General features: G+C 43.1%; 2 protein-coding genes across 3 annotated transcripts; one reads left to right on the top strand and one right to left on the bottom strand.

Moving 5' to 3' along the window:
• Positions 1–5,475: 5,475 nt before the first annotated feature.
• Ly9 (lymphocyte antigen 9) lies at positions 5,476–27,042 on the top strand. Its single transcript, XM_052737633.1, has 10 exons — positions 5,476–5,623; positions 7,251–7,577; positions 11,135–11,410; positions 11,883–12,218; positions 14,168–14,437; positions 16,248–16,349; positions 17,487–17,540; positions 19,795–20,132; positions 21,073–21,144; positions 26,329–27,042. The coding sequence occupies exons 1-10, from the start codon at positions 5,500–5,502 to the stop codon at positions 26,392–26,394; spliced, it is 1,965 nt and encodes a 654-aa protein (XP_052593593.1). The 5' UTR covers positions 5,476–5,499; the 3' UTR covers positions 26,395–27,042.
• Positions 27,043–31,212: 4,170 nt separating this feature from the next.
• On the bottom strand, positions 31,213–56,950 carry Cd244 (CD244 molecule). 2 transcript variants are annotated; one of them, XM_052737632.1, is made up of 9 exons: positions 56,837–56,950; positions 42,828–43,160; positions 42,470–42,739; positions 39,590–39,694; positions 38,974–39,128; positions 36,943–37,008; positions 35,252–35,314; positions 33,692–33,748; positions 31,213–32,625 (listed from the first exon to the last, which is right to left on the bottom strand). In XM_052737632.1, exons 1-9 carry the CDS (start codon positions 56,856–56,858, stop codon positions 32,545–32,547), a joined length of 1,152 nt encoding a protein of 383 aa, XP_052593592.1. In that variant the 5' UTR covers positions 56,859–56,950; the 3' UTR covers positions 31,213–32,544. The 2 variants fall into 2 exon arrangements, with proteins under 2 accessions (XP_052593592.1, XP_052593591.1); XM_052737631.1 differs by lacking the exon at positions 56,837–56,950 and adding an exon at positions 56,123–56,533.
• Positions 56,951–60,948: the final 3,998 nt, after the last annotated feature.

The raw sequence follows: 60,948 nt of genomic DNA, 5'->3' as shown, positions 1-60,948 counted from the left end.
TTATAGCTTCCTCACAGTCCCCCAACCTAATAATAATATATATATGTATGTATGTATATATATCTTACAATAATTTTATTACACAGATGATATTATATTTATGTCAAACTATGAAACTTATGAGTCTATAGAACGACAAATAACTCTACAGGATGTACTGGCACCTTTTCTTATGTCTGTCCAACAATAACAAATTCTCTCCCTGTGGAAGCTCACTCATGAGGCTTAATACTTCATTTTTTCCACTCCTTTTCAATTTTAGGAATGCCTAGAGCTCATATATGGACCAAGGCTTTACATATACTCCAAGAGCTCTTAAGAATTGGCGCTTAGATTTTTCACATCTCCCACTACAGGCATTCCTTATTACCCCCAGGCCAAGCCACAAAGTTACACCTAAGCCTCTATGATCTCCTCACTGGTATTTGAAAAGGTCCTGATGTTTTCATAATGTCAGGAAGAGGATATGCCTACATGTCTTCACAGGACATTGACCTGCCTTTATGAATCCTGGATTGCCTGGTCACACCATATACTAGGCAGCTGCAGGACAAAGACACCCTAAAGCTGCCAGACTGAATACAGGCTGTTATTTACCTCTAGATTCTTAAATATTGAGCGTTGAATATAAATAAATTGATACAATTCTAGATCCTTTTGATAAACTGTTCATCAATGATATAAAACTTACAGAAATATGATTAGAAATAATAATTCTCTTCTAAATGTATTTTATTAACTTTTGTCAAAAGATAATGAGACTTGAGAGATATATAAATGACACATTTCAGATTTCATTCTCTGGCTATCCTGATTCTGTTGAGACTCCAAGGATTCATATTTTTGTCTGACAAAATTTACTACTGTTACATTGCTAACATATCTAAGCTTTTGTCCATTAAGAAGGTTCTTACAAGCTTCAGGAGATCAAAATTTGCCAACGCTCACAAACCAAGAAGGACTTGGAGGAATGCAACCTAACTACAGTTCTTATCAAAATTACAAAATTTCTTTTTCTCCTCTGGGTGGGGGAGGAGCCTTCCCTCTCCCTGGCCTGGTATCCCCTTCTCTCATCTACTAACTATGCATTTAATATCCCATAGGTACACCTAAGAGAAAAAGTTTCCTCTTTAAAAATCCTCAGCTGCATGTTCTACCATTAATACATATATTTGTTTCCAGCAGAAATTCTAACCATTTAAAGAGTTACAGGTTTTCATCCTCTGGAACATAGACATGCTGTCTAGCTGCAGGTCTACATCTTACCCTCCAGCCCACATGGATGTGCTGTCCGGCTCAGCCTTACATCCCACCCTCCAGCCCACAAGACAAGAAAGTCTGCTGCACATGTCTCACAGAGCCTGAAACAGCCTGTGCTTCCTGGGTTTCCACTGCATTCCAGGCCTCAAGACCCCCAGCTTCACCCCTATATCCGCAGGAAGTAACCATGAGAGAATTCTACAGCCCCTTTGTCACATACCCCTCTTTCTGAACTGAACTCTCCAGCCCAGGGGCTGGACTGCCCTTAAAAAAAAATGCTCTATTATCAATTGTGTAAGTCCTGCCCATGATCCTGAAATGTGTGTACTATCAGATGTTCTCCTCATGTACTTATGACATGTATGTAAGTCTTGCTATGTATACCCTGACACAGGTTATTACTGTTTTCTCATAGCTAGTGGTTTAATATTACATTGATTACAAATTTAAACTAGGTAAGCTTCAGCTGCAGCCTTGGTCCCACAGGTGCTCATGACTTACTCAGGTAACTCTTTAACTATGGCTCCTTAAAAGACAGGTTAACCAAATTAATACCACTAACCAAAGATTAATAGTTAGAGTTAATGTTCCAAACTAACCATTTCTTTTTGATAAGTCACAATCATAGTATTCAGACACTTTGGACCATATTATGCCATACTAGCTAAAAATAGATTTTTATGATTACTCATCTGCTCCCTTTTGGAGACAGAGATATTCTAACTATATACAGCTATACCTATTAGATGGTTAAACTAATCCTCAGCCTGCCATCTCTATATAGTATTGATTATAAATATATATTATAGGTACAATATTGATTAAAAATCAATGTTAATCATTACTTATCATTTTTCAGAAATCTCCAAACTTAAGTTTATCTACATATTCATTGTCCTAAAAAAAATTTTTTTTTAACTAAATGAAAAAAGGGGAACTGCTGCAGGCCGCAGGAATATATCATAAGAACTCAGCTGGTTATGGCAAAGTCACTACCTGGAGGAATCAGGGAATTCCTCCAGAGGAAACCAAATCCCAAGGAGTTTTTGGTGTTACTTGGCTTGTTATATATCAGCTGTCTTCTGTTATGAAAATCATGTGTGCCTTCATAGTTTTCCCAATTGACTTTTCCCTAAGAAGGGCTAACAGTGTGGACTGATCACTCTCTGGACATACACATTCCAGGACTTTGGAGAACAGCCTCAGGAAAGGCTTTCTCTCAAGGACTAGCAGTAATAACAGTCCACATGCAAGTCTCCTGGTAAATTCCACAAGGAGACACCACCTAGGTCAGGTGGACATTAAGTGATAGCTTTACACAATTCAGCTCGGACCCCTCTTTCTTACAGCCTTACTAACTTTATAGACCGCTATCTCCTTACCTAACCACTTCTAGGAATATTTAGATAACCTTCTGCGCTGACAGCTATGCTCAGCCAGAACCCCAGTTCAAGCCTCCCTGTAATTATCATCATTAGCAGCATCTGGCCAGGTCCATCCCCAGATGGAGGAGAGTACTTTATCAGAGATACCTCTGTATTCTCTAAGAACAGACTTAACCATCCAGGCTACCTGTTTGAGAAGGCCTGGCGGATGTGCCAATTAAGCATTACTTCCTCCCTTCCCAAACCTTACCTCCACTTCCAGATCTCCCTTTAACTATCACCAGAGGCATCCAGCTGTACACAGGTTGCCCAGCGACTGAGCACACTTTCCCCCACCCTGCAGAAAAAAACGGCAGATAGCTTGGACAGATAGGAGCCACAGGAAAAAAGAAGACAGTTTTACTTTCTCCCACTGACCTAGCAACTTAAAGATTCTTAACATTTTCTACCAATCACGTTTAAGATTATAGTTGAGCACATAAGAGCCCTCTTCTTAGATATTACCTGAATTCAGCCTTTAGTTAATTCATTTCCCCATTGGTCACTTCCCTTTGGGGTTGCAAATGATAATTAATGGTTATTGCCTCCCTATGTGATTCTTATACACCCTTCCATTTGACCCTGGAAGCCTGGCTTTATATACCAGGACTTCCAGGGCACGGAGAGTCGGAGAAGAGAAAAGAGAATGGAAGAACTAGACGGGTAAGAACTTGAGAGGAACAAACTGAGATGGGGAAGAACTAGATTGAAGGGCTAGAAGAGAGTACTAGAGGAATGAGATGGAAGATGAGGATGAGCCAGATGGGGAACAACAAGATGAGGAAGAACGAGATGAGGAGAGAGAAAGAGATGGGAGAAAAGATGATATGGGAAGGAACAAGATGGATGAGAACCTAGAAGGGGCAGAACAAGATGAAGGAATTAAGATAGAACCCAGAGGGGACCGCGGACAAGTGTAGAGAGAAATCAGGCAAGAAAAGACCTAAATATGAGAGCAGAATATAAGCTTGTAACTGACACAGAATAATAAAGTTTATGGACTAAGGAGTTTCGTGTACATAGATTCATTTCTTCTCATCAAAGATTAATTATCAGCTGGTTGTAGATTCTTCCCGGACCCTGAGAGGGGACTATCGAGGGACTGGACCTCCTTAATCCCTGATAAGGCACTTTGGCCCCCAGCCTGATATCCAGCTTACTACACTGCTTCCGTAGCAGGGATTTCCATTCTAAGTTTCTCCTCGTGGTGGCTAAACCTTGTTGTCAATGTGACACACAGGGAAAGGGAATTTCAACTGAAGAATTGCCTCCGTCAGATTGGCCCGTGGCCGTGTCTGTGGGGCATTTTCTTGATTGCTATTTAATGCAGGAGGGTCCCGCCCACTGTGGATGGTACACCATCCCTACGTAGTGAATTTGGGCTGTATAAGAAAGGTGACTGAATGTGAGCCCGGGACCAAGCCAGTGAGCAACCTTCCTGCATGCTTTCTGCTTCATGCTCCTGCCTTGGGTTCCTTAGATCCTGGACTGTAACCTGTAGAATGAAAAAGTCCTTTCTTCCTCAAGTGTTTTGGGTCATGGTGTTTATCACAGCAACAGAAACCTAACTAGAACACCCCTGCTGTCACAGCGATGCCCCTTTCTCCCAGTCACACCCATGTGACTGAGCTGGACACATACAAAGACTGGGAATATTTTTATATTTCCAGAGTTGAACTGAGAATCAGTGACCATCTTGGATTGTAGCTATTTTAAATCAGAACTCATCTACCCACTCTTCTCCATAGGCCCCAGAGATGCTATTATGGGCAATGACCCTCAAGTGTCCTTGCTAGAGACCTTAAAGTATGGAAGCTCCCAGGTTGTAGGGCAGGTGCAGGGAGGAGAAAAGCAGGACAGGAGGCCTGTTAAAGGAACCCAGCGTCTTGGTTTCCATTATGCTGCTCCGACATCCCTTTTCAACTCACCCAATTCTCTTAAGACTTGGACCAATGAGATGGCTTACTGTGTAAAGACTGATGACCTGAGTCTGATCACCAGAACCCACATAGTGGAAAGAGAGAACTAATTCCCTCAATTCCACAACACTTGTGACGTGGTATCACACAGAGGTGTGGTTACTTCAAAACAGGAAAGATCCACTTTGTTCTCATTCACTTGACTTTTGGCAGGCCTTAAGTCCCCAGAGATTGTTAGCCAGAAATCAGTTCCCTGATGCACACCGCCTGAAGGTTTCCCCTCAGTGCCTTGTCTTGGCAATTTCTCCAAAATCTGGCTTACAACTTAAGACCTGGCTTCCTTCAGAGTAAACTAAGGGTGTGAGGTGGGGGTAGGGATAGAGAGACTGTGAAAATAAAAGAAATAGAGGGAGGAGAGAAGAGAGAGAAGGAAATAGAAATGGGAAAGGATGAGAGGGAGGCCATTGCCCTTCTCTAACTCTGTATTCAGAAGTGTCATCCCACCATCTCTGTCACATTATGTTCACTATAAGCAGTCACTAAGTCCAGCCAGAATCTAAGAAGAGGGGACTACATAAGGACATGAATGTCCAGAGTGAAGCTCTTTAGCAGACGTTTTTAGCATTGGTGCTTAGAGCCCACCTTGGATGCTAAAACAAGTGAAGCCCAGCACGGTTTGCAAATTCCTTTAAGGATCTGGATGAGCTTGGGACCCTACCTTAGTCTGAGCAGATGCACAAGTTTGTAGTGCTCGATATAAATAGCTCTTCTTGGGAAATGTGCGTACACACACACCACGCATGTGCATGCACCTGGGCATGGGCGTTCACTCACATGCTTGAGGAAGCTGTGGGAAGGACGTCTTCCTTTAATCTGAGATCTGAAAAGATACCATAATGGCGAATCTAAAGAGGTATTGGTGTGGCTGGCCTCTAGAGTCTTTCTCTGATAAGCCACTGAAGAGACAGCAGGAGGTATTTTCTTCCGTTCTATGCGTCCCTCTCCTCTTTCTGCTCATGGGTAAGTCCGTATTGTAGGCACTTCCACTTGCTGTTGTGTTCTCTGAGGCTGGTCTTCTGCCCGGAAGAGAGATTCTTATTGGCGAAATCAGGAAATTACCCTCCTTGTGGTAATTACTCTGCAATTTTACTTTGTTCTGAGATCTGTACATGCGAGAGAGTGAGTGTGTATGGTGTGTGTGTGTGTGTGTGTGTGTGTGTGTGTGTGTGTGTTGTACGTGTGTGTGCATGCACACTGACGCACTGTGAGGAGGTGACATTCTAGCCCCAATCTCAAATAATTCTGGAATCAAACCATGCTCCCCTTACCCTCACATTTTCCTGCTAAGAAATGCTGACTCTAGTTTGTGTCCTATGTAATGTATATAAATTCACAGAGGGACCTGAGCAAACCCTTCTGATGATAAACCGGAGACGTCCTAAGGGAACAAAAACTGTTAGATTTTCTTCCACTTCCTGTTTTAACTCTCACATCCCCTGAACTGTAGGGACTTCTTATGATCAGGTGGCCCTAGGCAATGTGATTTCTCCTCCATCTCCCCTTCCTCCTCTTCCTCCTCCTCCCTTCCCTTTAGGCTACACTTCTATGTCTTCTTTTTCTCTAATATATTTATATTATTTTTTCACCCAGAATTCCTGGAGTAGCCATGCTGCAGAACTTGTCTGATTTGACCTAAATTCCCAAAGCCTTGGGAGTCCTGGGATCTGGGAGTCTAGGCTGGGATCACCTCAGAGCTGTCATAGGAAAATGAGCTGTGTTGACCAAAGCTCTTAGGAGCTTGAATAACAATGTTTATCAGAAATATAGATGTTGCTTGAGCCAAAAAATCAGTAGTGGGCCAATGTTATCATCTCTTCCCAACCCCAAACCTGACCTGACTAAGCTAAAGACAGCTGAAGGTTCCCTGGATGAGGCAGAAAGTAGGCTAATAAAGAAATTCTCAAACTTGAAAACAGTGAGAGAATTTTGAATGCTCATATGCTTAGTATAGCAGCAGGGAACAGCCCTTATTAGGGAATTTTCATTTTTCTAGTCTCCTAATGATAACCTTCTCCCCACTCTGGGCACACAGGTTCTACCAAGGTGCTAGCTTATTTGTTCTATCACTCACCTAGCCATCTCTCTGCCTCTCTAGGCATCTACCTACCCATTTTAATCTTAAAGAGATGCTGTCTTTTGCTTTTCTAGATCTTTACAGTTTGCAGCAACCTGCTTTTATTTATGTTTTGTCATACCCCTTGTAGATGACGTAGCTGTGATGAGTTTATCAGTCTTACAGATCAATAATCTGACTCTCAGAAAAATTCAGAAATTCACCCAGTCATAAGGCTAATTTCCCAATTAGGACAGAAATTTAGAAGGAATGTTTTAATGATTACTACAGCTGCTTCTATGGGAGAGAGTTTGGTGAGTGAGTGGATGAATGCATGCATGCATGAATGAATGAATGAATGACTTTGCTAGCCAATGGGCTTAGAAGGAGAAGGTCTAGTCATTCATTTATCAGCATATGGAATTTGTGACAAATCCATGTTTACTGAGTAAATAAATGAATGAATGAATGAACAAATGAAAGCTGGGTTGAGGAGTTCAGCTGCTCCTCCAAGTCCCTCTTCTGTTTCCACAGGACAAGGAGCCTCTGAGAAGGAAACATCCTCAATAGTGATATCAGGGGTGCTAGGGGGTTCTGTGACTTTCCCCCTAAACATCTCAGGGGATGCAGAGATTGAGAATGTTGCCTGGAATTATCCCCCAAAGTCTCTGGCTATAGCATTCTCCCCAAAACATGTACATATTGTGGACAAAGACTACAGTGGCCGACTCAACATCAGCAACACCTACTCCATGCGCATCAGTAACCTAACCAAGAATGATTCAGGATCCTACCAGGCTCAGATAAACCAAAAGAATTCTGGCCTCACCAGAGTGGAAAAGTTCATCCTCCGCATTTATGGTGAGTTCTAGAGAGCTTAGGGGATTTTCCACCCCCACACCACCACCAGTCTCCTACTGATCCCTAACAACACTACCTCTGACCTACCCAAACCCATGCTTTCCACACATGCAAAATGTGTGTAAAAACCTCATTCCATTGGCCCCCAAAGTCTTTTTTTCCAAATTCTTAATACTTTTTTTCTGTGTCTTTTATATGATGTATCTTGATTCCAGTCATTTCCCTGTCCCTTTGCATCCACCCTCCACCCCTGCCCACCCACCCCCAAATAAAACAAAATTTAAGGGAAAAAAGAAAAAAAAATAAGATAAAATAAAAGGTAAAATAGGGAAGGGAAAACCTTAAAAATCTCCTCATGGAAGATGTAGTGTGCCATCATGAGTCACACAATGAACCCCTTTGTCAATATATCTTTACTTGCCAGTTTTCATGGCAAAGAGCCATTTGATCTGGCTCTCGGTCTCTGGCTTCTACTCTTGGGATCCTCCGGGATATTATGTTGCTGACCTGTGTTGCAACCCCCGAAGTCTTAACCCACTGTAGCATCAACTTTAATACCAAAGTATCATCTAAATCAACCATGAATAAGACTTGATGTATAATTCATTTTGAGACCATTCTCCAGTTGTAAACCTATGGAACAAGACATTCTGCTTCTAGAATACAGTGGTAGGCTGGGCGTATGGTAAACACCCCCATTCTGAAAGAGATAAATTAGAAAGGAAGGAGTCACATATGGCAAGCAAGCCTAAAACCCAGAGTGGCTATTTTCATTATATTTTAAGGCTCAGTGCTGTATCTTCTGGGTCCACTATAGTGGTAGCAATGTCTTTCATGTCTCCTTGGGTGACCATCTACCTCTTGACCTTAGACATCATTCTGTCTCTAAAACAAACAAACAAACAAAACCATCCATTCCTACCCTACACCTGTCTTTTCTGGGCTCGTGGTGACAGGCAGAGCCCTGAAAGTCTTTGAACTACCACTGGTGTCTTTTCCTTCTTGATGGACAACATGCACTTACCGGCCTGCAGCTCATTACATTGTCTTATAGAATTCCAAAAGTCTGTCAGCTTTCTTTCTACCCTGTGTTTGTTCCTTCAGTCCAAGATTGTGGTGGTTAATCAATGTAGTCCATAAGCCACACGCACTCTCTCTTCAGCTAACATTGTGCACACCCATGTTCTCCCCAGAAGGACTTTCATATGTTTTGCAATATAAATTGGGGAAAAAAATCCCTACTTTTCAAGTTCTGGTTCTGTCTTGCCTAACAATCCCTTCCACTTATCTCTTTCCTCTGTTTTGTGTTAAGTGGTTAAAAGAAACAAGGTAGTGCTCTCAACACTTTTTAAAGATTTTTTATTGTTTATTTATGTGTAGATGTGTGTGATTGTATGTGCACGTGCACATGGGTGCCCATGAAGGACGGGGGAGAAGGTGTCAAATCCCCCGGAGCTAGAGTCACCAGCAAAAGTGAGCCACCCAATGTGAGTACTGGGAACAGAACTGTAGTCTTCTGCGAGGGCAGAAAGTGCTCTTAACCACCGATCCATCTCTCCAGCTCCTTACCTTCAATGTTATGCTTAGACATATGTTTCATTACTTAAACATTCTACTTCCCACAAAAACAGTAGAACGCATTTCAGCCAAGTTCTATCCCACTTTTTGTAAACATTCACTTTTCTCTGGTTTCTAATGCCATATGTCCAATTTCTGAAACATCACCAGAAAGACCTTAACTGTTCTCATTTCTATCACTATTTTGTTGATGATTACATATATATAAGGAAACCTATTATCATACATATGTGTGTACACATGCATGTGTGCTTGTGTCCTTACAATGCCCCTATTTTCTTTCTGAGTCTTCAGAAACTGGCTGTAACATCATATTTCTACCAAAAACTTCTTGAAGGCAACATGGGCTTTTACTAACATACATCTCAAAATTCTTCCAATTTCTACCCACTAGCCAGTTCCAAAGACACTTTTCCATATTTTTAGATATTTGTTACAACACCTAATTTTTGGTATCAAAATCTCTATTGGTTTGCTAATGTCGCTATAACAAAATATTGTTGGCTGATGGGGCTGGAGAAATTGTTCAATGGTTAAGAGCACTAGCTGCTCATCCAGAGGACCCATGTTCAACTCCCAGCAGCTACATGGTCATTAACAAGTGTCTATTACTCAGTTCCAAGGGAGCCTAATGTCCTCTTCTGGCCTCCATGTATACTGCATCATGTAATACACAGAAATACATGCAAGCAAAACACTTAAACACATAAATTTAAAAAAATATATTATTGGACGAGTAGATTAAATGATAGAAGTGCATTTTCTTACAACTTTGCATCTGACCGAAATATCTGTGTGTTTAGTTTCTTCTGGAGTCGGTCTTTGGATTGAAAATGGCCATCTTCTCTCTGTGTCTTCAGATGTTTGTCAATGTAGTTGGCGTCCTATTTATCTTCTTCAATGCGGATAATAAATAAGATTAGGGCCTACTTTGAGTTATTTACCCCTACCTCCAAACATAAACCTGTCTCCAAATGAGTCACATTCTGAGATGTTGGGGGTTAGGATTTGAATATAAGAAGTTTTGAGAAAAAAATTATTCGTTTCTTAGTACCATATTTCTACCAACCAGGTAGTTTGACACCTTTATTGATTTGTAGGATATTCTGTATATATTTAAAAAAGAAAGTTTTGTGCAGCTAATAAATTTAGAATAGATCACTAACTTGTAGCAATTTTTCATATGTATCACTAATGCTTAATAAGTTCCAGACAGTATGAATAGCATGCTGCCATACATATAGCTATCTCTAGAATATCTCTAGAGAGATCAGTATGAAACTCTTACTGTAAGTATTGTGCACTGGTCGATTGTGCCACTGAGGGGAATATGACCAAAATATATACATATTTATTATATACATTATTATACACATATAATTTTCACATAATTAATAAAAATATTACTTTGAAAAGAAACCCTTAGCAGTAACTGCCTTCAAAAATTAATGCAGAAGAAGAAATAGGTGTTGGGGACAGTAATGATTACTTTTCTTAAAATCATATACCCTTCTGCATTTTTTTCAATTTTGTGTGTATACCTATCACCTATTCAAAAAGAAATTAGACACAAGATTGAACAATGGAGATGGAATAAAAAGGGGGCTGAGGAAGGAAGGACTGAGAGTAGTGGATCCTAAGCTCAGACCAAGACGCAGGGATGATTTGAATTCTAGAAAGTGAGCCCCTACCCCCTAGGTTATTCAGCGTTTACTCAGTGCACCTAGGGTCCCAAGCACAGGGCAGAGAGAGAGAACCACACTACTAGGAATTTTGAGTTGTTGTGATAATAAGACCTGCAGAGAATGTCTCAGAAACATAGAGGAGAGGCGCTTGCCCTAGCCTGCAGACACCTCTTCCCTAGAACACGCTGATCTTCCTCCATCCCTACCTTCTCTACCATCACTTCCTTCTTTGGTCAGCCTTTCCCTGACAAGGAAGAAATCTGAGAGTCTTCTCAATACTCTTATCCCTCTCAGAACAGCTACAAGAGCCTCAAGTCACCATGACATCCGTGACCACCTCTGAGAATGGTTCCTGCACCGTCACCCTGATCTGCACTGTGAATGGGGAAAAGGACGGTATCCAATACAGCTGGACCCAAAAGGACACCGATTTTAATAAATCCCATAGGGACCCTATCCTCACCGTTTCCCAGAGTATCTGTGACCCAGACCTACCATATACCTGCACAGCCTGGAACCCAGTCAGCCAGAACAGCTCCCAACCTGTCCATGTCTGGCAGTTTTGTACAGGCAAGTGGCTCCATTCAGATCTTTCAGGGGACTCTAGAAACAGCCTAAGTACCCGTGGGGTTTAAAGATCAGTTTTCGGTGACACACATATGGAGTAGAAAAAGAAAGAGGATAAGTCCAAAGGCCTTCTGCTCAGGGGCCTGGGAAATACTGGCTGGGCTTGGAAACCCCAGGGCACTGTGGCACCCCAAGGGTACAGCAAGGGAGGAAAAGAGGGTTCCAAAGTAAAGAACCAAACTGAGCTTTATTTGGGTGGTAGTGTCTCCCAGGATCGCTTCAAAAGTGGGGAGGGCTGGACAGGCCAAGAGTGAGGTGAAAAGAACTAAGTAAAACAGATGTCTCATGGGGAGTGGAGCTAAGGGGAGGGGAGAAGGGGGTCCTGTCCCCTTCAGCTTGACTGGGGGGGGGGGGGTCAAGGGAGTTAGGAACAGAGGCTGAAGCAGTAATATCTCATCTCTGATTTCAAATTCAGGAGCCTCTAGAGGAAAAACAGTGGGGGAGACAGTGGTAGGGACCCTGGGAGAGCCCATGACCCTGTCCTTGGCGTTTCTGGACAGTCGAGACATGAAGAACTCTGTCTGGGTGTTTAACAAGTCAATTATCAGCCAAGAATGGGAAGGAGCAGAAACACCAGATCCTCACCGTAAGCCCAATGGTCCTAAAGAAAGGAGGTTGTGGGTCTCTGGCCAGGACCACTCCCTGAAGATCAGCCAGCTGGAGATGGAGGATGCCGGCACCTACCATGCCTATGTGTGCTCAGAGGCCTCCAGAGAGGCCATTGTGAGACACTTCACCCTGCTCATCTACCGTGAGTATCCCCTAGACCGCTCCTTTCCCTGAAAGGTTTCTCCTCTCTCACTTTCCCTTCCTGCCAAAACGCCTCAGGGCATTATTAACAACTAGTCAGTTCACAGTGGTGTGCTCACATAAGGAAACATTGCAACAACCATCATGAGCAGAGCCCACCTGCCAAGTGTTCCTTTATCTGGGCCTTTGACACCTAATTTTGTCAGCGTGTACTTTTATGTTCCGTTATCATTTAGAATAAGGGTGGAAGCAGAGTAGACTGAAGGGAAGCTCTCTTCATCTCTCAAAACACTGTGACTCAAGAGGATAGGCCACTCAGGTCCCCAGAGTGTGAAACACAGATCTCACATTCTTCCTTCTCATCCCTGGACTTGGCAGGAGTTTGGCTTGGTGTTTTGTATAGTTTAGGCCAGCCAGCTTTTTTTTTTCCTGTCTATTCACACAGAATAAGCATGGTCCCTGCCCGACTTTGCTCATATCTAGGGAAATGTGTTAACCATCCATCCACAGTCCTGTTAAAGAGTTCGGCAAGCTGCCTAGGTTCATGTTAGTTGCATATGGTGACCCAAATACTAAAAGTTAAAAATATAATTAAATCTAAAAGAAGGTGGGGCAGTGATGGTTCAGGCCTTCAATTCCAGCACTTGGGAGGCAGAGGCTGGTGGATCTCTGTGAGTTTGAGGCTAGCCCGGTCTACAGAGTAAGTTTCAGGCTACATAGACAAACCCTGTCTCAAACAAACAAACAATCAAACAAACAAAAACTGAAAGAACAGAGAGGATTAAGTAAAAACACTAGCAGACAGACAGCAAATAAAACCAGCCTTACTATTTATTTTCAAATAATTTTGAATGATAATAAATGCAGTGCCAGCTAGTGAAGTGAGATGGAATGAATCTTGTTCATAGATTTCTGATAACAATGATAAGAAATGTGCTTTATAGATTAATAGCTATTGATGTATAACTATGTGGTAATGCTATACTGTACTTTTAAGTTATACAAGAAAATGTAGGGACTTTTGTTTGGGTCTTTTCTCTGTGGTAGAGAGGAAACAAGTTAATGTTAATAAAGCTGTAAGCTCCTCTGCTCTAAGACACACACACAAATAAAATAAAATAAAATAAAATAAAGTAAAATAAAATAATTTTGAGAGATGAGGATGTAGCTCAGTTAGTAGAGTACCTACCAACTACACAGGAAGCCGAGGGTTGGATCTTTAGCACTACAGAAACCAGGTATGATGGCACCTGCCTATAATCCCAACACTTAAGATGGAGAGGCAGGATGATCAGAAGTTCAAGGCCATCCTAAGCTACACAGCAAGGTGGAAGTCAGCCTGCAATAATGAGACCTAGTCTCTAAATAAATAAACAAATGCAAAATAATTTTTGTTTATATAACAAAGACAATGATTTACTTAAATACTAATTTTTCTTTAAAAAACTTTTGGTAATGTTTAAAACATTGTGTTTATAAAAGCTGAACTTGTTTGTATTGATGAACTGGTCAACTTTTCACTGTCAGTACAATATTTGGACCAAGTAGTTCTTTTTATGTTTCCCTTTTCACTGACAGCTGAGTATCAAGGTCCACAGAGGTAAAGTGATATGCATGACATTTTGTAGATAAGGAAATGACTTCCATGGGGCTTGTGACTCCTGGGGGTACAACACATTCTTCATGAATGCATTTTATTCTTTCTTCTTTTTTTGCTCTTTTTAAAATTACATTTTGTGTGTGTGTGTGTGTGTGTTTTGTATGTGTGTATGTTGTGTGTGTGTGTTTTGTGTGTGCATGTGGTGTGCGCACGAGCGAGCAAATAGAGGATAGTGTCCAGGATTTGGTTCTTTTCTTCTACTATGTGGATCTTGGGACTCAAACTCGGGATATCAGCCTTGGTGGCAGGCCAATTTGCTGACAAGTCTAGTTTGTCTTTCTCAAACACAGAGAGACTGAAGAAGCCCAGTGTCAACCAGAGCCATGTGCACAGGAAGGACGGTATCTGCAAGGTACAGTTAACCTGCTCAGTGGAAGATGGTGGAAACAATGTGACATACACATGGACGCCCCTGCCAAAGGAAGCTGTTATGTCCCAAGTGGAGTCACGCCTCAATGTCTCCTGGAAATGTGGTGAAAGGCCGCCCAGCTTCACATGCACCGCCCATAACCCTGTCAGCAACAGCTCCAGCCAGTTTTCTTTGGGGGCCATCTCTTCAGGTTGCTCTCTCTCTCTCTCTCTCTCTCTCTCTCTCTCTCTCTCTCTCTCTCTCTCTCTCTCTCTCTCACCTAGGCTGCAGAAGCTGGGACTTTGAAATCCAGAGATTGTATCCTAAACTGTTTATGAAAGTCAGCGAGGGAGAGTGGGGGAGGGTCCATTAGAGCATCATCTCAGTGTGATGCGGTCCAGACATATAATCCTAAGGTTCTGATGGTTACGTTAGGAAAAGCAAGAGGAGGCAGACATGTTAGTAACCACTTGTATCCAAGCACTTGGGAGGCTAAATCAGAAGGGTTACAAATCTGAAGTCAGCCTGAGCTACAGAGTTGGAATCTGTCTCAAAACAACAAAACAACAACAACAAAAAAAAGAACTGTGGATTTAATTCAGTTGTTAGAGGGCTTTCCTAGTACATCTGAGATCCTGGGTGTAATTCATAGCATTACAAAAACTGAGTGTAGAGGTACAGGTCCATAATGCCTGTAATCCCACAACCCTAGAGGTAGAGGCAGGAAGATCAAGGAGTTTGAGGACATCCTTGGCTACATAGAGTTGATGCCAGCCTGGGCTAACAAGAGATTTGAAGAAGTGACAAGGGGAGGAAGCAAAACAGTTACTTCTTATAATGTATTTTATTTAACCTGATAGAGCCAAAATACCAACATTTCATGTGAATTTGGTATAAAACATATTAATGCTTTAAAAGTCAGCACGTGCTTTACACTTATGTTGTATCTCAACTCGGATATTAAATTTTTATCAAAAGTATTTCTTATTCAGATGCCATAAAATACACAGCTCAAGAATAAATGTACACATTCAAGTTTTTCCAAATGAACTCCAGTTTTTCAAGGAACTGAATCACCATTTATTACTTAATTTTAACAAAAGTAAGCACTTAGTTTCTAAGCCACACCAGCTACAAGTCAAAAGCCATGGCTTACTGGGCAGTACGGAATTCAAGGTTTGGAGAGTAATGGGGAGTGTATGGAAAGGAATGCTGGCCCTTTGGCCTGTGTGAGTGAATCTAAAAGAGGAAGCTTTCCTGCTCTGTTTTGCTTTTTGTTTTTTGAAACCGAGGATGGCCTTGGCTGGCCTGGAGCTCTCTCTGTAGACAGACTGGCCTAAAAGTCACAGATATTTATCTGTCTGTGCCAAGTACTGAGAGTAAAGGTGTATGCCAACATGCCTGGCTCTGGTGGTTCTTAATAAATGCTGGCCGCCACTCTAGAGCTCTGTGCATTCTTGCACAGTTCATTTTCCCGGCAGCCCTACAAAAGGAATGCTTTTATCATTTTCCCTGTTCTATGAAGACACTAACAGAAGGATGGGGGACTTACCCAGGCCACACAGCAAAAGCAGCATTGGAACTGTAGGCCTGGTCTCTGTTCTTCCCCAGACGGAAGCAGAAGGGTGAAGTCCACCTAAGACGCAATGGTGTTGGGTCAGGCTGAGTCAGGAAGACATATGTGGAGCCTGGCTTCATAGGAATCTGAACTCTTTTTTTCCTTTTCTTCTGCCTCATTTCATAGAGAAAGGCTGCTTTGGGTCTGACAGATCAGATACTTAAAGCTCTGGCCTTGGGTAAGCTGTAAATAGCTCTCCAGAAAGTCTGTGTCTACCTATGTACTGCAGTCACCTTTTGCCTACAAGGCTTGCTCAAAAACAGGTATCAGATGAATAAATGAAAGTATTTTAGGCTGTCGTGAGATTCTAAGAGTCAGTTAGGATTGTCATTGTGTCATATCAGTCATTTGCTCTGATTTCTCTGTCAATATTTGCATTAATATTCTTGTTTTTCTCTTCAAGGCTTTGAGAGAAACCTGAAGTTTTGGATCTGGCTTATGGTGCTCATCCTTTGGTTCCTGGGGATGCTGGTTGGGTGGTCCATTTTGAAGCAAAAGAAACAGTGTAAATTTTCTAGCTTAACTTTGCCCACCCTTAGAAATCTATTTGCTTGAAATCCATGCAGGCTTCTAAATCCTCCCATTAAACCCTTGCTTCTTGCTCCAGACCTAGTTTCTTCTCAGAGTGATAGGGAGGCTGAGAATTAGTTGAGGGTCTTCAGCTAAAAATAATTGTAGACCAACTGAAATCAGCTTGGGTTTTCATAGTTTTTATTATTTTATGTGTTGTGAGTGTTTTGCCTGCATGTGTGTCTGTACACCATGTGTGTGCCTGGTGCCTGTGAAGGACAGAAGAGGGCATCAGGTTCCTTGGAACTGCAGTTACAAATGGTTGAGAGACAACATATCAGTGCTGGGAACCAAACCCAGGTCCTCTGGAAGAGTAGCCAGTGCTCTTAACCACTGAACAATCTTTTCAACCCTAGCTTAGATTTTTATAGAATGTGGAGGAAGGACAGGGACATGATTTATTATCTCATGACTCAGTGGCCTCAATGGGTAGATGTCAGCAGAGGCTAAGAAACCACCAGATCTCTCTGTATGTTATCTGTGTTGTTCTTTTTGAGCCAACTTGACTCTCCTATTGCAATATAGCTGGGGGTCAAGGAGAGGGGCTTACCACAGCACAGCAACCTGTAGCTTCAGATATACACATACTAATAACTCTCACACTAGGCTGGGGCAGGATGCTTCCCTCCAACTTCAAATCTGAAAAATGTCAGAAATATCTCTGATTTCCCAGGTTGAAATCATGTGGTTGCTGCACACAAGGAAATAAGTGTTCATGATTAGCAGCTCCCTCTAGAATCTTAATATTAGAGTGATAATGGAGAATTTCTCCCAAAAAGGCAGGCTAAAACACATGGATCCTGCAAGAATTACTTCTAGAAGAGTTACAGCTCTCTCTTCCCAAGAAATGCCAGAAAGTCCCACAGCATTCTTCCTAGATGACGACAACCCTAGACTCTGATTACTACTTCCCTTGGTCCTGTGCTTATCTTGGGGTCCCCTCCTTCTCCATAGTCTCTTCCCTGACTGTGTCTTCAGAAGCCTCTCCCCATCTCCTTTGAGTCTCACAGAACCAAAGATATCTCTCTACTCATAGTCCTCATTGGTAACCTTCTTCTACTTGGTTTCTCAGGTTTGTCTTCGGCCATCAGGTGCAGCCAAGTCGAGACCCCAGCTGAAACATCAGGTAATATCATTGGTGACTCTGGATATGGGGGTCCTGTTCCAGATAGAAGTTCCAAAGCCTAGCTACTCAACGTACAGTCAGGCAACCAGCAATGTGGCTTACTTAGGAGCTTGTTAGAAATGCAGAATCTTGATTGCTACCACCAGAATACTGAATACAATCTACATTTAGATGACTTATATGCCTGATAAAGTTTGAAAAAGCAGTATGCTGAAAGGAGGTGGTTTGGGAACAAAAGCTCCTGGAAGATGGATCCAGTAGAGGTAATTGCTGGAACTAAGAGGGGTCTTGTGTCTACAGGAGCCTCTTGGGTTCCTCAGATGTTGACTGTTAGCGCTTGAACATGACCTACCATAAAGATGGGTTATTTTCTCCATTCTAAGAACACAGAAACAAAGACCAGGTGGAATAATAAAACTGTGGCAGGAGCAAAACCAGATGCTAATTAAAATCAGGTACACAGATGCCTATTACTCAAAAGCAATGGTTTTCAACCTGTTGGCCAGGGCCCCACAGGGGTCGTATATCAGATATTTACATTACAATTCATAATAGTAGCAAAATTACAGTTATGAAGTAGTAACAAAATAATTTTATGGTTGGGGAGTCACCACAACATGAGGAACTGTATTAAAGGGTCGCAACATTCGGGATCATAATCAATGGCTTTCCAATTTGACCTAAGCTAGGGAAGGCTTTCTTGAAACGAACTCTTATTCAACATGTAAAAAGAGAACTGTTCCAGTGGATGCTGGTGTGGAGGAAGAGCTTAGATGTTAGCTTTTATGTCCTCCTGCCAATCCCATGTTGCCCCAAATTACCACCTTAAACTCCAGAGTTCTGGAATGCTAGGAAGTCCCTCAAACCAAACCATGTTTCTAAAAACTCTCTCACATATCATGGAAGAGATCTACCAAGAGGTAGGATCAGAAGAGGGACTGGGGCTGAAGTCATCATACAATGCAGACTTTCTGAGAGATAAATGTAAAGTGCCCCCTCAAATGGGAATGGAAAAAAGACTATCAATGACTCCTCATGGCTCTGCTGTGGTCTAAAGTCAACATAAACTAGTTGTCAGACACATGGACTCAGGTCAGACATGCCAATTTTGGACCCTGCTTCTCTTCCTTTCCAATGATAGCATCATGGATAACTCAAGCTCTAACTTTCATTTATCTGGAAAAATGGGGTTGCTTCATCTGCTGTGAGGACCAAAGTGGAGTGATGTCCGCAGTGGCTACTCAGTGATAGTTACTATTGTTGTTAACCATTAGAACAACTCATACTTTATTTTTCCCCACACAAAGCCAGAGAAAGCAGTGGGTAGTGACAAGAACACCAGAGACCAAGCCACTTACATTCAAATCTTGGCTCTACTATGTAGGTGGGAACGTGCTTAACTTTTATGTGATTCAGCTTTCTCATTTCTGCTTCATGGTGTTTTAGGCAAATTAAAGACATTTGGAGCATTGCCTGACACATCGTAAATACTTAGCAAATGATAGACATGGTTTTTTTTTCTACATTTGCATCAAATGAGCTATTTGATGTGCCCCAAGGCAAGGTTTCTACCCTCTCAGTGTGCCGTGTTAGTTACTTGTGACATGCGCATGTTCTGATTGTGCTATGCCTGGGCCATTGCACTTTTTAAGTATTATAAATGCATCCTTTCCTCAAGGGAGGGTGATCCGTGTTTTACACTGCCTTAATCCTGCTGCTCTCCATACAAAGTACATCTTGTCACTCATCAAAACCTTGCCTTTACTTTATAACCCACCTCAATTCTGCCACTTTCAGGGTCTTCCTTGTTCTACACAGGAGCCATGACCTCCAACCCCAGTACTTTTCTTACACCTCCCATGTGATACCGTTCAGAGACCACCTTACATTAATGGTTTACTCATGTATATGATTCCTCTCCCACAGCTAGACAGTGAACTCTAGGATCAGACATACTTTATCTTTGTATTTTCCCAGAGTACTTGCCTGTATCCTTGGCATGGTTTTATCCAGTGGCCCAGTTCCGTTCGCTAAGGATGCTGAGAAGACCATCATACATTATATCTAGTGAATATTTAGCTATCAGATGAATAAATTATTTGGTTATTGAAAAGGAGAAAGGGAGAACAGAATGGAGCTCCCTAATGGGAAATCTCCTGCAGCCTTGACGTCATACCTAGGATAGATATCAGAACAAATTGGGTCTTTGGAGCAATTCAAGAAAGATGTGTTAACCCTGCACAATGTGTTCTAGAAACCCCAGCTGGCCACATGAGATTTTCTGTGCTCTCTCAACGGTATGAGAAACTAGACATGCCTGCTGAGACTACGAGGCCTAAGGCCGCCTCGGACACCAGCTCTGACAGCAATGCAACAATAGAAGAGGGTGAAGAGGGCGAGGGAAAGACCAGAATGCACAGCAGTGTTGATGGAAGAAGTGAGGTGTCTGACATGGACACTCAGGGGCACACTGCACGTGACTTGGCCTCTGAGAGGCAAACAGAGCATGAAGTGGTCGTGCCAGATGACACAGTGGTCAAGTCTGAGGTTGAAGAGGACATTACATACCTACAAGTGTACCTTAATGTGCAGGTGAGCACTTTGAATAACACACCTTCATCCTCCTGCTGCTTCTAGGACTATGTGATGTCACAGACGAGTCCCTAAAACAGGAAGTCTGTCTGGGGATAGGACAAGGACCATACAGACACTCTGTTCAGCTGTGATTACCAAACCTTGAGATCCTTTGAAATGGAGGAACCCATTCTTGGGTCATTAGCATGGGGACGAGAGAAACAGAGGCACTATCCCTTGCCCCAAGGCAGTTCCCAATTTCTGAGACCAGAACACAGTGGGATGTACTCTGACCTCAAGAGCTGTGGGTTGTAGGATTTTGTTTTGTTTTGGATTTTTTGTTTTTGTTTTATTTATTTTTTTTGTTTGTTTTTTATTCTTTGGGGGCCTGCCACCCAGCTCCCAAATAAATACATGAAGACTTATTCTTACTTATGAATGCCTGGCCTTAATTTGGCTTGTTTCTAGCCAGCTTTTCTAACTTAAATTATCCCATCTCTCTTTAACTGCATAACTGCATTTTGCCTCTGGGCTTTTTACCTTTATTCTATATATCTTCTTTCTTCTTACTCCATGGCTAGTTGTGTAGCTAGGTGGCTGGTCCTTGGTGTCCTCCTCTCCTTGTTTTTCTCATGCTCTTTCCTCTCTCTTCTCTTGAGTCTAGATTTCTCCTATTCATTCTTTCTGCCTGGCAGCCCCACCTATCCTTTCTCCCACCTAGCTATTGGCTGTTCAGCTCTTTATTAGAGCAATCAGGTGTTTGAGGCAGGCAAAATAACACAGCTTTATAGAGTTAAACAAATGCAACATAATAGAATGCAATACATCTTTGCATCATTAAACAAATATTCCACAGTATAAATGAATGTAACACATCTTAAACTAATACTCCACAACAGTGGTTTAAACCGGAATGTTCTCATTTGATGGCTAATGCTAGTCTGCTCACCTGTTACAGGGAAAGATCCCAGTTCCTCAAAAGAAAGAAAACCCGAACACAATCTACTGCTCGGTACAGAAACCTAACAAGGTGAGAACCATTTTCTTTTTCTTAAACTTATAAAGTAAGAAACTGTTCCCAACCATTTTGTCTGGAAGTCCTAGATTCTTGTGGCTGAGAAACTCAAATGAGCTCAGGATGTGCGGTTCTGATACATTCTGTGATCATTAGAGATGTCTGACTCACACCTGTGTGACCAAAGCCTTTGAACATTTAATAGCTAATTCAACATCTGATGTTGATTATTCTTAACATCAACCATAGGTTGATAAGACATATATATATAATATATTATATATTTGATTTATTATAGTGTTGAGTGAGTCTCTTAATGGTAGAATTTACCACTAAATAATAATGACTACAATAACTAATGTTTATAGAAAGTCCCACAGTTCATAAGGCATTCACAAACGAGTTCCCCTCCATCCTTGTAACAATCTCTGGAAATGTCTTGTCATTCACATTTGAAAGCTGAAGAAGCCGACTCACAGAAGCTAATTGAGCTCTTGTCATGTTGATGACAATTGAAAGTTCCAGTACCACAAACCACAAGCACTTACATTTTTAAATGTTTCCGTGCAAGTACATATCATGACCTAAGAGTATTCCTTCCAGTATCCACCACCTTCCCTTTTCTCACCCCTCCCAATAGTTCCCTTGGTTCCCCTAGACAGTTTTACTTTTACTTTCATGTCATATATGCATACATGATTTTGTGTGTCTATAAAATCTAGTAAGCAAAAATGAGAGAAAACATATGATTTTTTTTTTGAGACTGACTTAATGTAGTGGTTTGAAAGAAAATAGTACCAAAGGGAGTAGCACTGTTAGGAGGTGGGACCTTATTGGAGTAGGTGTGGTCTTGTTGGAGGAAGTGTGTCACTGTGGAGGTGGGCTTTGATGTCTCATATATCCTCAAACCATACTCAGTGAGACAGACCACTTCCTGTTGCTTGCAACTAAAGATGTAGGAATCTCAGCTCCATCCCTAGCACCATGTCTACCTGCACACCACCATGTCACACCATGATGATAATGGACTAAACCTCTGAAAATGTAAGCCACCCCAATTAAATGTTTTTCCTTTATAAGAGTTGCCATGGTCATGGTGTCTCTTCACAGCAATAGAAACCTTAACCAAGACACGTAATTCACTTATTTTATCTCAAGTTGCATCCATTTTCCCTCAGATAATACGACTTCATTCTTCTATATGGATAAAAAAAACATGAATATACCACATTTTCTTTTTTTTCTTTTTTTCTTATTTTTTTTTAATTAAATTTTCTAATCCTTTTACATACCAACCACAGGTTCCTCTCGAATATACCACATTTTCTTTAACCATTCCTCTCTTGTTGGACACAGAGGTTGGTTCCATAATTTAGCTACTGTGACTAGTACAGCAATGAACAGAATATCTATTTGTGATGTGTTGACTTGTTGTCCTTTGGGTGAATATCCAGTAATGGGATGCCTGGGTTACACATGGTAGATCTACTGTAGTTCTGTGTTGTTGTTGGTAAATTAATATATATATATATGTATATATATACATATATATGTATATATATATATATATGCATGTTTTGTCTCCATGTATTTCTTTACATCTCATGCATGCTGTACCCACATGGATAGAAGAGGGCATCGCATCCCTGGGACTGGAGTGACAGACAGTTGTGAGCTACCATGCAGGTGCTGGGAATCAAACCCAGGTCCTCTGCAAGAGCAGCCAGTGCTCTCAACAATGAGCATTCACTCCATCCCCTTTGTGGTTTTTAAAGACATCTCAATACTCTCTCCCATAGTGACTACATTACTTTACACTCCCACCAACAGTGTATAAGGTTCCCTTTGTGCACATCCCTGCCAGCATTTATCATTTATTTCCTTAATGACTGCCATTCTGACTAGGAAAGATGGAATCTCAATCTATTTTTTAGTTTTATTTCTCTGATGGTGAGTGAAGTTGAATATTGTGATATGTTTGTAGACTCTTTGTATGGGGGGGGGGCAAGTTCTCTGTTCATTTCATCAGCCCATTCATCAAATGGGTTATATGGGGTTTTTGTTTTATTTTGTGTTGATGGGGATTTTTTCAGTTCTTTGTATATTCCAGAATATCTATCCTCTGTCATATGTTGAGATTGCAATGAAATGCTCCCATTCTATAGGCTTTCTTCACTCATTTAAGTGTCTGCTATACCAAAGCTTTTTAATCTCCTGAGTCCCATTTGTTGATTGTTGGCTTTAGTTCCTAGACTACTGTTCAGTCCTTACCTATGTCTATATCTTGAATGTTTCTCCAATTTTTTTTCTCCAGAATTTTCAGACTTACACTAAGGCCTTTGATCCATTTGGGGTTAACTTTTGTGCAGAATGAGAATCTAGTATCATCCTTCAACATGTGGACATCCAGTTCACCATCACTCTTTGCTGAAGAGATTCTCTTTTCTCCAGTGTGTGTTTTTGGTATCTGTGTCAAAAATCAAGTGGCTGTAGCTATATGACTTTACATCTGGGTCCCCTATTCTATTCCATTGAGCTGTGTGGCTGTTTTGTGCCAGTACTGTGCTGTTTCTGTCACTATGTGGCTATATTATAACTTGAAATACAGCATTGTTCCTTTTGTTTGGGATGACTTTGGCTGTCTTTGTGCTTCCATGTGAACTTTAAGATATATTTTTCTGTGAAGGATGGTATTGGGGTTTGATGGAGATTGCATCGAATCTGCATATTGCTCTTGACAAGATGGTCATTTTCTCAATATTAATTCTTCCAATTCATGAACATAGAAGGTCTTTCCATCATCTGGTGTCCTCAATTTCCTTAGTCAATGTTAAATTTTCATTGTAGAAACCTTTCACTTCCTTGGTTACCTTTATTCCAAGGTGTTTTGTTGTTGTTGGTGTATCTATTGGTTTTTGTTGTTTTTCCCATTTTATTTAGTAGCAGTTGTGAATGGCATTTTTCTCTTCATTTCTTTCTCAGCATGTTTGTCGTTGGTCTGTAGGAAAGCTGCTGACTTTGTGTATCAAATTTGTATCTTGCCCCTTCGCTTAAAGTATTTATCAGTTTTAAGAAGTTTTCTTTTCCCTTTTAAATACACCTCAACAAGTATTCTTCCTCTGAGTCTGGCTGAGTATTTCATTCTCATTTTCCTAAAAACATTGATTACTCTACCACTTATGCTTTTGAGTCTACCCCCAATTTCACCTTCCCTCTGTAAAACATTCAATAAGAATTATTTAAGGTCTAAATCTTTTCAAACATGCTACTTATCTGTAATTAATGATTCAATCGTTAATGTTTATTAAATGGCTCTTTTAGCCAGGTGGTGGTGTCGCACACCTTTAAACTCAGCACTCGGGAAGCAGAGGCAGGCAGATCTCTGGAGTTTGAGGCCAGCCTGGTCTACAGAGTGAGTTCCAGGAAAGCCAGAGATACACAGAGAAACCCTGTCTCAAAAAAATACCCTTTATGGCCCATCATTGGGTTGGTCACTATGAGGATTCATATGTGTTTGTGGCAGCACCCTGAACTTGAGGATTTGTTCTTTTAGCTGTCATTTGATAGGGGATGTTGGAGTTGAATCTATCAGCGGGAGGAAGAAAAGAAAACACTACATGCTTACTGAATAAATTGTTTGTCAAATTCCAAGTGTTTTTCAGATGCTAGGAGTAGCAGATGTTAGTGCACTGAGAGACAGAGCAGCTGTCACTGCACTGAGGGATAGAGCAGGTGTCACTGCACTGAGAGACAGAGCAGCTGTCACTGCACTGAGAGACAGAGCAGCTGTCACTGCACTGAGGGATAGAGAAGGTATCACTGCACTGAGAGACAGAGCAGCTGTCACTGGACTGAAGCATAGAGCAGGTGTCACTGCACTGAGAGACAGAGCAGCTGTCACTGCACTGAGGGATAGAGCAGCTGTCACTGCACTGAAGGACAGAGCAGGTGTCACTGCACTGAAGGACAGAGCAGGTGTCACTGCACTGAAGGACAGAGCAGGTGTCACTGCACTGAAGGACAGAGCAGGTGTCACTGCACTGAGGGACAGAACAGATAAGACTTCAGGAGAAGAAAGTTGAACTGGGCTTTAAAAGGTAGATACTCTGCCAGGTATGGTGGCATACCTTTAGGTGGTTGAAACAGGAGAGTTGCCAGTTTTAGGATAACTGAGCTATATAGCAAGACCCTGTCAAGGTGGAGGAGGAAGAAGCAGAAGATAGAGTGGACTCAGTAAATACTTGTTCAGATATGCATGCCTCCTCCTGACTTAAAGCCCAGTGTTTAATGCCTACATATTCCGCCGCTGGCCTCGAGAACAAATCTGTGTAATTACTGCATTTCAGGCTGCTTTCCTCTCCAGCTTAGTTCTTGGGGTAAAAACTGTTCAAACTTAAAGCCGTGAATATTGATGGGTCTTTGTTCTGATGTTTAAAGTGGCTATAAGCCACCACAGGCAGGTCTATATAGTATCCCCACCCTAACCTACAGTAAATAGAAACCAGTGTATTTCCTCAGCTATGTTCTTGACAGAAGTTATCACCTGTCCAGAAAATTTTGGACTAGGAGTCCTCGTTCTGGGTCCAAGGCCATCACTTTTGGGTCAGGAACCTCTCAGACCTCTTTCAATCATTTTCTAACACACATCTCTGGGCAGTATAATGAGTCCTAACCCCTCCCCTCCCCCACCATCATCAGTTCAGGTTTCATCCTCTCTCTAGAGCATATGCTGTATCTTCTCCAGAAGACAAAGAGGTTGTTAGAACCCTTGGACCCAGAAGGACTAAGGTCTAACTGGAACCTAACCTCTTCCATTTAATTGTTAAATAAATATTTGCCCCTTTTCTTCCAGTTCAGGGAAGATTGGGATCACTCAGTGGTAGCTTCTGAAATGAAGATACTTTATTGTCATTTTTTAACTCCTAGAGTTGCTATACTTAACTGTCCACTACCCCTCCATCCAAGGAAAGTCCAGTCCATGGCCTTTAGCATTAGGAGACTTCAATTTGCCGCACTGAGCTCTCCGATACACCCTTACAGGGAGTCCAGCCCAAGGCCCTTAGCACTAGGAGACTTCCCATAGATTATGAAATTGATCAGCCTTGCCCTGGCCTAGCCTTTCACCAGCACAAACTAAAAAGAGTCAGATTCTCCACGGCTCTGTTAACCTTGTTCTTGTGTGTTCTTTCACTCATCTAGATGGTGTCAACTCTTCAGCAAGATGCTGAGCCTCCTGAACACTCTCTCTATGAAAATTTCACCTGAAGTGAAAAGCAGCTGCTATCTCTCTCCTGGGGTGTGGATTGGGAGAAAGACAGACCTCATAAATCCTGCTGTTTCTGCAGAGAGAACACATTGGAATTTCCTGCTGTGGCTCAGGCTTGCCTGAATTTGATCTCTTCCTCTTCTTCTGATCCCTATTACCTCATAAGCCATATATAGGTCAGGCAGAGGCTCTTTGGAACCTACAGACTTTAAACATCTTTGCTTTTTCTCTATTCACCCATGGAGTTCCTCCTCTGAACTAAAACCCTGCCAAGAGTGCTCTGCTGCACATGGCCTTGGATCCACGTGGCTTCTGTGCCCTGCATTGTGTACATAGGTGTGCCCAGAGGTTCAGGCCAAGCTTTATACTCAGTGGGAGCTTAAGTGTGACCAGTGTGGTCTCCATAGGCTCATATTCTTGAATTCCTAGTCATCAGGGAATGGCACTGCTTGAGAAGGATTAGGAGGTGTGTGTGGCCTTGTTGGAGAAAGTGTGTCTCTCTCTTCCTACTGCCTGTGAATCCAGATATAGAACTCTCAGCTACTTCTCCAGCACCATGTCTACCTCTGTGCTTCCATGCTCCCCACCATGATGATAATGGACTAAACCTCTGAAACTGTAAGTGAACCCCAATTAAATGCTTTCTTTTATAAGAGTTGCCTTGGTCATGGTGTCTCTTCAGAGCAATAAAACACTGACTAAGACATAAGTTGGTACCAAGGAGCAGGGTATTGTTGTGACAGGCCTGACCATGCTATTTGTTAGAAGAATATGGAAGAATTCAGGACTTTAGACTAGAAAAAGAATTGGATGCTGTAATTGGGGCTTAATGGACCATATTAGTGGTAGAACAGAAAACAGTACCTAGGGTGATTTGAACTGTGAAAGCCCAGCTCAGGAAGTATCAGAAGGGAAGAATCTCCCTCTATAGCTAAGGAAAGCCATTGAGGCCAGGCATGTGTCAAGGTGTCCCTACATGGAGGCCCACAGAAGCCATTGCATGAAGCTGTCAATGTGAAGCCTGGATTGCCTTGGAGACCACAAGATGTTGGAAATGCCAGAGCCATGAGATACCTGCAAGAAGAGCTGCAGACTGGATATGTAACCCAAGTCAGAGAAGTATGTGGCAGTCAACAAAGCTGAAAGGAATTAGAGATCTGAAGAGCTCTTTGACATCAGACACGGAGGTGCAGAATTTGGAGTCTGTCCTGCTGGTTTTCATTTTTGTTTTGCTCCAGTATTTGCTCACTATGCTCCTTTTCCTTCTTTTGGAATGATAATGTATATCCTGTGCCATTGTATGCCGCAAGTATGTGATCTGATTTTGATTTTGACTTTACAGAGGGTTAGAGTTAAGAGATTGCCGTAAGTCTCAGAAGAGACTTTGGACTTTTAAACAGTGTTGAGAACATAATAGACTATGGGGACTTTTGAAGTTTGACTAAATGCATTTTACATTATTATTGGTTGAAGTATTAAGGCAACTCCGTGTAGTTAAAAGGGAGGTTTATTTTGTGGGGTAACTTACAAGTAAAGGGATAGGTTGCAGGGTCCGGGAGAGGTGTAGTGCAGTCTAGCAGTGTTCTCTGGAGAACTCTGCTCAGTCTACCTCCAGGGTCCAGGATCCAGGAACCAAGAGAGCTGGCACATCTGGATCTCAGGTCTTAAGGGCTCCTGTCTCGGCCCTGCCTCATAGGCATGACAGTTACTGGAAGCCTCAATGAGGTAGTACCTCCAGGTCAAAGCTGGAACAGCTACCCACTACACATTATAATGTGGCTATAAGTCTATGGGAGCCAGGGAGTGGAATGTGGTGGTGGTCCCCATTCTTAGGCTCATATGCTTGAAGTGTTAGCTATCAGGGAGTGGTACTACTTGAGAAGGATTAGGAGGTGTGACCTTGTTGGAGGAAGTGTGTCACTGGGGGTGGGCTTTAAGGTTTCAAAGGCCCAGCCAGGCTCAGTGGCTTTCTCTTCCTGCTGCCTGTGGATCAAGATGTAGAATTCTCAACTACTTCTTCAGCACCATATCTGCCTGTGTGCCATACTCCCCATCATGATGATAATGGACTAAATCTCTGAAACGGTAAGCTAGCTCCAGTTAAATGATTTCTCATACAAGAGTTGGCATGATCATGGTGTCTCTTCACAGCAATAGAACACTGACTATTACAGTCAGTTTGTAGGCTCATTGCAGGTGTCTTTGTATAGCATCATGGCAGAAGTTCAGCAATCAGATACACAATTATGATAGTGTTGTATACAGAACATTCTAGAACAGGGCATCCCCAAAAGACTACTCATGCAGGGTTTCTTCTGACCAAATGTTGTTGAAGGAGACCAAGACTAACCATCCTTCACACATCTTCTAAGTAGTCCTCAAAATGAACCCAACAGGTATTTTCACACAGGGGCACACAGGTCTATGTGAAACAATGTTCAATCCAATATCATTTAAAATAGAAAGTGGGAAACCTAAATAGCCACTTAATGAGACTGTGGTTAAATACATGGTATATTCCCAAACAGTGGCAAACTTGTAAAGAAAGCAAAGACTAATATGCTATGTGGAATACATTGTTGAGTGTGAAGAACAAAGTCCAGAATAGTATATAGTTTGTGCTACCAGATGGATGAGAAAAACCTAAGTCTCTATGTTTATATAGGCATGGCAAAGTTCTAAATGGAAATACAAAATCAAGGCTACCCCCAGAGGAGGGACTGAGAATCTTAGATTGAAGAGATTTTTTTTTTTTTTGGTTTGGTTTTTCGAGACAGGGCTTCTCTGTGTAGCTTTGCACCTTTCCTGGAACTCACTTGGTAGTCCAGGCTGGCCTCGAACTCACAGAGATCCACCTGGCTCTGCCTCCCGAGTGCTGGGATTAAAGGCGTGCACCACCACCGCCCGGCTTTTTTTTTTTTTTTTTTTTGAGATTTTTTTTTATTAAATACTTTTTTTTGTATTGCTTGATTTTAAAAAATTTACTTATGAATTAGTATTTTGATAATTCTTTTGTAAATATTTATTTCTTTTTAAATTACAGGTATATGTGTGTGTGTGTGTTTGTGCCAGGGTATCTGCAAGTACCTGAAGAGGCTCACCAGTTTGACCTCACTGACTGGCCAATGAGATTCAAGGATACCTCTGCCTTATTCTCTCCCACCTCCCAAACCCCATACCCCCTCTCCCCTTCCCAGCAGTGGGATTATCCTTGTGCACTGACACACCCAGCTTTTTAAATGGGTGGTGGGGATCCAAACCCAGGTCTTCCTGCTTGGGTGGTAGGCACTTCACCAACAGAGCCATCTCCCCAGCACAAATTTTGATAGTTCATTAAAATGTTTAAGCCAGGCATAGTGTCACATGCTTGTAATATCCATACAGGAGCTAAAGCAGAAGGATCACAAGTTTGAAGCCATGTTGTGATGCACAGTACGACTCTGTCTCAAAAAAAAAAAAAGCTTAAAATGCCTCTGTCATATAAGATACCTGTATTTACCCAAAAGAGTTCCCTCCTTATTCTCAGACTGGATAAGGAACAGAGCATCTCTCTTCTCACCAGGTTTTGGCTGTAACCTGACCCCTACCTGTAAGTTGAAGTGTGTGTGACTTACAGTCATGTGACTGCGGTATACACTCTCGTCTCACGTACCTTGCTGCCCTCGGTCCTTTCATGTTGTTCATCTGCTGTCCTGCTAATGACGTTGAAATCCCCATGGCTGTGCCCTGTAGTGGGTACGTGGGTGCTCCTAGGCACTCAGACTGTGCTTCACACTCCAGATCTTAATTGCCAACTGTTCATTAGTTAGTTGTATGTCTCATTGTCTTTGTGAGGCATTACGACAAGAGCACAGCAATCAGACGTACAATATGGTGATGATACACACACAGCACACTCCGCAACACAGCCTTCCAAAAAGCCCAGGCCTTAGAGTTTCTTCTGTTCTCAAGAGCTGCATGGCCCATGACACTTCAAATGCCAGAAGAAATCAATGATAGTGTTGGTGAGATGGCTCAGTGGGTTTAAGTCCTTGCTGCACAGCCTGGAGACCTGAGTTTGATCCCCAGAACTCATGAAAAGGTCAAAAGAGAGAACCAACTCTACAAAGTTGTCCTCTGATCTCCACATGAATGCCGTGCATCCCCAAATACACACTATTATTTATTATTACTATTGTAGAAAAAGAAATCAAAGATAGTATATTTAGTGTTCATCTAGACTGTTCTTACTCCATCATTTTTTAAGATTTTTATGTGTATGAGCATTTTGCCTGCACGTATGTATGTACACTACATGCATGCAGTAACTGTGGAGGTCCAAAGAGAGTGTTGGATTACCTGGAGCAGGAATTACAGGCTGTTGTGAGCCATCTGATATGGGTGCTGGGAACTGAACCTGGGTCTTCTAGAAGATCAGCAAGTGCTCTTAAACACTGAGCCTTCTCTCCATTACTTCTTACTGTCTTTGTTCACTAAACTCCTTGACTTACTCCCAATATCTGCTGCAAGACCACAGACTCTTTTAAAATATATTCCTCCCTTGTCACTTGCTTTACAATGTGCTCTGTCTGTGCTTCTATCTATGGGGAAGCCAGCATGATAGGTATGTTCAGGAAAGAGGGATCAGGGATCAGGCAAAGCACAAGCAAGCCCCATGGCCTGGCTGTCCTTCATGAGGCTGAGAATACCCAGGCTTCTGGCTCTCTGCTATCTCTGTGTGAACAAGACTGACAGCTAGACAGAAAGTCAGCCCCACCTCCAGCAGAATATAAATAGATATGTTAATGAATATTAATCAATGACCCACACATGCTGAATACAGAGAAGTTCATCAGTTTAATTCAGGCAAAGGATTGACATTGCCTCTGTGTAAGACCAAATTTTCATGTCAAACTCCCATGATAATTGAAGAACAATTGAAGAACAGGTCTCTGAGCCAGGCATGAAGGTATGTGTCTTTAATTCCAGCAGAGGCAAGAGAAAAAAAACTAAACTCTGAGTTGAGCCCCTTGTTGGAGCTTCTGAGTGAGTCCTCTCTTAGTTCATAGTTGCTACTTTCCTGAACTCATCCAGCCCCTCAGTCCTGCTCCCCCAGCACTGCTGAAGGAGCTAGGCTGAAGATGGATAGCGGAGTGTGTGGTAACCAACTGCCCCATCTTCCGCTTTTAGTTATTTGAGCCCTCCATTCAGGGTTTTTCATGGGGAGCACTTCTCAGCACTCTGAACTTGGATACCTACGGTCTGAGCCCTCCCTCCAGGCATATCACAGAGAGTACTCCTCAGGACTCTGAATTTCTGGTGACAGGACTTTGTAAAGCAACCATCACACTGTGGGCAACACTGATCTTGACCACCTATTATCAGGATGGCATATGCCCTGGGTGAGTCTTCTGTCTGAGACCTGCTTGAATTGCGCCATCTACTCTCACTTCTTCCCGCTCTCCCTTGCGAACAACTGACCAGAAGTAATGATGTGGGATGATCAGGGGTTCCCCGAATTTGAGTGAAGCCGAGAGACACCAGCTTCCCTAGGAGAACTGACAGCTAGCTCACAGCCAGACAGCACAGCCTTAAAGAGGAACTGTGCCTCCTTTTCCTCTGAGTCACCATCTCTCATTGTGGGCAGGGGGAGGCTCTAGAATGCAGACATCCCATATTAATGGTGTCGGGGGGATAACAACTTAGAGAACCACAAGAAGGGAATCCCCCTTTACCCATACAATCCAGCATTGTATGGATTACAACGTCTCAGAGTGTGGCCAACACAACCTCTCTACCTGCTCTTGTCTGGTCTGTAAGCTTGGGAGCTTTTTAACAACCTTGATCTTACAGTGGCTGTTAAAAATTTTCAAGCCATATATAGTGGTACATGGCTCTGTAATCCCAGAATCTGGGAAGTATAGGCAAGAAGATCAAAAGTTTAAGGTCATCCTTGGCTACTTAACAAATTCAGACTTTGGGGGCTGTGTCAAATCTTGTCTAAAAAAAATGAGATAAAATAAAATATAAAATATAAACCATGAAAAAACTTTTACGTCCTCTCAACCTGGGAGCTGTTCCATAGATTCATCCAGCATCACCATCATCTGCTGTGCTCCCTTCCAAAGTCAATGCTGCTGCATAACACAGGGTGAAAACACTTGTAACAACTAGGAATAAACATCAAAGTTCTCTAGCTCCCTGCGGCTCAGTCGGGCAGGGGTGCGGGCTTTGAGACATTGCTTTCCAACCTGCAGGGAAAAGGAGACACTTCAAACTTTCGCTCTGGACTATCCTTAAAATAATCTTGTAGGGTGTGAACTACTATCCCTACATTACAGACTAATAAAAAAAAAAAAAGATCAGAGTGGTATAACACATTCCTCAAGGCCAGTGATTAGTGTGAAAGCAGGACTTGAATCCGTTCTTCCAGTCAGTTCTGGTGCTTTTTTTAAACTACTCCATGCTTCTTTGTGGCCTCCAGCTTGGCTTGGCCCATACTGTCTCCTCTGCAACTCTGGATTGTGAAGTTGGCTTTAAGACTGGACTACCATTGTAAAGCTAAGAATTCCCACCAGCAAACACACAGCCTCTCCCTTGTGACTAACGATAACATTTCTATTACACCCGGGTGCTTTGATTATAGTATGAGGCTAATACTTGGGGTGTTCTCTGTGCATTAATTTCTCTGGATATAAACTGCAAGCATGGAGGCTGGGCAATAATTCAGTGGTAGAGTGCTTGTTTAGCACACTCAAGGCCTTGCATTCTGTCCCTAGCACTGAAAGGAATAAATGAAGGGCATGATTATATTATGCCTACCTTACAGCATTCTGTGAAGATTAAATGAGGTAATTTATGAACATCCACTGGCAATTTGCCTTATAGCTTAGGGGGAAAACCCTAATAAATGTTGTGTCTCTCTTCCCTCCTTCCATATAGACCTAATGGGCATCAGTTAACTACCAGACTCAGTGTCAGTTTTGAACAATATCTTCTACAGAAGCCTGAGATCACCCACATTCTGAAATAGTTCCCAATAACTTCCTAACTTTAGGAAATGATTTGAAACCAAGGAACTAACTAGCTTGGAGACAGCCCTAGTTTAGAATCCAAGCCTCCCAGCCTTGAACGCATGATATGACTTTGAGTTAGACTTTCCGTCTTCTGGGACCTCAGTGTATTCTTACGGGATCCCTAATATCCCAGAAACCCTGGGGCTGTATAGATGACCTTGTTATAAGTATATACTCTTGACTGGGTCTTGGAAGTCCACAGACGTTAAACCCACTGTGAAGGAGAGTTCCTGAATCTTACCTCTTCATACACAGTGCAATTTGAGGGAGGGTTCTGTTTCCTCTTCTTGGATCCAGACTAGAAATTGAGGTTAAGAAGGTGTAAGTTTAAGATAAGAAATGTCTTGCTCCTGATTCACATGCAAGATCCCAAAGAGAAAGCCCTCCAGCCAGGAGTCAACGAGTGGTACTTAATGGTACCCAGAGAAGCACAATACGTTCTGGCCTATGATGTATCCTTCTGAGCTAAAGTCAGAATTTAGTACCTGTACCCACACAGCCCCACAATCCACAACCACACAATCCTAGTGTTCACAAACATAAACATACGTCCCCCAGACAATCCTAATATAAATACTACCTGAACCCATGCATCATTTCAATACACCCTCCTCGAATATAAACAACTCTGGCATACACATGTGTGCTAACCTTAGCATATATCATGAGCACAGCACAGTGCTTCTATGAATCATTAGCTATGATTTCAGTTGTATGTAGAATTTTTTATTATTGTGTGTATGGTGTAGGTATGGGCATGTGTGCAGCCGTGTGCATGTGGAGGTCAGAGGACAACTTTTCAGGAATCAGTTCTCTCTTTCCACTCTGGGTTCTAGAACTCAAACTCAGGTCATTGGGCTTGCAGAGCAGGTGCTCCTATATACTTGGCCAATCTCATCAGCCCTAAGATTTTTATAATATAATATCAAACCATGCCACAGTGCCTATGAGCAGTTATATGTGCTTATATTGTGGCATGTAATTAAAAAATAAGTATGTCTCATAGTGGAATCTAAGTGGATTGGATGACTGATTGGTTTAGAAGAAAATGAATGAAATCTGCAAACTTGTTCTAAACCCCTTCAAACCACAGTCCCTGACCTGCACAGACTCCCAGTTTTGTGGAATTCCAGTTCTCCATTCTGCTGACTTATTGTTTGGAGCTCTACTCTGTCATTCCAGCTAGGAGAGTGCCACCCTTCCTATTCCCTCCTGCACCTATTAAATGGATAAACATGAGCCCGAGGACACACAGCTTTGTGTTTGCAGACATGTTGGGAGCTGAGACTGGAGCTGGCCTTGAGTGGGTCATGATGGCAGCTTCAGTCCAGGAGCCTCCACTTGTTGGACTGGCTAGAACCTTTGGTCTTTGAGGTCAATATTATGCCTTTCTAGTTTTTGCTGCCAGCTCCAGGCAGCAAGCCCCTACCTAAGAAACCCCTCCAGTAGCTCTCACCATAACCTCAGCTGTCCTAGTAACAATTCTGCAATCCTTCTGTCCTGACTTCTGTCCCTGCCCTTTACCTACCACAAAAGGTCTAAGAAAATCCTACAATGCACTGTTTTCTGCATCTCAGAACTGCTCTTTTTCCACAGGCAGAACTGGGAAGGCGTTTCTCCTTGTTAGGCCCTTAACACTTAGATATAATCATTTAACAGAAGTTAATGAAGTTATTCAGTTGCACAGAACAGTAGACAGCTCACTGAGGTATGTACACATGCTCTGCAAACACACACTTGCAAACACAGTAGAGTACACACATCTGTTCAATGAAACCCTCCAAAGGAATAGACTTCTCACCTTCTTGGAAGGCTGGATTACTGAATATAGTGTATATTTGTCTTGTGATGCAGAATCAGAAGGCTAATAAGAAAAAATAAAAAAAATTCATAAATAAAGATCCAGCATAACCCTTTGCCTCAACTCTGCCTAAATGTAAGATCTGTTTATCAATGAGAAGAAGCCTGGAACAGCCTGGGATAGGGCCTGACATTAGTCCCACTGTTACTGTTAGCAACAGTTACCACTGTTTGTTGTATACTTATTTTATCTGTACTCTTTCTTTCTTAACCCTTATGTTATTCCTAAAAAATAGGAATGTTCCTTTTGCCACAGACAAGGTTACAGATTCAGAAGAAGAGGAGAAAGAGGAAGAATAAGGAAGAGGAGGAAACAGAAGAGGAAGAAGAGGAGGAAGAGGAGAAAGGAAGGAAAGAAGGAGAAAGAGGGTGAGGAAGAGGAGGAGGAAGAAGAAGAACAACAGCAACAACAACAACAATGATGACAACAACAACAAACAGGAACAAGAAGAAAAATAATCCTATTACACAACAGAAGCAGAATTCAGGCCCAAAATTTTCCAGTTTCCTTAACAGTTCAATGGCTCTCTTTGGAAATGCCTCCCTTCTCTAGACCTGAAATGCATATTTATCAGGGCAGACAACTATCTCTCTGGTAAGATAATCCAGAGGAGGAATCTCATTCTCACTCAGCACCCTGATCAAGAAGAGTCTTTCCTTGGATTTACTCAAATTGTTCTCTCTCAAGCTCAACATGGCTAAAACTCGTGAGCTAGCAGATATCAATTACTCTCGGGATATATTTATTTGTGATACAAGTTGGCCAACAAGCTAAGGGTGCTGCTGTTCCTGGACTTGGTCCTCAGAAAGTGAAGGGGAGAGAAGAGGAGAGGAGAAGAGGAGATGACAGGAAGAGAAGGTTTTTATGAGAAACTTTTCACTGCTGTCCATGTTACCAAGCATTTTCCCTTGGAAGAGAACACCTGACCCTGGTTATCAATGAAGTCATATTATCTGCCAATATTTTCCCTTGGAAGAGAACTCCTGACCCTGGTCATCAATGAAGTCATATTATCTGCCAATATTAAAGAAGGTCGTAGTAATTCATGCATGAGCTTCAATATTGTCTGGAGTTAGAGTCATGGCAGGAAGAGATAGGATGGCAATTGAGAAACTGTTTGGCTCAACTTCCTTACTACTCAGCTATGTGGCCTTGAACACATCAGTTAACCTGAGTCCTGGTTTCCTCATTTGTAAACTTCATAAGACTGTCATGTGAGATTTATTAAGAAAATGGCCATTATTGTTAAGTCTAAATAATATTCTTTAAGACCAATACACATCTACTCTTTCCTTAATAGAGATAATGATTGGTGGTACTATTAGGATAATCAATACAAGGACTCCAGGTCTTTGAATCAGAGGAAAAACATAAGCTGACTCCTTTAACAAAGTTCATTCTCCTACAGACAACCTGGCCTAGACTTCTGCTAGGTGTGAATGAATGAAAATCACTGCCAAGACACTCTGAGCGTGCTGCTCATTTCAAACAATTTGTTAAAGCACCCGTGGCTGTTTTCCGGCCCCCGAGGAACCCCAATGTTCCATTCTCCCTTCAACGGTGTGTTTTAAGTGAGGCTTGGGAAGTCCCGTATACTGGAATGGGATAGGTTAGAGAGGCCAGAGGGGTACCTTGTACTGAATCATAGAGTAGATGGTACCTCCATCTCCAGGGGGTTTCTGCTCCGGCATCTGCTCCTGCATACAAGAGTGAAGAGACATGTAATAATCTCTGTCTAGGCTTGGGTTGATCAGTGAGGGACATCACAATGAAGGGGCCTCCAGGAAGGAGGGAGGTGCAAAACTAGGAAAGCCTCATCATCAAACATCCCAGAATGAGGAGAGATGGGAAGAACAGTGATTTTCAGTGGACCAGCAGCAAGTAACCACCTAGGAGTCAACAACCTGACAGGTTCCCTGCCTCTTCCTTCCCTTTAGTAATGTAAAACTCCCTTCTTGCCTTCGCTGACTTTTATGCCAACACAACCACTGACAAATGGGCAGAGCTCTAGGTGGATCTGTGGTCTGAACATTTCCTCTTCTGGACATTGAAATTCAGAGGGTAAAAACATTTTGGAGATGTGGCAGTCTTAAGGCCCTCTCTAGATCCAGGCTTCACGGTCAGCTTAATCTGGGCCTCAGTCCAACCCTGGAGAAGTAATAATGCCGGGTGAAAGCCTGGTCTCAGCAAGGTCAGAGAACACATGGTCCTTCCTTCTTTCCCTCCCCTTTTGCCTGCTCCACAGGCAATTAGAGATGGAAGTATTCTGTCTTGGATGTCTTTAACAACACAATGTCAAGTAGGGCTCTCATGGGGATCAGGAAGACTGGGAGAGTTCAGTAGCTGAGCTCTCCAGAAGTAGGAGGTTGAGAAGCAGAGAAACATCAGCCTTTCTTAGCAGCTAGAAAGTCAACAGGAGTTTGTTGTTTTTACTTCTGTCCAGACCCATGTAAACTATCTCCAGAAAGGTTGAATCTGTGACCCAAAGGGAGACCACATGAAACTTGGGGTGGAGGCTTTCAAGCCAAAACCCTGAGATAGTGAAGAGACACCAGGCCCGGCTGAGGTCAGGCCAGGAGGAACCTCAAGCCAAAAGGTAGTCAACAGCCTGAGTCCCCAGGAGGCCTCTTCTGTTCTAAATAACTTTTCTTCCTATGCCCCCTTACTTTACCTACTCTAATGTCATCTTCATTTGGGGTAATGAGGAGGCTAATTTTTTTTTTATAAGCATTTGGGCATTGGGTAGATACATATGCCCTAAGACCTAATAGCGGTGGGAAAATCCATCTTCTTTTTGTTTCCATGGTCCAGTATTCCACTGCTAGGACAAGGAAGAAGGCAAAGGGAGCTGCCCTCAGCCAGCTAAGAAACAGACCTGAAGGAAGCTGTTTTGTGACAGAAGAAAAGAGTCCATGTGTCTCTCTCTGCCTAGCAGTAGACATGGGGGTGGGAAGAAAAAAGCCCTTCCTCTCCACTCCTACCACCCTTTCCATCTGGCTGATCTGCACCTACTTTTCCTGCTTGTCCTACCTGGCTGATCTGCAGCTTTCCCCTAAGCCTGTCATCGTATCCTGCAATACAGTACTGAGAGCATCTGCAGGCCCTCTGAAGTTTCCGTCCACTCTACATTCCTAGCTGACTAGAAGATCTAGGTCCTGAAGAGAGCTGGAAAGAGAGAGGTCTGTATCAAACCGGTTGTCTTGTCTACTGCTTTAGCCATGCTTGGGCTCCTACCCAATAGGCTTTGAACACAGAACCCTGAGGAATCTCCAGAACTCTTACACTCTGGCTGTTCATGCTCCCTAGCCTGGGCCGGGACTGAGAGAACCACGACAGAGAGCTCCTGTCTTCTAATCTCGGGAATGTGGTCAGGCAATAAATATATGAAGGTTGCACTCATCCTGGCATTCAGCCCAGCTGCTAAGACTAAGATGAAATGAGGATGATGCCAGAGTGCACTCTGGGAAGGCAGTAGTTGCCACATTCTGGCCTCTGCTATTGATTTCTGCTGAGTCCCATCCCTTCTTAGCAGATACAGTTCAGCACCAGGATGCCCGTTCTGCCTCAATTTCATTTTCTCTGCTCCATTTCCTCCCCTCTTTTCCCTTTGGACACAGCAAGGGAACTGATAGAAAAACAGATGGAAGAGGGCTGAAGATTACCTCGAAAAGACACCTGTCTGGTTCTCTTTGTCCCCTTTCACTTTCCTGGACAGCTGAAGGAGATCTTGAGGTCCTAGAATGCCCTACTTGATTCGCCCTGACTTGTGGGTCATTGACATATTCATATACTGTTGAAGATTCATTGGGGCCAGATTCTGTGTGAGGAAGAAAATAAAGACTAGAACTTCAGAAACATTAGGAAAGTTTCTTGTCCAGGCTTCTACTTCACAAGTCACGCCTCTGCCAAGGATGGTGAAGACCTTAGGAATGGCCCTAGAAAACAGGCAGGCTCATGCTCTTGCTAGGATACCTAAAGAGCACAGTAGAAGCAATTACCCACTCCTAATATACATCCTCCACCAAGCTGGGAAGTCACCAACCAAACCCAGCACCTTAAATAAACCAGTACATTGGGGACCGTGCTATAAATATCCTGAAGCCACCCCAGCTAGTGTGAACAGGTGTCGGTTGCCCTCCCCACCCATATTCACACATATCCCAACACCTCTCCCAGGAAAGGAGAAGCTGTGTGTAGAGTATAGCCCATGGACACAGGGTCAACCCACTGGACCTGATGCCTCAAGCCACCGCACCCCTTCGGGGGTCTTCTACTTACGTGACTGCTTTCTCTTCTTATCCCACAAGCAGAAGCAAGTGACAGCACCGAGAAACAGTATGACTAGAATAACGATGATCACCACAAAGGGCAGAAATGTGACTTCTGAAAGACACAGAAGATAGGAGGGCTGAGCTCTCACTTCCCCATATGCTAGCTTCAACAACTATCCCCAAATCCATTGTCCTCTCCCACATTCTATGAATTCGCCATCCTGTTGTCCCTCCTTAGCTGGGTGACAGACTACTCCAGAGGACCTATGCTACTTACTTACCTCTCTGAGGCAATTTTCTTACCTGAAGAAAGGAGATAATGTTTTCTCCTTGTAGGGGCTAATTGCATGATCTGGTACCTATGAAACATCTTGCATAGCAACTATTACATCTATCTACTGTTTTTGTCTCAGCAAATATTCATCATACACCTACTACTACAAGCTTTCCATTTCTCCTTCCTGGTTCTCCTGCCCTCACTGCTCTTCCTCACTTGAGCATCTACATTCACCGTTTGTGTTACACACGGACCCTATTATATAATCCAACCAACAAGAAGAGAACGGTAAAGAGTTTCACACTACATGTGTCCACTAATGAGCTTTTCATGAATATCTCACTTGACCTTGACAACAATCCTGTAAGGTACATCTTATTACCACTCTCATTTGCCCAGCTGAAAAATGGAAAGTAACAGAAGTTAATGAATCTGCCTGAGATCACAGTAAATAAATGATGAGGCAATGACGGTAGAGGCCCCCAAACCAGTGTTCTTATTACTACACTTTACCTCATTCCTGTTTGTTTCTTTTCTGCCCAAGAATAATTTAGTTTTGTTGCCCCATTTTGCTCTAAGTTTCTTTTTCTCTTCTTTTCTTTTTCCTGTTTTTGTTTTGTAATGGAAAATTCTTATATAATAGGATGGAACCACTTCTGGCTAATGCACAAAGGGGAACCGGCAGTGAACAGAAATTCTTTACATTTTATATAGGTTCGAACTATAGCATTGTATTTTTACACATGCTTTCATCTGTAAATCTTTTGGGGTCCCAAAAACTCTGAGCCGTTAAACATGTTTTACAGAAACAGAAATGGCAAGTTTGACTGCTTGGGGACATTTACGATGAAAAGATATTTTCAGTTATCTCAAGCTAGGCCAGAGCTGCTTTGCTGGGGTAATTGTTAACCACAGTCAGCCTGGCTGCCTAGCAGAACTGTGCTTTTCCTGATAAAAGGCAGGGGGCATTAAGGACCAGCTCTCAGCCAGGGCCATCTTCTCCTGCCTCTCAGCAGAGGCAGGCTCCTTTGATCTGGAAAGAGAACCTAGTGGGCAGCTGTAAGTGACCTGAATCATCTCCTTTGAACTGCCCAGTAGAGACACGCTTCAGCTGCATGCTCTTCTGTGTAGCTTAATATTTTTAAGCAAACTTACTGGCGGAGAGATTCTTCATAGCATTAGTTTATGACTTCTGTTTTCTCCTTCAGTATCCACACTTGGAGTTAGTCTGGTTCCGGTCTGTAGTTCCACAGAGGGATCCTTAGCTTGGAATTCCTACTGGAGTGGCTCCCTATTCCCTCAGTAATGAGCTAATGGGGGCTAAGAATTGGGTGTTTTGCTAGGGCTGCTTGGTAAGAATTTGGGAACTCTGCACTCACTTGGGATTTTCCGCTAATGTGAGGAGTCTCAGAGGCATGGGCCACTGGATGGAGTATGGTACAGGACACTGTCATGGCAAGGCTGCACTTCCCTGACAGCTCCACCCGTGGCAATGCCAGTCAGGTGGTCCTTGTGCCTAAAGTGGATGGCAGTAGACCTACATCCAGAGTCCAGGCCTGAATGTGGCTCATGGAATACTTCAGTCCTGTGGGAACCCAAGGGGTGCTCCAGGGAAAGGTTCTGAGAACCTATTCCTTCTGTCTTTCAATGGTTTTTTTCCTCTGAGAAAGGGGAGATGTGCCTGACTCCAAAATAAGAAAATACACTACATGAACCTAAACTTCATACTTACTTCAAAGCCCAAAGTAAGGAGCTACACATATTTTCTGTTGCAAATTTAAGAATAGAGACTTTGAGGGTTGGGTTGGGCTGGTTGGGGTGCGGTGGGGTCTGTGTTTTAGGTGGGTGGTGTGGGATTGGATTGGTTGAGTTGGTTGGGTTGGGTGGATTGGGTGGGTTGGGTTGACTGGGTTGGGATGGGTGTGTTGTGTAGGGTTGTGTAGAGATGGGGGTTGGGTTGGGTGGGTTGAGTGGGTTGGGTTGAGTGGGTTGGGTTGGGTTGGGTTGGGTGGTGAGTTGTGTAGGGTTGGGTGGGTTGGGTTGGACTGAGTGGGTTGTGTGGGCTTGGGTGAGTTGGGTAGGTTGGGTTGGGTTTTAATTGGATTGGTTTTCCTGTAAGTGCCTATGTTGACAGCACATTAAGCCTTTACCTAATAAAAAATGATACAACCATAACTCAGGTAACTCAAGATAAGCAAGAAATGCAGAACTCTGCTAGGTACCTTGTCATTTTTCTGCTGCTCCCACTGACAAGGTTACTGTGGTACAGTGTTATTATCTCCCAGAAAATTCTCCAGCTTGAGGTAAGACATCACTCAGGAGAAATTGGATCTCCAAACTCTCAAATTAGGAAATTAATGTTTACGGTATCAGAAAAATCACTAAACAAGTAGGTATTCCCTATGAGGAGGGAAAACTATGCTACTATTTCCAGTAGACGAGGAAGATATGAATCCTAGCAGGCTAAAACAGACCTGTGCCTCTGAGAGGCCGGGCACCTGCTGAGGAAGGGCTCAAGGCACTGGGCCAGAAGGTCATGTGACCTCATATCCAGGTCTCAGGTAAGGCTGGTTGTGGAATCCCTGCTGTGGGCCAGAGTGTTCCACTTACTTTCAGGGACACTCTGACAGCCCTGGCTGAAGTTCAGAGTGTCGCTTGCCGAGCTGACTTTGTTGCTAACATTGCAGGTATAAGTGTGCAGGCTGCTGTCAGTCTCGTTCTCCAGGTAGGTGAAGTTCCTCAGTTCCGAGATCAGCTCGCTCCCTCTGTACAAAGCATAGCTCACATTGTCATCCTCGGACACCGAGCAGTACAGAGACAGTTGACACATCCCATCTTCCCAGACCCACTGGCCCTGCAGGTGAGGCTTCTCAACATGATCTGGAAGCAGAGATTCTGGTCAGAGGGTTCTGGAAACACAAGTCCTACAAGAATTAGAGGGGCAGAGTGAGCAGTGCTAAAAACTCACCAAGTATAAGAATCTGGAATTTCTTAGTGCAAACTGCTCCACTAGACTTGGTGATCTCCAGCTCATAAAGACCACTGTCTTTCAACTTAGCTGACTTGATGCCAAGAGTAAAATCTGAGGTGTTAAAATAATATATATTGTTGAGACCATTAGAAAACTTAGGTGAGTTTGGGTGTTCATGATTCTTCCAAGTCAGGATCTCTTTTTTCCCAGGTGAGCCAGGTTGTATCATCATCCATCGAACAGTAACATTTTTTGTCTGTATGTTGGAAGGCTGCAGCCAGAGAAGTTTTCCTGAGATGCCGGTGATGTTTTTAGTAGAATCCGAGCAGCCTAGGAAAGAAAGCCTGGTCTGAAGGTGCCTGAAAGAGTGAGAGACGCGAGCAGTGTGGGCAGTAGCCCGTAACTTCCTTAAGTTAAGGATCTGGGAGCAAATGTGAGGGGCCCAGATCCCCATCTGTTTCTCCTTGTCCCCAAGATCCACCCTCTAGTTGGGAGAAACTCACAGACCAACAATAACAGCTAAAATCTTTTTTGAAGGTTTATTTTTATTTTTTTAAATATGTATATGCGTGTGTGTCTGTGTATGGGTTTGTGCACATGAGGGCAGTGCCCAGGAGGCTAGAAGAGGGAGGGCATTGGATCCCTTAGACCTGGTGTTTATAGACAGTTGTGAGCTGTCCTACAGGGTGCTAGGCACTGAACTCAGGCCCTCTAGAAGAGCAGCATGCACTCTTAACTGCTAAGCCAACTCTCCAGCCCCAAACTAGAATCTCTTGATTACTGACTATGTGACAGGCAAGTTTCAAAAGTGTTACAAAAACCCTATGAAGGTTTTATCCTCATTTTTATAGGTAAAGAGTTAAGTTAGAAAATACTTAAGCTGGGCATGGTAGCAAATGCTTTTAACCTCAGCACTCAGGAGGCAGAGGCAGATGGATCCCTGAGTTTGAGGCCAGCCTGGGCTACAAAGAATTCCAAGGCAGCCAGGGGTGTTACACAGAGAAACCCTGCCTCAAAAAAAAAAAAAATAAGTAAATAACCCTAGCCATACAGCAAAATGATGGCTTAGAAGCCAACTGATTTGGCCTTACTCGGAGATTTTTGGTTCAGTTACCTTTTAATAAAATTTATATCAGAGTGTATGTGAATATGTGTGTACAGGTGTGTGTACTTGTGCATGTGGAGACCAAAGGTAGATGTTGGTAGCTGATCATTCTCCACATTATTTTTATTTGTGTGTGTGTGTGTGTGTGTGTGTGTGAGAGAGAGAGAGAGAGAGAGAGAGAGAGAGAGAGAGAGACGACAGAGACAGAGACAGAGAGACAGACAAAGACAGAGACAGAGAGAGATTGTGTGTGTGAGATGCGGGGGGGGGGGGGGGGGGGGGGGCACACTCAGGCTGTAGCACACATATGGAAGCCAGAGAACAATTTTCTGAAAGTGATTCTCTCCTTCCATCTTTTGAGGCAGGGTTTCTCTTGTCCTTTTTCTACTGCTCTAGGCCGCTCTGAGGTAGCTATTTAAAGTACAACTATATTATAGTCACCCTCAACTATATTAATTAAGTCACATCTTGATCCCAAGAGAGGTTAAATGCAGACATGTACCTGGAAGGCATTGTTAACAAATTTTTACTACTCTTACTCTATGTAGTCTAAGTTAGCTAGCCTGTGAGCTTCTGGGTGATTCTCCTGTCTCTGCCTCCCATTTCACCTTAGTAGTACTAGGATTACAGATGCTTGGTTTTTTGTATGTTCCAGGGATCAGACTCAGGTTGTTACAATTGTGCAGCAAGTGCCTTTCCCTACTCAGCTGTCTTTCTGGCCTTCTGTCTTAGTTTTGGAGACGGGGTCCTTCACTGAGTCTGAAACTCCCTGGTAGGGCTAGGCTGGCTTTTTTAATGGGCATTGAGGATTTGAACTCAGGTCTTCTTGCTTTCTGAGCAAGTGCTATTACTCACTAAGCCATCTCCTAGACCCTCATTTTTGGATTTTGAGATAATATGTCACTATGTAGCACAGGCTGGCCATGAACTCACTATCCCACTGAGTAGCTGGAACGACAGAAGTTCCCCCATGCCCTGTTTCTAGAGGATAATTTTTAATCACAAAGTTATAAACACCATGTGTTTTACTGATGTGACTCACTTCATTGCAATTTGGCTATCAAGTCCCCTCCCGCCACCACACACACACAAGGTTCATGTGCTGCAGGAGTGGTCCTCAGCTGGTGACATAGAGAGGCAGCTGGATCATGGGGGCACTAACTTCATCAATCAGCTACACAAAGGTGGAGCTTGGTTAGTGAGTCCCTAAGGACACATCTTCGAAGGCTGTATCTCCCCATTCCTGACTGTCTCTCTCTGCTTCCCAGATGCTAAAGGTAAGCACCTTTGCTTTATCATACCCTCCTACCATGATGTTCTGCCTCATCATAGTCCTACAGCAATGGAGCAAGCCAACCATGGACTAAAACCTCTGAAATAAGCTTGGGAATATATCTCCATTGGTAGAGTGCTTGCCTAACATGCATGAGGCCCTGGGTTCGATCCTCAGCACTGCTTAAAACCAGGAATAGTGGCATACAACTGTACTCTCAGCACTCAAGAGCTAGAGTTAGAAGGATCAGAAATGTAAGGTCATCCTCAGCTGCATGGCAAATCAGAGGCCAGCCTGGGCCACATGAGACCTCATCTCAAAAGAAGAGAGGAAATAAAAACTCTTAAATACGCCAAATATAAATTTTCCCAATTTAAAATTTGTTCACTCAGGTATTTATCACAGGGACAAAAAGTCTGAGTTCCAGCACACTGAGGCAACAGCATAAGGCCAACAGTGACTGCCAGAAATCCTGAACAGTCAGACCCAATGAAACCAATGCTGAATTCATAGCCTTTCTTGTGTCCTATGACAGAGCTGGGTTCACAATTCTCTCAAAGCACTTGGCACACTGCACTGTGGTCAGTGCTCATTAATGTTTGCCGCTGTTTTAGCACCCAGAAGGTGTCTGCAAGGGTGCTCTCTAAAATTTGTTAACAATGCCTTCCAGGTACATGTCTGCACTTAACCTCTCTTGGGATCAAGATGTGACTTCATTAATATAGTTGAGGTAAACTATAATATAGTGGTACTTTAAGTAGCTACCTCAGAGCAACCTAGAGCAGTAAGTGGAGCCATTTGGTAAGGAAGCTATGTGGCATCACCCAGCCGCTGCAGGTATCAATATGGCAGCCTTGAGTTAAAGAGAGTGCAATGGGGATAGAAGGGATCAGAGAATAAAGTAAGAGAGAGAGAGCTGGTTAGACAAATGGTTCTTAACAATGAAGCACATTAAGAGGAAAGTAAGACGGAGGGAGACGAGATGTTAGCTAAGTAAGATCTTCCAGTATCTTCTCCCCACACCAAATTACCTTGTTAAAACCTAAGAAAATCCAATGAGAGACCACAGTGACAAATTATAACAAAATACAAAGACAGAAAGGAATAGTTGTCCGTGTCACATACACACACCCTACCTCTAGCCACTCCAGTGTAAAGAGTGGTGCCTCCAACGTGGGAGTGTGAATGGTTAAGTTCACACTTTAGGCTTGAAACCTTGTACCAGGCCTGACATAGTGAGACTTACTTGCCACAACCCCATCACCAAGCCAGTATCCACAGACTGAGTTACCAGAACCACATTATGCTGAGAGGCTGAAGGTTTCGCCTCTCCTCTGCAACACCAGGTAGCAGGGCAGGAAATAAGACACCAATTGCTGTTGGGGGAGGGGGTAGACTTGTTTTAGAGCTCACTGTCAGACATGGTAACAACCAGAACCTAGTGGAAACTTCTCATGCAGGACAAAGTACATACACACAAGCCCTGCTTCAGATTAAGACCTGGGCACCAATGGACCAGATGAGTGTTTCAGCATACATTACCCTGGTGTGGACCGTACGGTGACCACTGGTGCTTGACAAAGTCCCAGCATTTTGACATTGTGGATCACGATTCTCCAGCACCCTTTTGCTTTCATTTTTAATTGTTCTCACTATTATGCCTTTTCCTTTGGGAAATTTTGAGTGGGCTTTGAAGGTTGAAAATGTATAAAATGGCAGCCTTTCTAAACAAAATAATCCTTTGGAAAAAAAAATCCCTGTCACTGTGGAACCATATAACATGATAACTCTGCCTACTCCTGCACAAGTTAACACCAAGCTACTAGAAAATTTAGATAAGTAATATACACTTGATAAATAAGGTATATTTGATAATCAAGATTTATAAATTCCTAAGGTCTACTCAAGTTCACAGTAATGTTTGTCTGGCCTTGTCTTTGCTCACTTTAAGCTTTAGCTATTTGGATAAAATTCATAAAGGCTATGAATTCAGCATTGGTTTCATTGGGTCTGACTGTTCAGGATTTCTGGCAGTCACTGTTGGCCTTATTGCAAATACTAAGCAATAAAAAAAACTACAATATTCTATAATGGAGCACTTGATTCCCTGAGAAAGCCCTTTTCCTAAGTCAAGCATTTAAACAAAACAAAACAAAACAAAACCATTGTCTCAGAGGCTTGAAGATAGTTCCTGTTTGCTAAAAAGGGAGACATTCTTAACTGGCAAGAGGAACTTGTGGCCCTTCCATGAATATATGACTGGTGCCTATTAATTTGTCAAGGTCAATACTAGCTTCCTGATCACAAGCCACCAGCTAGCTCACATGCATCCTTTTTCCCATTTAATCCTTTGTGTGATTATAGAGTATAAAAGGTGTATTAATTTTTTCAATAAATGGGCAGCTATCCGGATTCCCCCTCAGATCCTGTCAATCTCCTCCTTCCCCTCGCAGACTCCACACCTCCTCTTTGGGACCTGAACCCCGCTGGCATCACCTCTGGCATCACCCCCAGCTGTAGCATGGTCCTTGTTCATCCCTAAGAATGTAGGTCCTTGAGGCTGTGAAACTCAAGCATGACCCAGGTTACCATCAACCTAGGTTGTTACAGACTGCCTTCACCAACAAAACCTGACCCAGGCAAGGGAAAGGTTTTACCAAATTCTCACAGGTCCAAGGCCTGACTGAGAAGTGAAAGATAAGGTCTATATAACAGTTCATCATCAAAAGCAGTGAGAGTTAATGCAGGGGCCATGGAGGAGTGTTGCTTACTGGTTTGCTCCAAATGGCTTGCTCAGCCTGCTTTCTTATAGAACCCAGAACTACCAGCCCAGGGATGGCACCACTCACAATGGACTGGGTCCTCCCCCTTCTATCACTGATTAAGAAAAATGCCCTACCATTTGCCTACAGTCTGATCTTATGGAGGCATTTTCTCAATTGAGGCTCCATTCTTTCTGACGACGCTAGCTTGTGTCAAATAGACATAAAATAACTATTACAGCTGACCCCTTGTCAACTTGGCACACAAGCATGTCATTTTTCAGTTTTATTCTTTCCTTCCTTGTTTGCACTCAAGATGACACGTTAATATCACAATATACACATAATAACTTTAAAACTCCCACAGTCCTTACAAAGTCAAATATATTAAAAGTTCAGTCTCTTTAAAAATATCTCATATCTTTAAAAATCTAAAATTTCTTTTCAAAGTTCAGTCTTTCATCTGTGAGCTCCTGAAAAAAAAATCAAAATTGAGTTAAATACATTCTTCAAGAGTGAAGAACCAGGGCACAGTCACAATTTGAACAAAAGAAAACCAAACCCCAACAGTGTTAATAACTCAATGTCCAGTTATCTGGGATCCATTCATGATCTTCTGGACTCCTCCAAAGGTCTTGGGTCACTTCCCCAGCTCCACCCTCTGCAGCACACACAGCTTGTCTCCCACAGGCTCCAGGTGGCTCCACTCCCCTGCTGCTGCTGTTCTTGGTGGTCATCCCATGGCACTGCCATCTCCAAAACTGCTAGGCTCCCTTGCCGCAACTGAGCTACACTTTCACCAATAGCCTCTCGTGGGCTCTCTTCAGGGATTCCAGCCCTGCCACACAGTCCCAAGCCTCAGCTGCTCCACATGACCCCTTCACGCCTTCAAAAGCCAGTACCACCTGGTGACTCCCACACTACCGAGTTCAACCGCCAGCACAAGGTATAATCTCAGCTGCTTCAGCCAGTACACATGAAGGTATGATGTTAGCATAAGAGGAGTGTGCCTTCCTCTGCACCAGGGAATTAGAAATGGCTGCTCAGAGGAGGTGGCTGGGAGCTACCATTAGAAGAAAACCTTTGGGTAAGCCTAGTGGGTGGAGAAAGAGTAAGGGAGAGGATGTCACAGGCAAAGCAGCAGCATGGGCTGGGGTGCCAACACTCTGATCTAGTAAGGACTGTAGCAAAGCTTTCTTCAACATGTTTGGAAAGTGGAATGACAGACAGAAGTTTAGTTTTTAGGTGTTTCATTAAACTGTGAGAGGTAGCACAAATATCTAAAGATGCTTAATCTAAAACCATACAGTACAATAAATAACAACAATAAATAATAATGTATCCAACAGCAGATCAGAGCAGAGACCTACTCTGTTTTCTGCTATCATACAATTAAATGTGGAGCATACAGAAAAAGGAGTATACTTAACTACACTGTTAGTTCCTAAAAATAAAGTGTGAGATCTATAGTCATTATTAACGCTACACTGTACTGAGGGCAATTACTTAATTATACCACTATCTTTTGCTTTTATGTAATACTAAATGTGTTTATATACCTAATATGGTTTTGTCTGTAAATAAAAGAGGAGGTAAAAGGGCTAACAAGATGACTCAGTGGGTAAAGGTAGGTACATGCTGCTGAGGCTTACAACCTGAGTTTGATCTCCTGGACCCACAGGGTAGAAGGAAAGAAGCAACTCTCAAAGTTGTCCTCTGACCTCCATTTAAGCAGCATAGCTCAGGAAAACAGAGAGAGAGAGAGAGAGAGAGAGAGAGAGAGAGAGAGAGAGAGAAAATAAATATGTCATTTAAAAGTGGTTTGGTTTTTTTTTTTTTTTTTTTTTTTTTTTTTTTTTTTTTTTTTTTGGTTTTTCGAGACAGGGTTTCTCTGTGTAGCTTTGCGCCTTTCCTGGATCTCGCTCTGTAGCCCAGGCTGGCCTCGAATTCACAGAGATCTGCCTGTGTCTGCCTCCCAAGTGCTGGGATTAAAGGTGTGCACCACCACCTCCCGGCTTTTTTTTTTTTTAAAGAGGAACTAGGGGCTGAGGATGTAGTTCAGTTAGTAGAGCGTTTGCCACAAAGCCCTGGGTGGGACTCACTCCTAGCACCACATAACCTGGCCGTGGTGGCACACATTAATAATTCCAGTACTTAAGAGGTGAAGTCAGAGGGATATGAAGTTCAAGGTCATCCTCAGATACATAGCAAGTTTGAGGCCAGCCTGGACTAATGAGACACTGTCTAATAGTGGGAAAGTCGGGCAGACCGACATCGTTACAGTGGTCAGTTCGGGTTTTTCAAATGGGAGAAAACTTGGCTAAGGGTTGAAAGCTAGTGTTTGCAGGAGCAGATGAGGTAGGAAACACTGGGAGAGAATCCCCAACCATGCTTCCATTTTCTGAAAAAGATGTTTTCAGTCAGCAGCAGCAACAGTGCTGAACAGCAACCTTGAAAAGATTGTAACAGTTCAGACCGACCTCTGGGAGGATAAAGACACTGTAGACCAAAAAGAAACAAGAATTCCCAGAGGGAAGTGGGCACAAGTCCCACCCTTAGTTAAGAAGTTATTCTTAATTGATAGCTGCCAGGAGAGGGAAAGTCAGTTTTCTTCAATGAAATGACACTGGATATGTCAACCACACTCCAGGGTAGGACCCGTGCTCAAGTAGTTGACCAACATTCTGTGTGTGTGTGTGTGTGTGTGTGTGTGTGTGTGTGTGTGTGTGTGTGTGTGTGGTTTTTTTCAAGAGAGAAAAACATGAAGTTGAGAGGGTAAATGGGCAAAATGGGCAGGTGGGGGTGAATCTGGGAAGAGTTGGGAGGGAAGAAAAAATATGATCAAAATATTGTATGAAATTCTCAAAGAATGAATTAAGTTTTTTTAAAGGAGAAAAGGAACTCCTAGGACTTGAAGGGTCAGCTGAGCTCCGAGGCTGTGAGTCTACATCTGTCCTTTGCTGGATTTTCTCCGGCAGGTCTCTGCAATCTGCTCCACTCTTCCTTGGGAGCTTTGCCATGTCCTCAAGAGGGGAGGGGGCCAAAACAACTGAGCAGGATCTCGAGGCTTGTGAGTCAGCTAAATGTTTTTACTTGAGTCAGAAAAAAAAAAAAAAAAACATTTTATTTATTTATTTTAGAGGGTCTATTTTCAACCAGGATGGCTCCTGCTTGCTATATTGCTGGAGATGACTTTCTGACCCGTCTATTTCCAGCTCCTGAGTGCTGGAGTTACAGACATGGGCCGGCACACTCAAGTTTAGGTAGTACCAAAAGGATGGAACCCAGGGCTTTTGAAGCATCCTAGGACAGGGCTTCCCCTTCCCCTCATAAGCCAGCTAGATATCCAGCACTGCTTTTCCCTTGTTCTGTGTTTGTTTATTCCAAGTTGATTGTATTTATTTGTTCTATCTATCTATCTATCTATTTATCTATCTATCTATCTATCATCTATCTATCTATTTTAAAGACAGGATCTTTTATGTAACCCAGGCTGCCCTTGAACTGGCTGTGTAGAAGAGGCCAGCTTTGATTTCTCAGAGTTGTTCTAGGATAGCCACGGCTACATTAGATAGATAGATAGATAGATAGATAGATAGATAGATAGATAGATAGATAAATAGATAAAAATAGTAGCTGAAGAGATAGTTCATCTGTGAAGAGCACCAGCTGCTATCCTGAGGGATATGTGTTCAAATTCCAGCACCCACATAGCAGCTGACAAACCCCTGTCACTTTAACTCCAGAGGATCCAAACCCCTCTTCTGCCTTCTGAGTGTACCAAGCAGGCATGCACATGGTTCACTTCATGAACAGCCAAGCAGGCAGACAAGCACACACAAAACAAGTCATGAAATCAAGATCAAACAAAACAGATGAAACACCAAGCTGGAGAGAGGGAGATGGTTAGAGCAGACAGAGCGCCTATTGCACGTTCTTGAGGACAGGGATTCAGATCTGAGCGACTATTTTGTGTTTGTGCCTCCCCACCGGAGGACAGAGGAAAGAGGAGGTGATGGCAAGACAGGGACACCCCTGGGGTGTGAGAGCATGCTAGAGCAGCTCTCAGGATGGAGACAGAAAGGAAGAGCAGCACTCAGGGAGAAGCCCTGAGACAGGCAGCGAGACCATGTGTCTGGGGCCCCGAAGGCAAGGGAAGTGGAACAGTCCATAGGACTTGCTGGCTGCCAGATAAAATGAAATCCTATCAAAAAGTGAAGTACAATCAAATAAAGAAGCTAAAAGACACATAAGAGTGGAGTTCCCTCAGAAAACTACAAAAGGGCCAACTCTGGAAGGCAGCATGGAAGCAGCTTCTCCCCACCCCACCCCCATCTGCTTATTTCCAGCACCTGTGTACTGGGGTCACGGACCTGGGTTAGTATTCGAGTTTCTGCAGTCCAGAGGATGGAGCCCAGAGCTTTGCGCGCCTAAGCCAGGCAGAGACAGCTCTCTGGGGAGACAGTTAAGTGTTACAACCCCACTTTATTCCAGGAAGAAAGGGGAATATAAAGGCTGGGGACAGTGGCAGGGGCATCACCTAATTTGCATTAAGAGACACGCTCCTATCAAAAGCCTCCTACTATGTGCATCAAGAGAGCCTTCCAGCAGGGATCTTTGTCAGGGTTCAAGCTAAAGGTAAGTCAGGCATCTGGCTTTAGAGACAGGCGTCTGGTTTTGAGACAGCTTTCAGATAAGGTCAGTCCTCCAGGCCCAGGGACATCCTCCAGATAAGGGCAGGTAGAGGCAGGAAGCCTTGCTGGGGAGGGAGGGAGACCCATATTGCCAAGCTTAGAGAAAAAGCTACTAGGCTTATTGCAGACTGTGACCTCTACCAATCAGAATGTATCCCAACAGATCGCCATAGTCCAGTGAAAGGAGAAAGGCATTTGAGTTGGTGCTCCCTTCCTGGAGATGCCTAACAGCTGGGGCATGGGTAGATACAGTGGAAAGACACAGCCTGTGAGAGATATAAGACCTTAGTCCCCATCCCAGGGAGGTATACACTTCAAGGGAGAAATGCTAATATGAAAAGACGAGAGAAAGAAAGAGTAACTTCACAAGCTCTTACATGCTCAGAGTGAGATGAAGTGTGTGCATGTGATTGTCAGTTCAGAAGGGAGTGGCCACAGCCACTTCCGGTGGTCAGGGACTGCATAGCCACTGTTGCTGCTGCTGCTTACAGCCTTGGGGCTCTTTTCCGGTGGTTAAGAACGGATGAGGTAAAATATTAAGTCTATAGAAGAAGGACAGGGGAAATTTAATGAGCTCTACTGCAGCTTGGGAAAGTGAGGAACTGCACTACAGCTTGGGGAAGTGAGCAAGGAGCAGAAAGAATGGTCAAGGGTTCTGTCTGAGTCAGCAAGGAGTCACCCACGCTGACACTGCACAGGGATCAATCAGCTCAGCTATCTCCGACCTTGACTTACTACTCACAGGAAGCTAGGAAGCCTGAGATCCTGAGGGGAAGCCAGTCTCTGATGGAGGGGTTGTATTCCCACTAGCCAGCAAAAGGATGTTGAGGTTTTTCTCAGTTGGGCTTATGTTACCAGGCTTAGAGGAAAGACAACAGATGAGGTCAAATGCTGGAAAGTGAAAAGAGACCAGTGACTTCTTGGCAGGGCCAGCAGCAGCCAAGACAAAATGAATTCCTGCAGAGGCCACAGCCTACTTCCTTCTTCCTCTGCACTTAGCTCTATACTGACTGACCACAGCCTCCCCTCAGGCAAGCTGAGTCTCCCTCTTCTGTCAAAACTGACCTAGGCTGTGTCTCTCTCCTATCCTCAGTTCACTGACGTGTCTATCTTTCTCCAAGACAACTACTGTGTTATGCTCCTCACTCAAACTCTATGTTTTTCTTGCTTTTATTTAATCTATTTCCTGGGCCAGGATTGGTCCACTTTATCTAGTTTTCTGAGCTCTTACCATTCCAGGCCAGTTCCCTTGTAACCCCCATCTGGAAGAATCCATCATCTGCTCAGATCCATTTAAATGTACCTTGACTCTCAGTGCCAGGCCATCTTCTGCCTTCCTTTGTAGTTAGTACTGGACAGGCCTATTTTCCTGTCTGAAAGATGCTCAAGGGTCAGATCAGCATCTGAGGGTGGGGATGTAGCTTAATTAGTAGGGTCCTTGCCTCCCATGACCAAACCTCTGTGTTCCAGGCCAGCCTGGGATACATGAAATTCTATCTTTAATAAACATTATATAAATAAATAAAAACATTGGTTTCAACTGTTTCCTTGCAAAATTTTGCTTAATTCTCAGAACATAGTAAAGCCATAATGAATCTGCTTAATTAATTCAAGAATGTCTTTCATTTCACTCCCAAAAGTGGCTCTACTATAGAGATTTCATGCAAAATGTCAAAGAAGTTCCAAAGACACAGGCCCCTTGGCTTTGGCCTTTTGCTTCGTGGGCTCTACATCATTGCAATTTCATTTCCTGTTTACAGGCCCTCAAAAAAAAAGTAGTCCTGAAGTAATATGAAATATCATGTCCTGCATGACTCAAGCACTCCTGAAAACAGCACCTGTTAGAAATATATACACTTAACCCCCATGATTTGACCCTGAAAATGTACTGTTAATGTGTTTGGAAAGGCTCATAGCATTATTATAATATTATTTTAAAAGTCCAAATGTTCATCCATAACAGAATGAACAAATTGTGATATTAACATGTGATGAAATATTGCACAGCCATGAAAGTGATAAGCTACAGGTAGTAACATAGTCAAACCTCATAAAACGTCAAGCAAAAGAAGCCAGGAGCCTGTACGTCCAGGCGAAACTAACCTGTGAGATTTGAAGTTAGAATATTGCTTATATTTATGGAAAAGACAGTAAGTAGGTAATGACTGGGGGTGAACATGTGATTGTTCGAAAGTTGTCCCAAAAGTAACTCAATGACATGTACATTTCTGTACATATGTCAATCTTTAATAAGGAGGGTTTGTTTGTAAATACATCATTTCGCTGCCCCTGGGGTGATTTCTGAGAACTAGAGTTCCTTTTCGTCCCTGAGCCAAAATTTCTCCCACACCCAGCTGCTTCCCCCCTCACACCTTGTTTAAGAGGAGGTGTGATGAGCAGAAGTTGAGTAAAAACCACTCTGGCCTGCTAGAGCCTTCCTGGGGTCCCCTCTAGAGCAGTGACAACTAGTATCAGTCCCCAAGGAATGCAAGACTCAACACAATCCATGTGCTAACTGGGGAGACACTGTCCCAGCCTTTCTTCCTTTATCTACCACATCTCACCCAGACCCAGAGCATCCAGGGACTCACAATTCCCAGCCCATCCTTTTCTTCAGAATCAGGGCCCCAAATGAACTTTAGGGCCCAGGTATATCCTCTCTGTTTTTATGTATCTGACCCAAGTTAGCCTCCTAGTCCACCTCCATGATTCCAGAAAATAATGTGTTTACTCACTCAACAAACATACCTTGAACACCTGTTCTATCAGGCATGGCACCATGCTGACAGCGTGTAGGGGCTCACACACATATGTGTCAAGGGTTTATTCAAGCATGGTCCTCAATGTTTAGCACCTGGCTTAATACAGAGCTGCTCAAAACAGATTCAGGGGGCAGATGGGAACAGAGGAGGGTGTGAGTATGAAAATAAATATGTATTGAAGGTCTACTTGTGCCAGAGACCATTCTGGATGCTGAGGATACAGCAATGAAGCAAAAATATTTAAGTCCTGGTCTCTAGGACCTTACATTCTAGTGGGCTGAAGAAGACACTATGGGGCAGAAAATAAGCACTGTGATATGTAAAATGGAGATAGGAAAACAGAGAATATTATGTAGAGTGAAAGATGGGGAATTGCTGACACTCAGCGGGGAAGGCAACATTGACAAGGTGGTGTTTGGGCAAACAGGATAAAAGAAAGCCCATGGCTGGTGATGAAGCTGCTCCCAGAGAGTGAAAACTGAATGTGAAGCCGAGGGCACACGTCACTCCGGCTTCCACACTTCACCCAGACCACGGGACCTGGACCACCTCCTCCAGTCTTTCCTCTTACTCCCTGCATTCCAGGTGACCATGTAGACGGCATAATCAGAGACTCCACGTTCTGATCTCCCGGACACACGCATGCACTGGCGAGTCCATGCCAGGCCCCATCCCACACCAACCAGGAATCCTTACCGTAACCCTGGTGACCGCTGAGGAACAGGAAGAGGGCAAGGAGGACGGCTTGCCCCAACATCCCCACCAGACGGAGCAGGCCCAGTGACCCCCTCTCTTCTTCGGTGCTCAGATGTGAATAGGCTCAGAAGCTTAGTCAGTAGAACGTGAACATGGAGCAGAACTACCTCTGCGCCTGTCCAGCCACAATTTCCTCAACTCAAGGCTGTTCACTTCTGCTGTGAGCTGACAAGGCCACTGAGAAAGCCCCAGTCCCTAGACTGCATCTAACCGTTCCCACAAGCTAAGCTGCCTCCAGTGGGCGGGTGCTCAGAGTGCACAGTGACTCACAAAACCAGCTGCAAAACCTTAGCCCTTGTTCTGCCTCAAGCCTGTGTCCTTTATCCTCAGATCTACTTGCAGTGTGGAGAGAAACGAACAGCCATTATCCCAGATTTCCCCAAACCAGCACACACCGTGGAAGCAGAAGCAGAACTGGGAAGGAATTTAAGGGTAGGGTGGTCTGAGAAGAAGAACCTTGAGTAAGAAGTTGAAGGAAAGGAATGCACAGGGGGACTTAGGAAGAGACATAAAGTTTAGAGTTGCTGGGAAGCATCTAACAAGCCTTGGAAGTCATGACACCAAATGTTCAGCACGTGCAAATTGCTTTCCTCCTTTCACCTCCCCCCCCCCCCCCCCCCGAGAAAGGATGTGAGCCCATTTGTGTTGCCCTACCCCATCCACAGCTGGATTCCATGCCATAGAACAGCAGGCAGCAAAGATGCCTTTGAACTCCAGGGAAGGATGGAGGCAGTGGTATTTACTTCAAAGCTATACCCAGAGTTTATGCCTCTTTCTTTCTTCTGCTTTCCCCCTTAGCAACAAATGCTTTCAGTTCCCTCCAAATCCATCCTCTTTATCTATCCTAAGAGCTATTTCTAGACTGACCAAAATTGAGCAAGATGACGTCGATGACACCCTTGCCTGACCGTGGAGGCAGCATGGATGCTCTGGACAAGACGATGAATTTGGAGTCAAACATCTGGACTTGAACTCCAGCTCATCAACTTACAACCTGTGTGACGCTGAGCAAATTGCTTTCTGAGTTCTAAGAGTAACAGCACTTGGGTGGGAGAGATGGCTCAGTAGGTTAAGGTACTTGCCCTCAAGCCTGATGACCTGAGTGTGATCCCTAAGATCCACACAATGAAAAGAAAATTGACTCCACCTCTGACCTCCACAAGTACCCAAGATGTGGGTGAGCACACACACACACACATACACACACGCACACACACAAATAAATAAACGTGTGTGTGTGTGTGTTTTTCTTAAAGATCAGCAATACTTGAATATCCTTCAAGATAGTTTTCAGAATCAAATTAATAGCTATCCCTAAGAGCATGTATATAAAACTCTGGTGCACACATGTCTAAAAATGCCATAATAGGGGGGATGGAGAGATGGCTTGGCAGTTAAGAGCACTGGCTGCTCTTCCAGAGGTCCTGGGTTCAATTCCAAGCAACCACATGGTGGCTCACAACCATTTCTAGTGGGATCTGATGTTGTTTTCTGGAGTAAAGGCATATATGCAGACAGAGCACTCATATAGAGCACTTACATACATAAAATAAATATTTTTAAATGCCATAACAAACTCATTACTTTGTATGTTGAACTTTTAAGTTAATAATAAATAAATATGAATGTTTGTGTCTCACCCTTCTAATTCATATCTTGAAATCTGATCACAATATATTGGTATTAGAAAGTGGAGTGTTAAGGAAGTGATCAAGTTTTGAGAACAGAGCTCTCCTGAATAGAATTAATGTTCTTATTTAAAAATCAGGGTCAGGAGACCCCACAGGCTTCAAGAATCCTGCCCATTTCCCATTCTTTCTACCATGAGAAGACAAAAAATTTTAGAAGTCTGCATAACCCCAAAATGCCTTTCTAGAACCTGCTTATGCAGATCTTGGATTGCCCAGCTTTCAAAACTATGAGAGACAAATGTCTGAGCTACCCAATGTACGGTGTTTCAACAACCTAAACAGACTTCGGTGAGGTTTTGCTTCTCTATCATCAGCCTGCTTTGCTTTTTCCTGTTAATGTGACAGTTGTTCCCACTCCTCTACTTTATCTCTTCTTAAGATGCAGCCCTCAATCCCTAGCGCTCCCTCACAGCTACCTACCAGCATCCTTGACTTTGAGAAGTAGTGTTCAAGATGTAATGCAACAGCTGCACAGAGGTGGCGCACGCCTTTAATCCCAGCACTCAGGAGGCAGAGGCAGGTGGATCTCTGTGAGTCAAGGTCTACAGAGTGAGGTCCAGGACAGCCAGAGTTACACAGTGAAACCCTGTCTCAAAAAACAAAACCAAAGTAATACAACAGAGTAAATTTCCTGATGTAACAGATGGAAGACAAGGTCTAGCTTTTGGAAATAAATAATGAACAACAGTGAATTTAAAAGCTGCTTCACCCTGAGGAAGAGGTGGGACATTGCCTTGAATCAGAGTCCTGCTTGGGACTCATTGAGTAACAGGCAGGGAGGGCAATATAAGCAAGGCATTGTCTCAAGACAGGAAAATCTGCTTCACTAATTCTGACTCCAGTATGAGCCCTATCCTCTTCTTCAAAGCCATGGATGACCTGTCACCTCCTGGAAACTGAATTGGAAGAAGTGCCATATGCATCTTTCTATCTTATGCTCCTAACAAGTACTACCACATATCATTGCTATTTCTTTTTACACACTGTCCTGTCCAGTCCTGAGATTTCCAACATAAATGTACCCATTAGATAAGCATTTCTAGAGCCGTCTTTTCAGGTGGTTAAAGATGATTCGGTGCTGAAGGGATGAATGAGATACAGAGGTAAGCTACTCATCATCGTCTCTCCCCTTGTGACGACTTGTTATGTGTTACCTTGCCACATTCTGGGATGCAGAATTTCTGGTAGGTTAGCCACTTTATCATAAAGATTCAAGACCCTACAAAATTCATGTAAACTCAGAGGCTTCCCCAGGTCTCTGGAAGTCTGGGACAGAGGCTCAAACTAGGGTTTTGAAAATGAGCAGCCAACATGAGGTCAAAGGTCCTCCAGCTCTACACTTTCACCCTTCCTCTTCCCAAATTATGCTTTCACTACTTTACAGTGAGTTGGGTCATCCTCATAAATGCCACTCCCCAAGATGACCTACCTCTAAGACACTTTGCAAACTTGGGAGCCTCAAGACGACCTTGAAGTTTGTTAACCTTACAAATTAACCCATTATTATTTGTTCCCTGCTTATGGCGACCTTCAACTTCAGGTTAAAGGTGAGGAATGCAGCAGTCTCATAAGGAAGGTCTCATAAGATGGAGCCTCTTCAAACAGTACATGGGGCAGTAAATAGCCTGGAGCGCCCACACCTGAGCCTATATGGGAAGTACAAAGTGCAGTTCACAACATGGCTCATCTTAGAATTTTAACATGGGAAACTTGCTACTCCCAGCTTTAGTGAAGAAACAGCCCCAAAAACGCATAACTGAAGCTCCATCCCTGGCACGAGCAACATGGGGTGAAAATGAAATGAATGGCTGCATGTTCGAATCACACAAAAGTGAAAGACCTTCGCCAAATGTCAAGAAGAACGTATCAATAAAGTGCCTCGTACAAATTAAAGATAATTAAGTAGCTAGAGAGATGGCTCTTGAGGTAAAGACCCCTGCCTCCAAGACTGGTGATCTGAGTTTGATTCCAGAAACCATCAAGTTGTATTATGACCTTCACTTGGTATGTATGTATAAATTCACTTGCCTTGGTATGTATGTATACACACACACACACACACACACACACACACAACAAAAAATGTAATTTTAAATAAATTAAAGCTCAACATAAATTTGTCTTATACATTTGTACTTTTACTATACTTTATGGACTCCAATTTGATTTAGTAACAAGTTATATTCTGAAGTATTTATATTCTGAGGTTTGACATATTAATATACCAAAATATTTTCAAACACACACAAATATACCGCACACAATGGCTTCTGGATATCTTATTGCCTGATTTATAAATTGTAGCTAGTTTGAAAGTTCTAAGTATAACAGAACAAACTGAAATTTTAATGATAAAGCAATTTGTATAAGCCCATGTTGCCGTTAGTTTTTACCACTGTAACTCCCCAGAACCCCTAAAACCACATACATGTGACCAGAGTTCAGTATCATCATCAGCTAAAGCCCATCAAGTTAAGTCATTTTTATGATGGACATTCGTAGCTGACCATAAATGAAATTGATTTTAGACGACACAGCTGCCTCCTGGAAGTTTCTACTCTTCCATGTTTTTGTTTGTTTTTCTTTATCTTGTAGAATCCGTAACAGAACTGACAGATTTTGTGTGCTGCTACACATACTTTGCAGGTTGTGTTTATACACCCACACAAGATTAAGAGACGAGCTCTAACTTCCTTCCCCCACTGAGTTCCTCTTTTCCTTTCCCGTCCTCACTCGTCTCCCACCTTCCTGCACGTGATGAGCAGTTCTCTGTGTTTTCTGGTGCACCTTGTCCTTCCAGCTGCCTTGGATTGTGGACCTTAAGCATACCTGTGAGCTTTCTTCTTGCTAGGCTGGAGGACCCAGGACTGTTGCCTCCCCTTGCTCCACTCTCCACTAGTACTTCCTTCCTGCCTTCCCTTCTGGGCAGAGCAACAACGCATGCACTTTGACAGCTGGATGGACTGTGCAAGAAAGACTGGTGTGCACAAGACAGAATGCATGCCTTCTCCCAGCCGATGCCCTCAAAGCATTGACTTACAAATCCCGATCAGAGATTTTTTTTTTTGCTTCCAC

Source organism: Peromyscus californicus, unplaced genomic scaffold, assembly GCF_007827085.1.
Source record: "Peromyscus californicus insignis strain IS unplaced genomic scaffold, ASM782708v3 Scaffold_14__1_contigs__length_90479793_seg_2, whole genome shotgun sequence".
NCBI classification, from domain to species: domain Eukaryota; kingdom Metazoa; phylum Chordata; class Mammalia; order Rodentia; family Cricetidae; genus Peromyscus; species Peromyscus californicus.
Note: the sequence above shows the minus strand (reverse complement) of the source record. Positions and strands in the feature narration are given on the sequence as shown.

Coding starts and splice junctions, on each gene's coding strand:
- Ly9 (XM_052737633.1), top strand. CDS start 5,500: ATGGCGAATCTAAAGAGGTATTGGTGTGGCTGGCCTCTAGAGTCTTTC. Junction 11,411..11,882: donor TGTCTGGCAGTTTTGTACAG/GCAAGTGGCTCC, acceptor TTTCAAATTCAG/GAGCCTCTAGAGGAAAAACA. Junction 21,145..26,328: donor CGGTACAGAAACCTAACAAG/GTGAGAACCATT, acceptor TCACTCATCTAG/ATGGTGTCAACTCTTCAGCA.
- Cd244 (XM_052737631.1), bottom strand. CDS start 56,183: ATGTTGGGGCAAGCCGTCCTCCTTGCCCTCTTCCTGTTCCTCAGCGGT. Junction 35,315..36,942: donor ACTCTATGATTCAGTACAAG/GTACCCCTCTGG, acceptor TTTTCTTATTAG/CCTTCTGATTCTGCATCACA. Junction 33,749..35,251: donor TAATCCAGCCTTCCAAGAAG/GTGAGAAGTCTA, acceptor CTCAATTTCTAG/TCTGGATCCAAGAAGAGGAA.